Below are 72,089 nucleotides of genomic sequence, written 5' to 3'. Positions count from 1 at the left end.
TGCCCCCATGTTGTTGTCCGCCGGTCCCTCTTTCCCATTGACCAATCAAATCGCTCTAAAGCTGTAACCAGTACTTTTAATTAGAGATGGTTGTCAGTCGACCCCTCTTTCCCATCGGCCAATCAAATCGCTTCTAAAGCTGCAAGCTCCATGATATCTACCTGCTTATAGACTACATGCTCCGCTCTCACCAATCGGATCGATTTAACTAGGTTGAACAGTATCCAAAAGGTCACCCAAGGTTGTCCGAAAAGCTGGGAGTAACTCCTAAATAATATGGACATGAGCTATATGCCAAACGTTTTGTATGGATATCTAGTATAACATAATAAAAAATCACATCAATCGGATTAACGAGATAAAAGATACATCTTAAAAGGTGAGCTAGGTCATGGGTGAAAACTGACAGAATTCCTCCTGAATTCTTCATGAGTTTTACTGTACGGCTGTTTTCACCTCTTAAACAAGCTCAAAAACTAAATATTTCCGCGCGGGAAGATAGGAAATTCTTTTATGGTAAGAATGGAGGGGCGGATCATCAAAATACTAGTTCGTATGAGAATTCTACAGCAGTTTTAGTGAGGATCTCACATCTGAATTTTTCTGATTACGAAATTTCATGAATTAACATAAACTTCCGCAAATCATCTCAACCATCCAACTTGGATTAGCCGATTTAATCGGCTTAGATCTAATTTGGTTCCACCAATGAGATGCCATGATGACTACCGGTCATACCTTCCTATGAGGACTGACTACCTGCCGCCTAGCTTGCGCGTTATTGGTCGAAATAATTAGGTCTTGCAAGTAAGACCCACTAAAAAATTAAAGTGTGAGACTTATTACATTCTTTGTGTAACTTGCTCCATATTTTCTACAAAAAATACTCGATACATCAAACATGTCACAAACTGGGGGATGTTCATCATGGTATTGGTCTGGCGGTTTACAGCATGCGGCGTGCAACACGCCCATTACGAGAAAGTGTCAGGAAAGGCGTACAATTAGTGGCAGTAGAGAAGTAGTGGGAGTAAAACCAACCAGTCTTCCCCTCATAGTAGGGACGTGGTTTTTACCATTCTACACGGTCTCCACTTCTCCATTACTTAATTATTTCCACTTCCTACGAGATCAGTGTGTGTTCGACTATGACTTGTATAAATAGATTTTCAATCTATTTCAACCGACGAGAGTTCATTAACACAAGTATCCAGAAAAAACCAAGAACTTATAGCTTACATTCTGCAAGCGGGTTCTACATTCTGATACAAGTCATAAAACAACCATATTTTCATAGTTCATCACTCTGATCTCAACACCTTCTCTTCTTCCCTCCCTAAGATCAGCCCTTCTCCTTCCTTTGTGACCGAATTGAATTTGGAACGACCATCTTGGTTTAGGCCAGAGTTTTACAGATTGATATCTCGAATCTAAAGTACTCATGTGCAGTACATTTGTTTAGGGTTTGAATTCGTTTCTCGTCGACACACCCAATTTACCATTTTCAGCAGAATCAGGTTTTACCCTACTATAAATTAGCGACCATAGTGGGAGATTAATCTCTCGGTTGCAAAAAATCGTTTCCCAACTTCATTTTTGATTTCCTCAATTTCTCAAAATGGTTGATCTTAGGATGGTTCAGAAATTCTCAATCCCGATTTTACTTCTCCCAACACCAATAATACCTCACATATTATTCCAGAATCCGTTCTTTCATTCAAAACCCTTGTTGAGGCTATAGATTCTCAATACTTAACAACTATTCACGATTTGATGAAAATCCTGAATGATATTGTTAGGAATCAAGCTATTATTGTCAAGACGCAGGACGAAGTATTCACGCTTTTGAAAATCCTCACGGATCAACAATCAAAGGAACCAACACGTATTCATTCTGAGATAAACGCTATCAATAATTCATTTTGGATAAATACTGATGGTAGTAGTCCTTCTTCCAAGATTCATATTTCTGGCAAAGAAAATGAAGTCTTTGCTCACGCTGAACAGAAAGGTAACCATCAACCTAACTTGTCTGCTCATGAAGGTCAAGAGATGTTTCCTCAAACTCATAAAAAAGACTCATGGGATTTATCACGTCCTCATCAGAGTCCTTGCGATGAAAAGGTGATTCCATTATATGCATCCTTCTTAGAAATGTTTATTCCCATATTGTATCAGAAACAGCTAAGAGACCCGTTGCTTCTTTTCTCAGTCGATCGGAACCGTCCCAGAATGAAGAAGCTCGTAAAGATGTTCAGGAAAGCAGTACGTTCTTCCAATAAAAGATCCAACCTCCAAGCAATCACTAGTGAGGATGGAAATAAAAAGCATCTGAGGAACGACTATCAATAATCTAAGCGTCTGACTCCCATTTCACACAAGTCAAATGACACCTCATCATTCCCAGAGTTTCCATTTCCAGTGGAGGAGGTGATTGATCTCTTGGGCGTCTGGATACAAGATGAAGTCATCGAGCTGCCTCGTATCATACATCCTCCAACCGAACAAGAAATGGAAGATCCCAAGTATTGTCGTCTCCATAGGTTTGTCGGCCATCCTACAAGTGACTGCAGCAGATTGAAGGGCATCTTCCAGAAGAAGATCGACTTTGGGGAATTTCAACTGGGCATTGAAGGAGTATACAAAGACTATCTTCCTATTAGAAACTGTTGCATGCTTTTCTGGGGACTCCATCTACAAAAATGTACAATCAAACATAGAGCATGTATGTGAAATTCTCTATTTCTCCAAGGCACAACGTCAAGATATCTTTGCCACTCTAAATTTTGTTATATCGAGCAAGCGACTACCTCCAATCGATGAAACTGCCCCCAAGCCTAAATCTCTTTTGGAAGATATGATTGGCATATATGACTGGGGACTCTTAACCACTGCTTATCTTGGATATGTCGATTTTGGAAAGGCGCTAATTGACGTAGGAAATGATCTCAATGTTGTCACTATCCAGACTCTGAAGGCTGCAGGGATTCCAAAGCGAGGAGCTACTCACTGTCCAACCATAGTCAAGGACTACGAAGGGAAGTTCAGAAGTGTCTACGGCTGCACCACTCTTGAAAATACAAAATAGAGGCTCAACGCACAAGTAAGTCTTATCGAACAACCTCTTTTACGGTCGAAAATCCTAATCTCATCAAGAACTGGGGACTTGATACGATCATCAACCCAACTGCGACTAGGCGATGTGATGAGGAAGCTGGTCCCTGTCAATATTTTAACAAATGTTTAGAATAAGTCTCGATCGAGGATAAGAAGTCTGGAGGTCAAGTAGCAGGAGCCTTACCTAGTTGCAGAAGTCATACAAGGTGATTATTGCAAGCTCCTTGGTACTGACAAGCTGGAAGGAGTAGCAATACACGCTAGGTGGCTCATGTCAGTGCCTAAAAACTTTATATTATCATTTCCCTAGTATTTCCCTTGTTTTGATGTAATGTTTACAATTCCTCCAAAATGTTTGCACCAATTTGCATTCATAATTAGTATTTCAATCTGTTAGCCAAGTAAAGCATCATTTCGTTCACAAAACAACAACCTCTATTCTTTCAAAAGAAATCATCAACCTTTTCAAAACCAAATCAAACCACAAAGAAACGTCTCGTCTTTCCAAAACACCTAAAGGGAAAAGTTCTGGGAAGAAAATAGAGGCATTCAAGGGAAATCGTTCAGCAACAGTTCATCTTTCTTAGAGAAAGCACCTTTCATATCTCGAAGAGCATCCTACTTCAACTTCAACTCTTGAGACAACTTCTCAACTTCCGATTCTTTATGATTAATGAGACTCATGGAAGGAGGTTCATTCATTTAAGTTTACGAATTTTGGATTTTGGAAATCCCCTCACAGAAGCAAGAAACATTAAACCCGAAGTCTACACACATGTCTCGATGATACTCCCGATTTACGATCACTATTCAGAAGCAGCATGCCTGGTCATACCACACATCTCATCCACTGAAGATAGAGCTTCCTCCACGCGCTTTGATAATGCAATACCGTTACTGAATTTCTTGGTCGTGGCAATGTATCCATACTTCTTCCATATTCGGGCGTACAACTCGACATACTTAGATGACACGCTGAACCCTCCAATTAACACATGATCTACAAGATGGGCATCAAATTGAAGGTCAAAGATAACACCTGCAACAGAATGAACAACTATTGCCTTTTCAGTTCCAAGGGGACGACCGTTGGGGGTATTCACGTCCACGGTCATAATACTGATACCTTCATCTTCCCTGGAAGGTGCAGTCACATCCTCAATATTATTGGTCACCTTCATCCCTGGGTTATATCTCAGTCCTTCCTACAACATCATCCCAAATAATGGAGAGCTAGGTCGGTTACGATTATAATCAGAAGTACTTCATTCGTTGTCATTGGGTTCTGAATCTGTTCGATTTTCATCGTCGTCAAGCGACTCTGTATCACCAGATTTATCATTTTCTTCTGGAGGTGTCTTGAATGCATTGTCATCCCAGCTACCTGCAACTAGCATAATTTCTAACAAAGGCATTCATCTTCCCAGAAACTAAAATTACGGAAGAAGTTGAGCAAGATTAGTTCAAAGTTACCTGGATAATTCAGCCATTCAAACGGAACAAAACATGTACATACCCATACATCCGAAGAATTGAAGATCACTGAAGCTGCTCGGGTGCCACCTGTAATCCTTTCTGACCGAACCTATCTCTCACGGGGACTGCCTTCACCTTGTCTCGTCCCAGTTTTGGTACCAGAGGATACCACTCAGATGCCCACCAAACAACTTAAAGTCAAGATCTCCTGCAATCAGAAGGGTCAACAACGCAGCTGCATTCTCCAAGAATAATCCTGACATGATTATTGCCAACATATATCTCATCATCCATCCCATGAGCGCATTGGAGTTTGGAAAATTTTGAATCCACTGGAGAGGATGAATACTCATTCCTCCGGAGAAAAAACCTTATTACATGTTCCGAGGAGATCGACGGTACAGTTTCTACACCCTCTGGGCCAGGAAGAAGAGTCGTCACGTGATTAGGATGAGTCCTAACATGGACATTTCGAAGAATTCATCATTTATATTTGGCATGTCTTTGGAATCATTAATGACTCCATGCTTAAAAATGTAAATATCTCCAGGTGACATCTAATTCAAACAAAAATTTTACGCTCCTAGTTACTGTTGGGTGGCTACATATGCAAAACAGAAAAGAACACCTACCTTGAGTTCTCCTTGCTGCTCATCATAACTATTGGAGATTTCTTTGTTGTCGTTGATGCTCGCTTTACCGCTGCTAACAAAGAAAGTCATTCACACCGAGCTAAATGTTCAAGTTTGATCAACTACTCGTGGATATTACACTCACGACAAGATAGAGTTAGGGTTTATACCTTGAAAAACACACATACACACACACACAAAGAAGAAGAAGAGTACCTACCTCGAGCTCTTTCTGCTATGTTCGTCTCTCTGCTGGCCCTTGTTGTTGATACTTGTCCTGCTGCCACTGTCAGAACTCAAATAATTGCTGTTACCAACAATATTAATGGAAGGGATGCATCTAGCTGCTAATGGAGTTGATAGGTTAATACGACTTGCAGCAAAAACATCAACAACAAAAAAAGAATAAGACAAGATGAACTTACCTTGCGGCTGGTTTGTGTAGACCATGACGGGGTTGGTCCTGTTGTTCGCGCAAAACAGGAATGAGCAAAAACTCCTTTTATACCCGACAAATTTCTAAGTCCGGAAATGGGTTCTTCCTCTCGCTCACATGTACGGGATTAGGGAAACCCGTTTGAGATTCAAGGCTTTGATCGGACATGCTCACTTTCTTTTTTCCTACCATTGATGTTCGATGAGAAAGAGCGGTAATTTGTTAGTAGCCCCTGATTGGTAGCTGCTTCATCAGTACAATTGCCAAGGAAGTTCAAACAATTGATATCTCTCTGGTAACATCTATCTAATTCACCTTGTTAACTTTATTTTTCGTCTGTCACCATCTAGTGCTTACCGCAAAACAATGTCACTGTTACGTGCTAAGCAGAGGACTTAATGTTGATAGTGGTTTTTAGTTTAGGGCGAAAACTGTAAAATCCTGTCTACCAGACCTGGCATCAGAAGTATTAGACCTTGATATGTCTATATTCCGCAAGGAATTTGAAGAATATATCAAAATCTGTTGAGTGTCTATGCCACTCTTCTTATTGTATTGAAAACTCAAGCTCCTAGATAAGTTTTTCACTAGTATAGAGACTAATGAGTATTTAAGCTCCTAGTTTCATTATTCACTAATGCCGGAGCCTACTGCATTATTCACTAGTGTCAGAGCCTGTTGCATAATAAGCTCCTAGTTGCATTATTCACTAATATTGGAGCCTGCTGAGTATCTATTATATGATATGTTCTTAGCTGAAATCTCAATTTTGGCATGATATGACGATTAATGTTCATTCTTAGATGAGTGACATTAATTTCCCGAAGTGCCTAAATTGAGATATGCATGGAGGAACCTGATCAAAGTGCAAGTTGTGAGCCGCGCTGCTCGTAAGAGTAAAAAGTTAATAATTTTATGTTAGTATACAAAATATCTAAATTGATTGATTTTGCATCAGTTTGCAAAATTTCAATTTTTAGCCTAATTTTGTTTCAATCTGCAAAAATTAGGTTTTTCCCTAAAACAGAGCCTACACGATATCTCGATCCCTATTGGTCGAGACCAAACCTAGGAAATCTAGGAAACTAGGCTATCATATAGCTATGAGGAGTATAATCCTACCAAAAGTTGAAAAATAAGGAAGAAAGGGAAACTGCGGCCAAGTTGGAAAGTAGCAAAGTAGCAAAGAAGGCGTGACCGTGCAACTTGGCCGGTCGGTTTGGCCTAGCTGGCACCTCCCTTTACCGACCGTCCATGCCCCCATGTTGTTGTCCACCGGTCCCTCTTTCCTATTGACCAGTCAAATTGATCTAAACCTATAACCAGTACTTCTAATTAAAGATGATTATCCATCGGCCAATCAAATCGCTTCTAAAGCTGCAAGATCCATGATATCTACCTGCTTATAGACTACATGCTCCGCTCTCACCAATCGGATCGATTTAACTAGGTTGAACAGTATCCAAAAGGTCACCCAAGGTTGTCCGAAAAGCTGGGAGTAACTCCTAAATAATATGGACATGAGCTATATGCCAAACGTTTTGTATGGATATCTAGTATAACATAATAAAAAATCACATCAATCGGATTAACGAGATAAAAGATACATCTTAAAAGGTGAGCTAGGTCATGGGTGAAAACTGACAGAATTCCTCCTGAATTCTTCATGAGTTTTACTGTACGGCTGTTTTCACCTCTTAAACAAGCTCAAAAACTAAATATTTCCGCGCGGGAAGATAGGAAATTCTTTTATGATAAGAATGGAGGGGCGGATCATCAAAATACTAGTTCGTATGAGAATTCTACAACGGTTTTAGTGAAGGTCTCACATCTGAATTTTCTGATTACGAAATTTCATGAATTAACATAAACTTCCGCAAATCATCTCAACCATCCAACTTGGATAGATGATTTAATCGGCTTAAATCTAATTTGGTTCAACCAATGAGATTCCATGATGACTATCGGTCATCCCCTCCTATGAGGACTGACTACCTGCCGCCTAGCTTGTGCATTATTGGTCGAAATAATTAGGTCTTGCAAGTAAGACCCACTCAAAAATTAACGTGTGAGACTTGTTACATTCTTTGTGTAACTTTCTCCATATTTTCTACAAAAAATACTCGATACATCAAACATGTCACAAACTGGGGGATGTTCATCATGGTATTGGTCTGGCTGTTTACAGCGTGCGGCGTGCAACACGCTCATTACGGGAAAGTGTCAGTAAAGGGGGACAGTTAGTGGAAGTAGAGAAGTAGTGGGAGTAAAACCAACCAGCCTTCCCCTCATAGTAGGGACGTGGTTTTTACCATTCTACACGATCTCCACTTCTCTATCACTCAACTACTTCCACTTCCTACGAGATTAGTGTGTGTTCGACTATGACTTGTATAAATAGATTTTCAATCTAGTTCAACCGACGAGAGTTCATTAACACAAGTATCCAGAAAACACCAAGAACTTACAACTTACATTCTGAAAGCGGTAACTACATTCTGATACAAGTCATAAAACAACCATACTTTCATAGTTCATCACTCTGATATCAACACCTTCTCTTCTTCCCTCCCTAAGATCAACCCTTCTCCTTACTTTGTGACTGAATTGAATTTGGAACGACCATTTCTTGGATTAGGCCAGAGTCTTACAGATTGATCTCTCGAATCTAAAGTACTCATGTGCAGTACATTTGTTTAGGGTTTGAATTCGTTTCTCGTCGACACACTCAATTTAGCATTTTTAGTTGAATCAGTTTTTACCCTACTACATGATAAGTGCATAATTCATATGATTTTAGTATCCATTCCATACTTGTTTAAGCTATTATTCTTGCATATTTTTGTATTATTACTCTTGTTTTCTCTTATTTGTCTCTATTACGTGAATCATCCAAAAAGGAGCTATAAAGTGTTGAAAACAGCTAAGAAGAGAAGTATTCCAAGTATTCAAGTGCCAAAGTCCAATAGAAGTGGAAGAAGTGCGACGAAACGGAGCAAAAAGCTCAAAATCCATATACGAGCCAAATATCAATCTTAACTCATTCAAATTAAGGATTTATCATCACCATCTTGATGAGAATTTAAAGATAAAAAGAATTCAAAAAGAATGAGGTCATTCCGAGTTTGGACGAAGAAGTTGTGGCCAAAACGAGCTTTTATCGAATACCGAAGACAGTAAAGTATGCAAACGGGTACGCATACTTTTATTCCGAAAATTTCAGTTGTAATTTGAGGTACGCATAATGGTACGCATATTTAACAAGTATAAAAACGGGTATGCATACCATGGAAGGCCAAAACTCAAGGATAGGGTCCCTATTTTGTATTTTCGGGTCGGGTTCTTAAACCGAACTAGATACCTGATGGCCAAGCAATATAAACCTATAAAAATAGGTATTAGGCCTTTCACATATAATCGAATATCATCTCATATCACAAGTTCTACATCAAAAACGTAGGGTTTACCCCTTTAGGGGGGAAACCACCATTATTCTTCTTCTTTGTAATATGAGTAGCTAAATTCTTTGTTGATTAAGGATGAATTCAATGTTCTAAGCGTGAAGCTTTATTAATAATACAAATCTATTTGAAGTTTTAATCATTATCGTTTGCTTTCATTATATCTAGGGTTTATGATTGATTCTTAGATTAGTTTGGGTGCGCAACTAGATTAGTCTATTGATCATTCTATTGCTAGTAGATAGTTGACCGATCCGTAATTTTCGTGCATCTCCTACACAAGTAGAAAACACGAGACCTTGCGAAGGGATTCTGTAAAGTAATCATGTGTGGAAACAAACACCAGTAAGTGAACCGAGCGTACTAAGTTTAACTGCTGGAATCAAACCTAAATTCACAAACCCTAAAGCGTTCGATCGAATTACACCTTGTAAGCGTACCTCAAGGCGGCTCAGTTGGATAGAATCCGGTGACTAAGCGCACCTGTTATACGGTGATACAAGGAGTTTTGAGGATATCTAAGCATACCTTATACTCTACGGTTGTGATGAATGGTTATAACGGAAGATAGATAAGTATTCTAATCTTGTTAACTCTTGGTAACGACAAAGGATACCTTAATCATCCCTTTCTTCTTATTGTCTTTTTATTTATCTTAATACCAAACCCCCTTTGTTATTTACTTTATTTTTTTGATCAAATAACCTATCCATTACACAGCTCTTTGTGGGAACGATCTCTTACTACCGCTATATTACCAGTTAATTAGTGGGAAATATATTTATTAATTTGTTGCATTAACGACACGCATCACTATACCTTAGAAAGCAACGGGTTCGCGTAGGGGGACATGATACAAATCTTGAAATGTGTGAGGTTTAAATGCTTGTGCTAGATGATATGGTTGAAATGCTGATGTGGTTGAGGCAATTGGGTAAACAAAGTCGTTTGCCTAACTACTTCAATTTTCAGACTACCACCAGGAGTCATAGTGTTGGTTGAAAATTGGTTAGACAAACGTCCAGGAGTTGTATCCATGTCCATGTCTTCACCACCGTCACGTACTACTGGAGTATCTAACACTTCATTTGGAGTAGAAATTTCTGGTACATTCTGCATATAACGAATTCTGAAACTACTTTTTTCACTTCCACAACTTTGCCGACTTGATCCACAAGGACTCATACCTCTACCACTAGGACTCGTACCGCCACCACCACGACTTATACCTCTACTACCATGACTTGAGCGCACACTAGGACTCGCACCTCTACCATCATGACTTGGACTTGTACCACTATGATTTGGACCTATAACACCATGACTGGAATATCCTGGACTCATCTAAAACATCATGCTTTCCCTCATTTTTTGCATCTGAGTCAAGTGGAATTTTTGAAATCCTTATGGTAGATCATGATAATCGTTCAAATGATTCTGATATTGCTCCGGTGTAGCATCTACCCCCAGTATGGATGAGTTCCTTCCAGTGCACTAGGAACAATCGGCTGAGTAACAATATCTCTAGATACAGATACAGTCTGTACGTTCCAAGAAAATGGTGGCATAGTAGACGATGAACCCGCTTGAGTAGGATTTGCAAATGCGTCGCATGTCTCTGGTGGAAGTTGGGAAGGAAGAAATTTATCACCAAGTGGCATCCTACCTAAAGCTAGGAAATCCATCTGACCCAAATTTTGCGGTTGGATAGCAACATTGCGCTTGAAAATAATGTTAAACCAATAAAGTGGTCTGTTTTAGAGCTCGACTCCTGGATTAAATTGTCAGCTACTTCCCAATCATGATTCATGACCATCCCTTATCGATTTCTCTCAATCATTTCGAGAAATCTCTTCACTTGGATAGGGGTTGATAGCTATCACTATTCTTCTCTGCAAACTGAAGAAGTAGTCTTTCACCGTAATAGCAAACACCCTATTCAGAAATAAAACTATATAACACAATCCTCTTAAGGTTTATCTCTAGCATTCTCTGGGCTTCTCCTTCATCGAACTTAGGGATTGTTTGATACGACATAGAAACAAGGTTAAGGCTTGTTTCCACATTTGTTGAATCCTCTGAACAGTGGTAGTATGTTGACCATCTTCAATCTGTATTTTTTCCCAATTTTTGGCATCGTACTTCAGTATGACCGGAAAAACATTGGTGTGATTGAGAAGAGAAGGTTCACAAAGGTGGAAATATGTATACCACCAATCCTGAAAATAATAACATTGTTGGTTAGTGCATTTACTATGTCAAAATAATACATAAATATTGTAAAAGTATTGATTCTTACCTCCAACTCCCCAAAAAGCATTAAAGATATTTTGGCACACGTCGAGAAATTAACGAGAGCTATGTAAAATTCTGATAAAATTGGAGACCCCCGGTCATATCTTGGTGCTTTCTCTAAATCTTCTAATACTTCGATAAAACCAATTAACGCCACTGAGCTAGCATTTGGAAATAGATATTGGCATATTGTCCAAAACACAAACATACATTCGAGCTCCTCATAATGCTAGGGGGACAAATATGGTTTATTTTCTAACTTGTTCTCATTCATTTTCCTAGCATCACGTTATAAAAAACTTTTCAACCCAACCACTTTTAATCCATATGCTTTTATTTTTATACATGGATTATTTCCTTTTACATCATTTGAGTATAAAGGAAGACTTTCTTTCCATCTATCTTCTGATAACCAATTTAGACTGTTAAATGGAAGTAACTTTCCTTCACATGGAATTCCTATTAACATGTATAAATCTAACGGTGTAACTCCTATTTAGCAACATATTCATAATTAGAGTTTGTTGAATTTTATAAAACAAAAAACATAATCTAAAAATTTAATTACAAGAAAAAACTAACTTACCGCATTCAAAATCTTTGAAAAGGAACGTATTTGTAGTCTTCCATAATTGTTCGAATATAACTTAAATTGTTTGAGTCCCATGGTTTCTAGGTTGTATATGATATAAATGCCACCAAGGATATATTCGGAATCTCTCTTGAACAACATGGGGAGATAACAAGAACACCGTACGGAACTCAGATCACCCACCTCTTAGAATGACAGAATTAACTCGTTCCAGATGGCCAGATATGTTCATAGGGAGTACACCATCACAGGCTAGTTGTCTAACATATTGAAACTCATGCTTTTTTATCCATAACATAACTTAATCCACTTGGATGGGGTGCTAGTAGATCCTTTAAATTTTATGTTTCTTTTTCTTTTCTCACTCATATTTGTTTCGGAAGTAACTAAAAAAATTATTTAAGATAAAGAAGGGAAGGCGAGGTGTGAAGGGGAATGAGAGGGGTGAAGCGGTATTTATAGAAGCTGCAAAGTTGAATGCATAGCGATATAATGAATGTCGAGCGATAGAGCTTTTGTCGTTACCGATATTATCAATATCGCTCACTAGAGATTCTATCGCTCAGTTGTTTTTCAATAGTGGTGTAACTCATCTGCCATGCCACCTAATATGTCATACAACATTTTTTAACCTTGTGCATAAGAATAGGCCTAAAAGGGTATTCACCCAGGCCATAAGTCAATTAGTAACCGCCTTTGTCCATTGAACCAATTTAAGAAAAAGAAAGAAAAAAAAACAGTAGCCTCCGTCAAGTCTTTATCTCGCAACGTTAACATCCCACCTGAACTTCCCCGTCTTCCCATAAAATCATAGATGGTTGGAAAGTCCAACCAACCATAAGTTAATAACCACATATTAGAGCCACTCCCCAATCCATACCTGGTATCATTTTTGCTTGTTGCAATGATACGACTAGATTTGGAGTTCCAAGCAAGAATATTTCACGACCACGTTTCTCACGCCAACAACAATTGCAGTATATGACACAACTAGTGACGTGATAATCAAGGGGGTCTGGTCAATTTATTGAATGAATAGTGTCAGATAAATGCATTAATTTTACATTTGGGGATTAACCTTAGTATATGTGGTTGAAAATTCCGATAAAAGAAAAAAAACACATGTGGTTGAAAATCATTTTGAGTTTAGAAATAACTTTAAAATTAGAAATTATTGAACAGTATAGAAGAGTTAGAATTATAAATCATTTTGAGTTTATGAAGATTAGGATTTGAGTTATGAGTTAAACTAGTGATGTTGTGTCTAGTGTAGAAGAGTTAGAATTAGAAATTATTGAATACATTATTGTTGAAGTTGAGATAGTGACTGAAGCAAGATCTATTAAGTATGTAAATGGATGTTTGTTGTTTGGTCTGATATAGAGAAGAACTGAAGCTTAAGTTGTTGCAATTACAATAACAGAAAATATAATGGAATATATAAACCGGTGATAATAGATTATGTACGTACATCATAGGGTTTAAAACCTATATAAAAAATAACTACAATCGCACGACGTCTACAATATAGAAGCGGCAAATATGGGTCGAACCCACAGGCGGGGGGACAATACTGTAACCAATATAGTCAATTTTGACCGATATTATCGGTTTCGGCACTTGAACAAGACAAAATCCAATATATCAGCGATACGAAATACGACCGATATTACTAGTTTAGAACTGAAATTGTATCGATATTTCCTATGTGTGAATAATATTTGTCATAAAAGTTATAGGTATAAAATTTGGAACCGATATTTTAACGATAATCTCCTCGATATAAAGTTATACCAGTTTATCGATTCCCACAGAGATGAACCAATACCCGATATTAACTACATTAACTGTAACTAATATTCGTAATCGATTAACCAATATGGATTTCTGATTTTTAAGAGAATGCAATTAAATTAAACTATTATAGTAAAAACAATGAGAGATAATCAGTAACCATGGTTTATAGTATCCACCACTTTTTCTATTTAATTGCTAAAATGAAACATAACTCTGAAATATTTATTTATTCTCTGTTTTATCGACATCACCTATTATATGCATTAGAGTCACAAATATCACTGATATACTCGAAGCATAGCACATCAAAAGACTAAATCCAAGCATGTGCCATCAAATTGCATCAACAAATTTTTTTATAGAGTTTTCAATATAGATTCATAAATAGTACTTGGTTATTCTAAGCATACTCCATCAAAGGAATTAACCCAAGCGTGAAATATCAGACAATGAGACAAATACATTTGTAATCAAATAATTACGCATGATGGTTATTGTATCATATAAAACCAGTGAAGCAACTATTCATATTTCGATTAATCAATATAATATCAAGAATTAATCTATTCAAATCATAATGGTCTTTTTCGCAATTAATAAATTCAATGTAGCCTAATACTCCAAGTGGTTTCAACCAAGAAACCCTAGTTACAAAAATCTTGCAAGACATGGTGAAAAGACGAGGGTACCCAAATACACCACTATCTTTTTGTTTCAACCTATAAGTCTGATACCAAGTGTGATCGTCTATGGACAAAGTCGAGACAATACAACAACTTGACATTAACTTGACAATAGTTATGGTGCAAGATCGATTGACTATAAGATCAAAGTCAAGTGATTAGGATTAACGTACAAGTGTATTTACTTTTAATTATAATAAACAATTATAATTGCAGAAAATAAAATTAAATAACGCACAAAATATTTTGTTAACGAGGAAACCACAAATGCAGAAAACCCCCAGGACCTAGTCCAGTTTTGAATACTCTCAGAATTAATCCGATATACAAAGTACAATGCCAATTTCGCATAGTTGAGACCAAGTAATCTATCCCTAGTTAATTAGTTCCTTAAGTATCTATGCGTCTACGACCTACCGTTCAGCACATGAATCCAAAGAAAAAATATTAATCTTAAGTTGCTTTACCGATGTAAAGTCTGAAGCACTCAACTTCTTTTGATCGTCTTCCAAACAGTAAAGGAAAAAAGTTGTTTGGTATTTACTCCAATAATCTTTTAGAAAAAGAATCATTGAGTTATGACAAAAGCTCTTCCGCTTAAACAAGTAAATTCCTTTGTCGGGTAAGATCAATCCAAATCAATAACTTAGATTCGGATCCACAACTATCAGATTCGGTTGAAGAATACCACCAATTGATAGTTGTCGATCTAAGAGACTTTATGATCATATCTATCAAAAGATAAACTGGATCTAAGTCGGTTCCCAATCGATCAAGATGTGTGCACAATCACGAGATATGAAAACCAAACCAATAAAAAAAATCTTCTTGTTTTTCAAATCTTCAATTGCCTTCGTATGTACCTGCATGCCACAAACTTGAATCCACTTATGATCGATCACACACAAAATGGAGTCTGTTAACAATGGATGATCACAAGTTGTCTTTAAATCTAAAAACATTTCTAAATATCCCGTCAATACTTTGATCTAGTTTGAGTGACCCTTATTTCAGAAGAGAAGGCTCCCAAGAATAATCATACTAGGTGCAATCAAAGTTGTTAGAGCACTGCTTGGTCGAACTCGCAAGCGTTGCTATCTCAAGATTGTTTGTCAAGTTTAGGTGATCAAAACTATAAGTTTTGGTTTCTAATCTACTTATAGCTATGTATCGAATTAGGATAAAATGTGTAGTTGAGATTTAGACTTCACGGCGTTCATCGATTGAAGACGAAGATCTACTAAGAAGAGCTTGGAGGAACTTCATCAACAAAATGTATGTGGAGACTAAAACTTATCTATCACTAAAAAGTCAATTATATTTTATCTCCTATTGAGACTAAACTGTATAGCTATATAGACTTTTACATTATACACATTTGATATTTCGAGCTGAATTTAACTCGCTTATATCTTTCTCAAAATATGTGGAATTGTTTTTGCTTTAGCTACGTTCATCATTATTCTTGACGAGTTTAGTTGGAAACAATTTATTTGTTGGAAACTAAATAATGAGTCAAAACATGATCATGTGAAAATTGCTGGAAACATCTTACATAATTTGTGTGAGACAATCATTTGATGTCGACTCGGAATGTTTCGTATTGATCATTCGATCACTTAAAAATTGCTTATAAGCTAATGGTTTGTGTGAGACAACCATTGTCGTCTTCTAAGAATGTTTCGATGATTGAAATGGGAGTTTAGAACTAAAACCCATGTCTGGAAAACATCACAGTACGCGTACTTAATGTACAAATTGTGTTGGTATGATTCAACTTCGGAAACCAAGTTTTCATACCAGTATGCGAATGGTTTTAACTGTAAAGTCTGGGAACCAAGTTTGCATACCAGTATGCGAACGGTTCTACCTGGGTTAGGTCCAGGATGACAGTATGCGTACCCGTTTGCGAACTGTCAGACAAGACCAAGGTTAGGAACTTAAGTTTGCGTGCCTGTTTGCAAACTAAGTGGTGAAAGTTCTAAAATCGGTTAAGTATGATTTCATACTCATGAACAAATACATTTATAAATTAAGGAATGCAATCTTTGCAAACCGTGGCTTAATGTTCATGAATTGATTCTCTTGAATCAAATCCGATTTTGTTTCAATTGTGTCTTGTATACTTCTATGAGAATATAAACAATTGAAAAAATATATGAGTAACACAATTAGATTCATTTGATTATCATTTGATCTAGAAGTGTTAGATGAATCTGGTTAATACAAAAGTGTTCATATGGCTAACTTCGGTTAACTATTGTTGAGCAAACTCAATATACACGTTTAGGTACGGTTACCCATACCTAAATGAAGGTATATTTCATTTGTGTGTAACAATCTAAGACCATATAACGATGGAGAGATATTTGCTTTGGTTTTAAGCAAACTTAACTTGAATCTTAAATCAGGATTTCATCAAACGGTGAATATTGATTGCTTTTTTCAAAGCTATCAAACCCTGATTTGAAGAATATATATAAGGGAGAACTCTAGCAACAGGAAAACCTAATCCCCACACCTCTTGTGTGATACTAGTTGCGACTAGAGTCGATTCTACTTTAACCTAGGTTTTTCCTAAGCCATTATAGGTTAACGACTTGAAGACTTCATTGGGATTATGAAACAAGACCCAGCTATTTTCTCTATGGTTGTGTGTTCTGATCTTACTTGTTCTATCATACTATATCTTCTCTAAGATTGGCTCGAGATTTGTCTCTGATATGTAAGATATAAAAAGTAATCACAAAGCTCTTCGTATCATTCTTTGTGATTCCACAATAACTTGTTCTACTATCATATAGTTAAGTCATTGTGAGGTGATTGATATTTCTAGGCTGTTCTTCGGGAATATAAGACCGGGTTATCAATTGGTTCTTGTTCACCTAGATTTATCAAAAGACGGAACAAAAACTTCGTAGGTATTTATGTAGGAGATAGATTTGTCTATCAGAATAGACTTTTATGTGGGAGACAGGTTTGTTTATAAAGTCTTCGACTTTGGGTCATAGCAACTCTTAGTTGTGGGTGAGATCAGCTAAGGGAATCAAGTGCGTAGAGTCCTGTTGGGATTCAGAGGGTAAAGAATGCTATTGTACCTTATTCGGTATGAGACTTGGTTACGACTCAACTACATTCCAGTCCGAAGTTAACTTGTAGTAGGCTAGTGTCTGTAGCGGCTTAATACAGTATGGTGTTCAAAACCGGACTTGGTCCCGGGGTTTTTATGCATTTGATGTTTCCTCGTTAACAAAACTTCTGGTGTCTGTGTTATTTCTTCTACGCATTATATTTTATGTATAATTGGAATATCACAGGTTGTGAGTAGTTCAATCAATTGGTAAATCCAACCTTTGGTTGTTGATTGACACTTGAACATTGTTTTTTGATATCGTTCAAGTTATTTCTCATATCAATCGGGCTCACGGATTTCTATTTGTTCGATTGCAAATTGTATTGAGAAATTGAGATATAACCCTTGGATATATTTCCTTGATTGAGTCTAACTGTCTAGGTTATTCTCACGGAATTATATTGGAGTTAGTCCATACAGATTGCCGAACGAAATATTGGGTGTGCTTGTTAGACCCACGCTTTTTCTTGATTTCTTGTTAGACACCAGGAATCCCTTTTGTCCAGTAAATTGATTTCTTGATTTTGAAATAGCTACGGATCTTCAACAAGATTGATGCTAAGTTGAACACGTTCAGAATCACTGGAATACTTGGAATGACGAAGAATTCAAGGAATGTTGAAGAACCAAGGAAATCAAGCATGTTGGATGAGAAGCTACAAAGTTTATTTATTTTGTAATCCATATGTATTGATAGTTTTGTCACTAAAATTGACAAAGGGGGAGATTTTTAGAGCACTGCTCGGTCGAACTCGCATGTGTTGCTATCTCAAGCTTGTTTGTCAAGTTTAGGTGATCAAAATTGTAAGTCTTGATTTCTAGTCTACTTATAGCTATGTCTCAGATTAGGATAGAATGTGTAGTTGAGCTTTAGACTTCACGGCGTTCATCGATTGAAGACGAAGATCTACTGAGGAGAGCTTGGAGGAACTTCATCAACAAAAGGTATGTGGAGACTAAAACTTATATATTACTAAGAAGTATATTATATTCTATCTCATATTGAGACTAAGTCGTATAGCTATATAGACTTACATTATACACATTTGATATTTTGAGTTGAGTTTAACTCGCTTATATCTTTCTCGAAATATGTGATGGAAAGCTTTTTTCTTTAGCTACGTTCATCATTATTCTTGAAGAGTTTAGTTGGAAATAATTTATTTGTTGGAAACTAAGTAATGAGTCAAAATATGATCATGTGAAAATTTCCTTGAAACATCTTACATGATTTGTGTGAGACGGTCATTTGATGTCGACTCAGAATATTTCGTATTGATCATTCGATCACTTGAAAATTTCTTATAAGCTAATGGTTTGTGTGAGACAATCATTGTCGTCTTCTAAGAATGTTTCAATGATTGAAATGGGAGTTTAGAACTAAAACCCATGTCTGGAAAACATCACAGTACGCGTACTTAATGTACAAACTGTGTTGATGCAGGTCCAGAAACCAAGTTTGCATACCAGTATACGAACGGTTTTAAATGTTAAAGTCTGGGAACCAAGTTTGCATACCAGTATGTGAACGGTTCTACCTGGGTTAGGTCCGGGACGACAGTATGCGTACTCGTTTGTGAACTGCCGGACAAGACCAAAGTCCAGAACTTAACTTTGCGTATCTGTTTGCAAACTAAGTGGTGAAAGTTCTATAATCGGCTAAGTATGATTTCATACTCATGAACAAATAAATTTATAAATTAAGAAATGCAATCTTTGCAAACCGTAGCTTAATGTTCATGAGTTGATTCTCTTGAATCAAATCTAATTTTGTTTCAATTGTGTCTTGTATAATTCTATGAGAATATAAACAATTGAACAAATCTATGAGTAACATAATTAGACTCATTTGATTATCATTTGATCTAGAAGTGTTAGATGAATGTGGTTAATACAAAAGTGTTCATATGGCTAATTTGGGTTAACTATTGTTTAGCCAACTCAATATACACGTTTAGGTACGGTTACTCATACCTAAATGAATGTATATTTCATTTGTGTGTAACAAGCTAAGACCATCTAACGGTAAAGAGATATTGCTTAGATTGCAAACCCTGATTTGAAATCTCTATAAAGGAGAACTCTAGCAACGGGGAAACTGAATCCCCACACCTCCTGTGTGATACTAGTTGGGTAAGCTAGAGTCGATTCTCCTTTAACCTTAGGTTTCTCTCGAGACCCTATAGGTTAACGACTTGAAGACTTCATTGGGATTGTGAAGCCAGACCCAACTATTTTCTATGTAGTTGCGTGATCTGATCTTGTTGTTTCTATCGTATTTGAGTACAATCGTAAGATTGGCTTGATATTAATTTCTTCAATAGGCAAGATAGAAAAGTAGTCACAAACATATTCGTCTCATCGTTCGTGATTCCATAATATCTTGTTTCGCTAGTAGATTAAGATTATTGTAAGGTGATTGATATTTTTAGGCTCTTCTTCGGGAATATAAGTCTGGTATATCAATTGGTTCCTGTTCACCTTGATTCATCAAAAGACGGAATAAAACTCGTAGGTATTTCTACTGGAGACAGATTTATCTATTCTGAAAAAGCGGGGGTCTAACAACCACACCCAATATTTCGCTTAGTAATCTGTATGGACTAACTCCAATATACTTTTAAGAGAATCAACTAGACAGTCAGACTCAATCTTAATAAAAAGCATACTAAAGAGTTATATCTCAAATTTCTCGATTCAATACTTACTCAAGCAAATAGAAATCTGCGAGTCTAATTGAATACTAGAGAAATTAACTTGAACGGTACCAAATACCAATGTTTAATTATCAATCAATTTCAATCAAGAACCAAAGGTTGGATTTACCAATTGATCGATTCAACCACAACCTGTGATATTTTAATTATATAACAAAATATAATGCGGAAAAGAAATAACACAGACACCAGAATTTTTGTTAACGAGGAAACCGCAAATGCAGAAAAATCCCGGGACCTAGTCCAGATTGAATACACACTGTATTAAGCCGCTACAGACACTAGCCTGCTACAAACTAACTTCGGTCTGGACTGTAGTTGAACCCCAATCAATCTCACATTGATCCAAGGTACAGTCGTTCCTTAAGTCTCTGATCCCAGCAGGATACTACGCACTTGATTCCCTTAGCTGATCTCACCCACAACTAAGAGTTGCTACGACCCAAAGTTGAAGACTTTAATAAACAAATTTGTCTCACACAGAAAAGTATACAGGAATAGATAAATCTGTCAACCACGGATATACCTACAAGTTTTGTTCCGTCTTTTGATAAATCAAGGTGAACAGGAACCAATTGATATACCAGACTTATATTCCCGAAGAACAACCTAAAAATATCAATCACCTCACAATAATTTTAATCGACTAGCGAAACAAGATATTGTGGAATCACAAACGATTAGACGAAGGTGTTTGTGACTAATTTTCAATCTTTCCTATCGGAGATATAAATCTCAAGCCAATCTTACGATTGCACTCAATCAGGATAGAAACAACAAGATCAGATCACACAACTACAGAGAAAATAGTTTGGTCCGGCTTCACAATCCCAATGAAGTCTTCAAGTCGTTAACCTACAGGGTCTCGAGAGAAACCTAAGGTTAAAGGAGAATCGACTCTAGCTTATACAACTAGTATCACATAGGAGGTGTGGGGATTAGGTTTCCCAATTGCTAGAGTTCTCCTTTATATAGTCTCCAAATCAGGGTTTGCAATCTATGTTACCTTGGTAAGAAAGCATTCAATATTCATCATTAGATGAAAAAATGATTAGATTCAAGCTAATATCTTTCAACTGTTAGATCAAACTTAGCTTGTTATACACAAATAAAATGTAACTTCATTTAGGTTTGAGTAACCGTCCTAAACGTGTACACCTAGTTGGTTCAACAATAGTTAACCAATGGTTAGTCGTATGAGCACTTTCATATCAACCTTATTCTTCTTTACCACAACTAGTTCAAATGACTCAAATGAAATAGTTAGAGAGTTGATTTCCAAGACCTAATAGAAGTATACAAGACACAATAGAAATAAAAACAGTTTTGATTCACTCGAATCGATTCATGAACATTATAGCCACGGTATGCAAAGATTGCATTCCTTAAAATATAAATGTCTTAGTTCACGAATTAAACTGTTTTTAGAAAATAACCTACTTAAGTACGCATACTGGTACGCGGACTTAAGTACCCGGATTAAGTTTGTTTTCAGCTCACATACTCCAGCAGAAATTCAAGGGATGTGAACTTCTGGCAGTACGCAGACTTTAGTTCCGGTATCCTGAGCAGCAAAGTACACATACTTTGGTTCAAGGATATTGGACTTACACACATATGAGTTGTCTCACAATGTTTATATCCAACCATGGTTATGTATTCTAAACTCTCATTTCAATCATTGAAACATTCTTAGAGGACGTTATATAGTTGTTGCTCACAAACTATTTTTCGTCAAAGCGATTTTCAAGTAATTGAAACTAATATGACTTTCGTCACTAGTAAAGATGAACTTGGCCAAAGCGAAAGCTTACCAACACATATTTCGAGAAATAGATAAGCGAGACAAACTCAACTCGAAATAGTACATGTGTATAGTCATAGTCTATATAGCAATACGACTTTTATCTCAAGATAGGAGATAAAGTAGACTTTTAAGTGATAGATAAGTTCAAGTCTCCACATACCTTTTTGTCGATGAAGTTCCACCAGTTCCTTGAGTAGTTCTTTTTCTTTGCATTATGAACACCATGGAGTCTAGAGCTCAACTACACTTTCTATCCTAGTCTGAGACTTAGCGATTAGTAGACTAGAAATCAAGACTTATAGTTTTGGTAACTAAACTTGACAAACAAGCTTCAGATAGCAACGTTTGCAAGTTCGACCGAGCAGTGCTCTAACATATTCCTGTAGACTTTTCTGTGTGAGACAGATTTGTTTATTAAAGTCTTCGACTTTGGGTCGTAGCATAGTTGTGGGTGAGATCAACTAAGGGAAACAAGTGCGTAGTATCATGTTGGGATCAGAGACGTGAGGAGCGCAACTGTACCTTGAATCAGTATGAGATTGATTGGGGTTCAACTACAGTCCAGACCGAAGTTAGTTTGTAGTAGGATAGTGTTTGTAGCGGATTAATATAGTGTGTGTTCAATCTGGACTAGGTCCCGGGGTTTTTCTGCATTTGCGGTTTCCTCGTTAACAAAACTTCTGGTGTCTGTGTTATTTTCTTTCCGCATTATATTTTGTTATATAATTGAAATGTCACAGGTTGTGCGTTGAATCGATCAATTGGTAAATCCAACCTTTGGTTGTTGATTGAAATTGATTGATCCTTGAACATTGGTCTTTGGTACCGTTCAAGTTATTTCTCTTGTATTCAATCAGGACCGCAGATTTCTATTTGTTTGAGTGAGGATTGAATCGAGAAATTGAGATATAACTCTTTGATATACTTTTTGGTAAGATTGAGTCAGACTGTCTAGTTGATTCTCTTAAAAGTATATTGGAGTTAGTCCATACAGATTGCTAAGCAAAATATTTAGTGAGGTTGTTAGACCCCCGCTTTTTCAATTGGTATCAGAGCAGGCAAACACTTTTTAAGTCTTTATAAGTCTGTGTTTGTAACAATCTGACTCTGTGGACGGAATTTCATCTCTTACATTTGCGCACACCAAAACATCCTCTAAAGCTTTTAATTATGCCAAATGTCTTGGGATTACCTCAAAGGATAACTCCTTAGATGATTCTTCCGAATCCCGAGGTAGAAAGGTTTTTTTTATCAAACTTTGATAACATTCCCTCAAATGAGACATTTGACACTCTGTCAAAAGCTGAAATAGATCTCCCTAAAATCTCAAAAAAAAATCTGTTGAGACTATTTATTTTCAAAATCATGCTCAGCTCATTGATGAATTTGAAAAGTCTCTTGGTCGAGAACGGGAACTCTATAGCATCATTGAGTCCTTCTCCAAAAATATAGAAAAACTAATTCAAGAAACTACTCTACATCGTGAAAAGATTAGTGTTCTTGAGAATATTGTTAAAGAAAACTCAATTAGAGAAATACGTTTGATCGAGATGCATTCATCTGATCTAAACAGACTTTGTGCTGTAAAAGAGAAACTGTGTGCTTTCCTTATTCTAGCTCAAGAACAGTGCAAATCCTTGAAATAGGAAAACTCTGTTTTAATGATAAATTCTTCTGTACCGATGATCAATTCTCAGACAGAATTACAGTACATGAAGAGTTGTTCACCAAAGAAAGTTCCTGCTAAAAAGTGCTTACATAACTTGCAATCTTCTTATAGGGCAATGAATTTAAAACAGGTTCCTTTCAATGTTTCTCTTCCACGAAGCTGTTCTTTCTGTGGGAAAAATAATCACTATGTTCATCATTGTTTTTCTAGAAAGAAACAGATTTCTGATCTTCAAAATCTATTTCTTTTTACTATCGACAGATTAAACTCTCTAATGACCACTACAATGGATTTCATCCCTGCGGAAAAACAGGCTTCTCATAAAATGGATTTCAATGGTCACTCATCTCGAAATCCCCACAGGAATCGTGTTCCTCCGAATGGTGCAAATTCTTACACCACAAAAATACACATTCCCAGTATTTATGAGAATAAGTCTGGTAAATCTAAGTCTAGATGGTGGAGACGTGTCTCTCCTAATTCTCTGGAACTAATCTCTAGAGGTCCTAGACTTAATCCTCAGAAAAATATTTCTGATGGATCACCTGACAAGGTTATGTTGAATTCTTATGGAATAAAAATAACCGAAAGAAGGTAAGGAATACTAGGTTCAAATCTTCAGATGGAATCCACAACTTATCTCTCAATACTCGTAGTGGGATTACATCTCACTTGACTGCCTAATCGTAGGCATTTTTATTCTTGTATCTAACTTGAGAGATGCAAGAATGACTTTTGGGAGATAATCAAGTCTACTATAGTTTTCCATTTGTATTATGTTTGACTATGCTGTTTTCTTTTGCTGTGAAAGTAGAGTCACTTGACTCCTTGTTGCTATGTATCTCACTCTTATGCTCTGATTAAATTTTTTAATTATTGAGTCATGATGATGTGGGATATATGAAAGCAGAAGTATTTTATTCTTTTTGAATCTCTTCTGTTCTGTTATTTTCAACCAGTCCACGAACGTACGTGTCTCTCTTGGGAGTTTAGGTTTTCCACAATAAGGGTGTTACTCTCTTGCTTGAAAACATATATATATATATCTTATATTGTTTTGCCTTCCCTAATATAAAAAAAAAAGGTATGGAAAACTCCTCAAGAACTCAAGAAGTTGTGAATCTTGAGATGGAAGAAGACTCTAAAGGATGTGATTCTGTTCAAGAACTTGTCTTGAAAAGGATGATTGAAAGGAAAGAATACAACTTCTGGGTTGGAGAATATGTGAAGGATTTAATTCTTTTTCAGAATGACTCTAGGGTCGAGTTTGCAAATCTTCAACTGCAAATAAATCAACTTATTGATGGTCAGGCCAAATCAAAACATCTTGATCAGGAATCAAAAGAAGCTCATCATGGACTGTGTCAAATCTAGGCATCTTGCACGTATTGTTGATCGAAAAGTTAATGTTCTCACTCATGAACATGGGATCTCTACGGTCAAAAGAATCAAGGATATCAGTGACACCTTTTATGATGGACCCTTTCAAATGTATGATGTTATCAAAGAAACTTGATTCTTGTATGTCTAGGAAACTTCTTATGAGAATTTATTCTTATGTTTTAAGAAGGATAACTAGAGTTTGGAATATCCATTATTGTGATTACACATAGCTACGTCTAATGTTTTCATCTTCAATGTTTTTAGATTTATTTATTTAAATTCTAAAATTTATTTGGAAGATGATTTTGCAGTGTTAATCTTTATGATTTCATACATTGGAATTTTTTATAGGATATGTGTGTTTGCGTCCATGAACTATGATTGTCCCATACGTGGTCAAAAGTTAAGTCTTTCGTATGTCGATATGCAAGTATTAATAAAAGATTGCATGAACTTTTGACAAACAAAAGTTAAGCCTATTATGTCACTTTGCAAATATTGATGGAAGATAGGATGAGCTTTTGTCTACAAAGACTAAGTCTATTATATGTCATTGTGCAAATAGTGATAAAGAATAAAATGAATCTTTGTTTATTCCTCAGTATTGATATTCCATGATCCATATTTTTATGTAAATATTGTGCGGCTCCGTAAGTTCTCTTATGTGAGCATTTCCGATTAAATTAATCATGAGTTCTCTGCAGTTAATTTAATTGATATTTTTGGATAGAAATTCATATTCTTATGTGATTTGTTAATGTCCAAAGAAATCCTTCTTTTCTTGTGAAAGTAATGTCGCTCTTGTTGTTCTTTCGGGAATGACATTTTATGGGGGGGAGTTCTTAATTGAACTTGTGCTTAATTGCCAAATCTTTGTGGGGAGTGCGGCTGTGGAATATTATAGGGGTTATCTTGTATCTTTATAAACTCCTTGATGAATACATTTAGTTTCGGCTATATGATTGCATCTAAAAAGATTTATATGCACTTTATTTTGGTCATGAAGTGTCTCTGTGGAAATTTCATTAGGATCCCACTAGTTTTCGTACCTTTGCCAATTTTATTGACAAAAAGGGGGAGAATTAATGTGTAATTCACACTACAAATACATATGGTTTTCGGATCATTATGTAAGGGGGAGTGGTTTTCATGCGAGATGAAGTATTGACTAAGGGGGAGTGATACATATCACCATAGTATTGTTGTTGAAGTTGTGATACAATTGAACTTTGATGTTGTGTAATAATACTATGACACTGTGTAACAATGATTGAGAGCTTTTGTTTTCTCATTGTTATGGCTACGGATCTTCAACAACGATGATGCTGAATTGAATATCTTCGGAATCATTGGAGTACTTGGAAGTGACGAAGATTTCGAGTAATGTTGAAGAACCAAGGAGATCAAGCATGTGGATGAGAAGCTGCAAAGTTTATTTTGTTATGTACTGAGGTGTACAATAACAAGGATTGGATCGAGTCTTACGCTGATAAACAAAATTGATATAAGAACCTTACCAATAAATAAAAAAAAATTGTCTCATTTCTGAGAGAACAGCTCACTGCCTCATTCCTGAGAGGACAACTTCCTTTTTCTTATCTATTTTCATTCATAAACTTTCATTTACAGACTCAATAAGCTTATAAAGCCATCTCTTCCTACACTAGCCTTAACGTCTCACAAGAGTCCAGGTAATTACATCACATCCCACCGTTATAACTGAAATTAACCTACTAATTACATAATTAATCTAATTAATTCAATCTACTAATAATAATATTAACCATTACTAAATAACGGCAGAAGACATGATAAGGGACACCCTTTTTTGTTGAGTGTCGGCATGAACCCCGTAGAAGATATAAGAGAGTTCCATCTCTGAAGAAAATAGTCGGGATAGATGATCTGAGAAGCTCACCATCTGTAACCGTGCTGTCAAAGTTACCATTCCACTTACACATGTAATTAGCTTCAAGTTTCTTGCAAATTTCAGTTTCACATGGCATATTGGTCCTTTCATACCAGTTAACAACAATGCACCCAACTGATGTAAGACTTTTATCAATCCAGCTAACTCTTTCCAAACTCCATAGACATGTTAAACATAGTTTGAATTTCCACCTCAAATAATCTACCAACCTCAATGCAATGAAGAAGTGAGCTGTAATAGTTACGACCTGACTTCCCTCTATCCTTGCCGGAAATGATGACGAGCTACAAATCTTCTCAAGTTGATCTATGAGTACCCACATCTGGCGTAGGAAGGAAGAAGAATATCCATTAAAACTTCCAACCAGTCTAGGAATTACCACCAGTAGAACCCTACCCAATCAAAATTAAGAGTCTCTTTCGCAATTAACTTACCAGCTGAATATCCATTAAAACTTCCAACCAGTCTAGGAATTACCACCAGTACATAGCTGAGCTGGGGATAACAGCTTGTTGTAACTTCCCACCCCAAGGAGACCACCAAATGCGATGTCATTTGGAAATTACTCTTCTCAATTCCATGTGCCAACCCCCATAAAAATTCATAACACTGATGACCACACTAAGTGTAATCATACTTACATACACATATCTGTTGGCTGCAGAAAGAAATAAAATGCCAGCCACAGTGCAAGGTGTACAAACAACTCTGGCTATAAGGATTAACTGCCATCAGAACTCTATTTCGGATCATAAGTCTACCATAAACTGAAATTGTTAGAGATAGAGAGGACAAACAAGAAAAATCACAACTTACTGAGCTTTTTAACATACTCCATAAGCTTGATGAGAACAGTTTGCCCCTATAATTATAGATAATATTTCTCATACTACTCAAATATGATGCAAACGACTTGAATTTCCATTTTAACATTACTGCCAATATTAATACATTTGGAATGTGAAGCACAATGGTTATGGGCTGAGTTGTCTCTGCTAAGAAATCCAACTTGAGAGAACCACACATTGGTAGATAGAAGCGCACAGATTCATGTAGAGCAAAATAAAAAGATAGAAAATCAAATATGGGGAAGAATAGAATTACCATTTTAACTCCCACTGGAATAATAAGAATTCCATGGAGAACCGGTGCAGGCATCTGATAGTGCAAACATAATCCCCTTCTTAAAAGTCTGAAATCACTTATAGTTAACGGAAAAAGCATAGAATGGAAATGGAACAACACAAAATTACCGGTTGAAGTCAAGACCCCAATCAGTTGGTAAGACAACTGCTTTGCTGGCATAAAATTGTAAGAAGTTGATTAAATCCAACACCCCATGGCTGCAACAGGCGACTGACCAGATTACTAAGATTCACTTGACAGAACCCACGAGAGATGGTAGCTGAGGCATTGAACATATATGGTTGCATAAATTTAGAGATTAGTTTGAAAAATACACAGCAGTGACAACACATGTATTGTTCTCCCTTTGCTTCCTTCGGCACATACCAACAACTCTTAACTTGTTGCCATACGTTACCAACTGAACTGAAGAACGTAATCACTCGAGCATACAAACTGTTTGATGGAAATTCAACCCCATTATGAAGTTGATAACATCAAGATAGAAAAGTAGTCACAAACACCTTCGTCTCATCGTTTGTGATTCCACAATATCTTGTTTCGCTAGTCGGTTAATATTATTGTGAGGTGATTGATATTTCTAGGTTGTTCTTCGGGAATATAAGTCCGGTATATCAATTGGTTCCTGTTCACCTTGATTTATCAAAAGACGTAACAAAACTTGTAGGTATTTCATTGGAAGACAGATTTATCTATTCCTGTAGACTTTTCTATGTGAGACAGATTTGTTTATTAAAGTCTTCAACTTTGGGTCGTAGCACTCTTGGATGTGGGTGAGATCAACTAAGGGAATCAAGTGCATAGTATCCTGCTGGGATCAGAGACGTAAAGAGCGTAACTGTACCTTGGATCAGTGTGAGATTGATTGGGGTTCAACTACAGTCCAGACCGAAGTTAGTTTGTTGCAGGCTAGTGTTTGTAGCGGCTTAATACAGTGTGTGTTCAATCTGGACTAGGTCCCGGGGTTTTTCTTCATTTGCGATTTCCTCGTTAACAAAACTTCTAGTGTTTGTGTTATTTTTTTTTCCGCATTATATTTTGTTAAATAATTGAAATGTCACAGGTTGTGCGTTGAATCGATCAATTGGTAAATCCAACCTTTGGTTGTTGATTGAAATTGATTGATCCTTGAACATTGGTCTTTGGTACCGTTCAAGTTATTTCTCTTGTATTCAATCAGGCTCGCAGATTTCTATTTTCTTGAGTGAGGATGGAATCGAGAAATTGAGATATAACTCTTTGATATACTTTTTATTAAGATTGAGTCAGACTGTCTAGTTGATTCTCTTAAAAGTATATTGGAGTTAGTCCATACAGATTGCTAAGCGAAATATTTAGTGAGGTTGTTAGACCCCCGCTTTTTCTTGAATTATATTGGAGTTAGTCCATACAGATTGCCGAACGAAATATTGGTTGTGGTTGTTAGACCCCCGCTTTTTCAAAAGTTTAAACAATCGTTAGTCAATCAAATAAATAATCGAAAACTAAAGTAACAATGCAATTATCTAGTTTCCCACCAACGGTACTCTTAGAGCTTCTCGATTCCACAGAAGTGTTTAAACGAGCAGTCGTAAGAGATTTCGCCTAATTAAGGTACTTTACTCTGGATAGACGGCTCCACCAGAAACAACACAAGTTAAGATTGCCTGGCTCTTAGGAAAGTTTGCTAGAAATAAAAACTCAACTATTTATAAACCAAGGTTGTTTAAACAACAAGGAAATTCCAAAATCGAAAATATTCTCAAGATATGCAATAAGTGCCTAATTTCGGTTTCCTATTTCCAACTAATATCCAACCTGTAATTCCGAAATTTGTCATTAGAAAAAATATGTAATATTAATTTAGCACTTAACTAAAATGATAAGATTCTCAATATTTTGAAAACTCTTAATTAAAATGATAAGATTCTCAATATTTAATTTTGATTTGCTGGAAAATTAAAAGCATATAATCGAAAACTCTTGATTAAAAAGATTCTCAATATTTTGGATTTGGATGACTTTGAGTATTAAGGAATATCTTTGGACAATAAATGATAAGAATTATACTCATGTCCAAATTATGTCAACATCTGGAACTTTCCTAATTAACAAACCCTAATTCCAAACTCACTCAAAACTGTAAAGTAATATGTGAATATGAAGGATCGATTTTTCTCCTGGGACAGGTTCTACCATGACTCCTAACATAGGGTAAGATCGGTTTTACCAAGTCTCCTAATATAGGTAGGGATCGTGTCTAGCATGAATCCAAACAATATCTAGGATCGGTTCTACTAAGACTCCCAATATTGGTAAGGATCAGTTCTACCATGACTCCCAACAATAGCTATGATCAGTTTTACCATGTATCCTAAGGATTGGTTATACTAAGGTTCTCAATATAAGTGAAGATTAGTTATACCACATATCTCAAACTAGGTAAAGATCGGTTCTACTAAGTCTCTCAACATAAGTCGAGATCGGTTATACCAGAGTTATTACCTAGGTTCAAATTGGTCATCCAATAGATCTTCAATGAAAACCGAACCAAAACGCCAATTGATTTCCTTTCGATTACAAAACAAGTTTCATATATGTACTTCCTTTAAACATATGTAATCAAATATAGTTTCCTAGGATGAAATCACAATGTATCATATACACAATCAAGTAACGAGTTATATACATTATGTCGATGTCACATTTACGAAGTTCAAAAGATAAACGTTGTACTTCGTAATCAAATATTCATCTTTGACACTTTGAACATACTAAAATGGCCAAGTATAATACTAGAGTATTGAATATAACCTCTCGCATGTTATGGTTTCAATCTTAAACGACTTAAAAGCAACAATAGGAATGAAAACAAGTCAAGTCAGTATCATGATACCTCAAGTGGAAGGATGATGTCTCCATTGTAGTCGATATGTCTTCTGGATCCTCGGGTCTTGAAAGTAATACTTGTATATCTCAACATTCCTAGACTTTCTAGTCTAACCTAAACGAAGTTGGTCTCTAGTACATTTAATCAAGCGACTCTAATTGATTTTTGATACTAAAATATGACAACCAAACTTGACATACCAACGCTCGGTGGGTTCAATCGAGCAATGCTCTAACACATGGATATGGATTTCTTAAAACCCATAAAAATAATAATAAATAGAGAAAAGAATGACCTCGTCTTTTTCCCATTTTATGCTTAAATTAGATCCTCAAGTTGATAGCGAAAGCAACCAGTGAATCAAGAAATATTGTAGCATGAATGTAGTTGACATGAAAACTCCTTATCAAGATCATTTGAAATTTGGAAAAGGATCATCAGGAGGAAATGGTGGTCTGTAGAGTTTTGTTGTTGTGAAGTGTAATTTAAGATTTTTGTAGGGGTAATTTGTAAAATATGTAATTTATTTTAATAAAAAATAAAATAAATAAATTATAGATCGGTCAAAAGTTGACTTTGATGGTCAACCATCAGTTTAGAAGTTTTCCTTTTTCTTAATAAGAAAGAGACTTCATTAATAATTTAAAGGATATTGTCACAGTGTGACAATTAGGTGTTGTCTTTTTTGGGCTGCCTTTAGTTATTCTGTGGGTGTAATTAGCCAATTCTGCTGTTAGCTATTGGGTGATTTTTGTCCACTCGATTTAGTCCACGCGTCTCTCATCAGCTGGGCAGAGTTAGGGTTATTGATTGGCTACTTATTGTATAAGAGAGGCTTATGTTTTCATCATCTGAAATTTATGAAAACTAAAACCTATTTGGCTGCGTTCTGTAAGAACCAGATTTGGCTCATTTCTTCACGTATTTGAGATTCTATCTTCATTTTTATCATTAATTCATCTTTCTGATTGTCAATTTGTTGTATAATCACAAAAATTGGCATCAGAGCCGTTTCTATCCACTCCAAATTTCATCAATTTTTTTTTTACAATGACAATCAAGGATGTAAATGATAAGGTTGAAGCCAATACCGCTGCAATTGCAAAACTACAAGCAAATTTCACTACCTTCTCTGTTGATCTCAACTCCAAGTTTGATTTACTTCTTCAGAAATTCGATTCAATTCCTGAACCAGCTAGTACTTCTCATACAGAACCTCAGGGAGATAATCGATTTTATCATCCACATCACCAGCCTTATCAACATTATCGACTTCCTAAACTGGATTTTCCGAGATTTTATGGTGAGAATCCTAGAGCTTGGATACAGAAGAGTGAAAGATATTTCGAGTTGAATGATATTGAGGAGCACAAGAAAGTAAATATTGCTGCAATCTACCTTGAAGGTAAAGCTGAAACTTGGTTTCTGAATTTTTAAGTTAATCGACATAGAATTACTTGGCCAGATCTCGCTAACCATTTGTGTGCTCGATTTGAAAACCAAGTTGAAGAAACTTTAGTTGGTAGCTTCAATAAACTAGTACAAAGTTCCTTTGTGGATGACTATTATGAGGAGTTTGAGATGCTCAAAACATTGATGTTGAAAATGAATCCTACCTTGAGTGAGGAATATTTTGTTATGAGTTTCCTTAGTGGTTTGAAAGATGAAATTGGCAAAACTATTTCTATGTTCCATTCTAAAACCTTAGCAGATGCTTTTTCCCTTGCTAGATTATAAGAACAGAAAATAGCCTTAGCAGCTGCTGCCACTAAGCCATTTACTAGGTCTTTCAACACTTCATTCAATTCAAATAGACAATACACTTCTGGAAATTTTCCACCAAAACCAATTGTTACTTCTCCTAAATTTTCTCCCCTCACTCCTAAATCTTATCACAACCCTACCACCAAAATCATTTCACCAACCACTACCATTAAAAGGCTAACACCTAAGGAAATGAATAGAAGAAGATTTCAAGGTTTATGTTATAATTGTGATGAAGTATATAAGACATGACACTTTTGTAAAGGCTAGCAAAAGATTTTCATGCTCCAGATGGACACTGCTGATTCTCCAGAAAATGAGGAAGAGGAGGAAGTTTTTGAAGAAATTATTGAATCCCCAGTTCAGTCTGATGTTGAAATTTCATTACATGCTCTCACAGGCACAACTACTGGTGACACAATTAGAATTCCTGGTATTCTACAAGACAAAACAGTTTCCATTCTAATTGATTCAGGCATCACTACCAGCTTTATTGACAGTGCTTTAGCAAGTTCACTGCAATGCCACAATTGCAAATGGAGAAAAAACTTTCAGTACTGGTATTTTCCCACAGGTTACTTGGACAATGCAGAACCACACATTTGTGGAAAATCTCAGAGTCTTACCATTGGGGGGCTGTGACATTGTCCTTGGGGCAGACTGGCTCAGAACTTTAGGTGATGTACTCTTTAACTTCTCTGTTTTGTGTATTTCTTTCAAGTACAAGAACAAGAAAATTACACTACAAGGTACAACACCAACATCTTCATTGTCCATGATGAGCAGTGTTGAATCCAAGAAATTTTTTGACTCAACTTCATATGGCTTGCTGGGTCATTTGTACTCCATATCTACCACTACACCCAACCCCACCCCTGCTGAAATACTTCCATTACTTCAGGAGTTTGATGATATTTTTGCAGAGCCAACTCAGCTACCCCCTCAAAGGAATTTAGATCATAAAATACCTTTACAACCAAACTCAGTCCCTGTGAATCAAAGAGATTATAAATGCCCCTATATCCAGAAAGATATAGTAGAACAGCTTGTCAAGGAAATGCTTCACTCTGACATCATCCAACCTAGCCATAGCCCCTTTGCATATCCAATACTTCTTGTCAAGAAGAAAGACAATACATGGGGATTCTGTGTTGATTATAGGAAACTAAACAACATTACAGTCAAAGACAAATTTCCCATACCCATTATTGAGGAGTTATTGGATGAATTGAATGGAGCTACTATTTTTACAAGAATTGATTTGAGAGATGGCTATCATCAAATCAGAGTGCATCTCTCAGACATTTTCAAAACATCAGGGCCATTATGAGTTTAAAGTAATGCCCTTTGGCCTCACTAATGCTCCAACTACATTTCAAGCTTTAATGAATGAGGTATTTCGGCCTGCATTGAGGAAATTTATTCCGGTGTTTTTTGATGATATTTTGATCTATAGCAAGACTATGTCTGAACATATGGAGCATCTCAAGTATACCTTCTCATTACTTAGACAACATAAGTTCTATGCCAAGATGACTAAATTTTGTTTTGGCCAATCCTCTCTAGAGTATTTGGGTCATATCATCACAGCAGCAGGTGTTTGTGCTGATCCAAGCAAAATTGCTTGTATGCAATCTTGGCCAACACCATCCACCTTAAAGGAATTAAGAGGATTTCTTGGACTTACAGGCTACTACAGGAAATTTGTCAAGAACTATGGAGCAATAAGTAAACCTCTCACTGATCTTCTCAAGAAAAATTCTTTTCTTTGGACTTCAGCTGCTACTACTGCTTTTGAGAACCTCAAGACTGCAATGAGTAACACTCCTGTCTTTCCATATTTTCAATAGGAGATCCATCACCAACCTCCCAACAGTAATATATCATAATCAATTCTAGACCCCTGCAAATTCCTTTCCAAATCCAAGACACAGATTCATTGATAACAACATGAATAGGATTAGAGTTAGTGTTAGAGCATTGCTCGGTCGAACTCGCATGCGTTGCTATCTCAAGCATGCTTGTCAATGTTAGTGATCAAAACTATAAGTCTTGATTTCTAGTCTATTATAGCTAAGTCTCGGACTAGGATAGAAAGTGTAGTTGAGCTCAAGGACTTCATGGCGATTCATCATACAAGTAGAGGAACTACTCAAGGAACCGGTGGAACTTCTCGACAAAAAGGTATGTGAAGACTTGAACTTATCTGTCACTCAAAAGTCTATCTACTACTCTATCTCCTACTTGTTGAGACAAAAAGTCGTATGCTATATATATATATATACTTAGATTATACACATTTGGTATTTCGAGCCGAGTATACCTCGCCTATCTATATCTCAAAATATGTGTTGGTAAGATTTTCGCTTCTACCAAGTTTATCTTTACCTAGTGACGAAAGTCATCATATGTTTCAATTATCTTGAAAATTGCTTTGACGAGAAATGGTGTAACAACTATATAACTTCCTCTAAGAATGTTTCAATGATTGAAATAAGAGTTTAGATTACATAACCAATGGTGTACATAAGCATTGTTGTGGAAACACATTTATGTATAAGTCCTATTCCTTGAACCAAAGTTTGCGAACTTTGTTGATCAAGAGAAACCGGAAGAATCGCTTGTTGCCAAGTATGCGAACTCAGTCCGCGAACTGTCGAAGTTATCAAACCCGAGAATTTCTGTTGGACTTGACAGACTACTTGCGTGAGATAAGTCCGCGAACCCAGTCCGCGAACCGGCGGAAGGTCTCTTGCCGAGATTTTCTGCTGGAGTTTGTAAACTCTGCCGGTTGCTTAAGTCCGCGAACCTAGTGTGCGAACTTAAGAAGGTTATATATCTGAAGATGATTCCCGAACTTAAACTTTAAAAAGACTAAGGAATGCAGTTTGCAAACCGTGGCTATAAAAGTTCATGAACCGATTCAAGTGAATCAAATCATCTTTGCTTCAATTGTGTCTTGTGTAGTTACATAAGATTTCTTTGCAATTGAACAACTCTCTAACTAGTTCATTTGAGTCATTTGAACTAGTTATGGTGAAGAAGAACATGGTTGATATGAAATGCTCATATGGCTAACCTTTTGGTTAACTATTGTTGAACCAACAATGTACGTACGGTTAACAAACCTAGAAGCGTACAGTTCATTTGTGTATAACAAGCTAAGTTTTCGATCTAACGGTTGAGAAATATTAGATTGAATCTAAATCAGGTTTTCATCTAACGGTGAACATTGATTGCTTTGTTACCAAGGCAAAACCCTGATTTGAAAGACTATATAAAGGAGACATCTAGTATTCTGCAAAACTAATCCCCACACCTTACGTGTGATACTAGTTTGTGTACTAGAGTCGGTTCTCCTTTAACCTTTGGTTTTCTTCTTCTAAAACTAGGTTAACGACTTAAAGACTTCATTGGAATTGTGAAGCTAGACCGATACTACTTTTATCGTAGTTGTGTGATCTGATCTTGCATCTTCTATCGTACTAGTACAATAAGATTGATTGTCTTGCGATTTGATATCTCTGATAGGCAAGATATAAAAAGTAATCACAAACATCTTCGTCTCATTGTTTGTGATTCCATAACATCTTGTTTCGCTACCATACGATTAAGATTGTTGTGAGGTGATTGATTAATCTAGGCTGCTCTTCGGGAATATAAGACCGGATTATCAATTGGTTCCTGTTCACCTTGATTATTATCAAAAGACGGAACAAAAAATTTAGGGTTTTTCTGTGGGAGACAGATTGATCCTTTGATAGATTTGTCTGTGTGAGACAAATTTTTTTATTGTCAAATCCCGCAATTTTGGGTCGTAGCAACTCTTAGTTGTGGGTGAGATCAGCTAAGGGAATCAAGTGCGCAGTATCCTGATGGGATCAGAGGCGTAGGGAGTACAAATGTTCAGAGGCGTAGGGAGTACAAATGTACCTTGGATCAGTGGGAGACTGATTGGGGTTCAACTACAGTCCAGTCCGAAGTTAGCTTGGAGTAGGCTAGTGTCTGTAGCGGCTTAATACAGTGTGTGTTCAATCTGGACTAGGTCCCGGGGTTTTTTTGCATTTACGGTTTCGTAGTTAACAAAATTTCTGGTGTCTGTGTTATTTCAATTTCCGCATTATATTGTTTTATCTTTATAATTGAAATAATACAGGTTGTGCGTTAGATCAATCAATTGGAGAATCTGACCTAACGGTTGTTGATTGATATTGATTGACACTTGGATATTGGTCTTTGATACCATCCAAGTTATTCCTTCTATTTGATTAGTACTCGCAGTTTCTGTTTGAGGAAATCAAATCAAGAGAGAGATATAAACTCGTTGATATACTTTTAATTGATTGAGTCTTGTTGATTCTCTTAAAAGTATATTCGAGTTTGTCCATACAGATTGCTAAGCGAAATATTGGATGGTGTTGTTAGACCCCCACTTTTTCAGTTAGGAAAATATTTGTGACAAATAATTTGTTCCCATAGAGCATATGGTTAATTCAACATTCTCCAGGCTAATTTAGTTGGAAGAGCAGTGTTAAGATGTTTTTTTTTCCTTATGTTAAGACCACCTAATTCAATAGGTTTTGAAATATTGTCCTAGTTTATAAAATAATTCCCCCTTAGCATACCCTTTTTATTCCACCAAAACTTTCTCTGTATGGCATCAAGTTTGTCTATCACCTTTTTTGGTATTGGGAAGACATACAAATGGTGAGAAGCCAGTGTTCCAAGTGTGGATTAATGAGAACTGTTCTCCCTGTTTGGCTAAGATATTTCCCCTGCCAAGTATCTAATCTATTTTCACAAGACTCTCCTAAATGCTTACAAGTCTTCATTTTGTTCACTTGAAACAACAAAGGGACTCCTAAGTATTTATTAACAAACCGTAGATTTTTAATTCTAAGAATGGATAAAATATGAGACTTATTTCTAGGATCAGTTTTAGGGCTAAAAGCCAATCCATACTTCTCAATATTTATGGCTTATCCCGAATACTTACTAAAATTTTCTAACATAGTCTCTAAGTGCTTAGCCCTTTTGACAGTTTTCCTAGTAAAAACAAGACAATCATCAGCAAAAAATAGATGACTAACAGAGTTACAGAGGTAACCTTGATACCTTGAATGTTATTTCTAAGTTCTGCATCAATAAGCATCTTAAAGAGTACATCCATGCATATAATAAAAAAGTAAGGGGACAAGGGGTCTCCCTGTCTAAGACCCATTGTATGATAATAAACCTCACCAGGTGCACCATTTAAAAGAATTGAAGTGGAAACACATTGCTCAATTAAATTACACCAATGATCATGGAAACCAAGCTTTTTTAGAATGTCAATTAAAAACTTCCATTCAATCCTATCAAAAGCCTTAGACATGTCTAACTTAATAGACATTATACCGAACTTAGTTTTATTTTTCCTCATAGTATCAACAAGTTAATGAGCTATTACAATGTTGTTTATTATTTTCCTAGAGGAAAGGAAAGCAGCTTGACATGGAGATATGAATTTGTCCATAACAATCTTAAGTCTACTTGCTAAGAGTTTATATATTATTTTGTAACACACATTACTTAAGCTTATAGGCCTATAATCAGCAGGTGTTTTAGGAACATTGTTCTTAGGCATTAGGGACAAAAGTTATGATTCATCTGTTTACGCATATGACCAGAATAAAATAAATTCTTGACCATATCTATAGTGTCAGCACCTACTGTTTCCCACATCTGTTGATAAAAACCATGTGGGTACCTATCAGGGCCAGGCATAGTCCATGGATGACTATAGACTTGATTTCCTCATCAGTGGGAGGATGGATAAAGAATTCATTTTCCTCAGCAGTGATACATGGTTCAAGAACATCAAGAAAACTAATATCTCTGGGTGGATTAGTAGTTCTGCTCATTTTGCTAAAAGGCTCCCTAAGTTCATTAGCTATCATACTTTTTTCAGTTAACCAAACTCCAATACTAATTTACAAACAATTAATTTGAGTTCTTCTTTTCCTAAATTTAACTTTATCATGAAAATACTTAGTCTTTTTATCATCAAAAGTTAAGACATTCTCCCTAGCTCTTTGCATGTAGTAATCCTGTCTCACACCATGCAAATATTTTAATGACTCTTCAAAGCTTTTCTTAACATAACTACTAGTATTATCATGCATATTGCAGGAGACATCTTCAAGTTGTTTCCGAATATCATTTATGTGAGTTTGAAAATTACCAAAAGAGATCATGTTCCGATGCCTAAGAGCCACCTCAACATTGTGCAAACATTTAGTATGTTTATAGGCTTTAGATCCCCTTTCACTAGTTTTCCAGTTATTAGCAATTACATTTTTATAGGTATTATCACTGAGCCAACACCTATTAAACCTAAGAGGTCTTCTATATGAGTTATCTTCTCTAGAAGTGACTAGCATAATTTGGACAGGGTCACTAGCAACATCAACCAGATGATAAACAATAACATTTGTAAAATAATCAAACCATTCAAAGTTTGCTAAATCCCTATCAAGTCTTTCAAGAATAAGAGACACTCTATTTATGTGGTTACTCCAAGTGAAAAGATTTCCTATAAAGTTCAGGTCAGTAAATCCTAGGTGGTCTAAGTGATTTTTAACATTATCAAGCTGACTTTGAGGATTGTTTCCACCAACTTTTTCCTCTTGCCTAATTATGAAATTCAAATCTCTTAAAATCACCCAAGGACAACTATACATGATGGGTAGATTGTCTAGGTAATCCCGCTGCCTATCCCATCCTATATCATTTAGAGCACCATACGTACAATTGAGAAGAGTATGACCACTTCTAGAATCCATAGTCGCTATGAAAGAAATGAAATTAAAATTCATTTCAACAAGATCATTGTGAATTTCATCTTTCTACAACATAAAAAGGCCCCAGATGCACCAATAGGGTACATAAAAATAATTTATGTAATTATAGCCATAAGTAAATCTCTCCATTTTCACTTTCATGGTTTTAGTTTTAGACAGAAAAATGATGTCAGGGTCATTGTCTCTACTTAGTTCACCTAAATGTTGTCTATTATCTTTATTACCAAAACCTTGGACACTCCAAGAAAGGATTTTCATGGTTTGAGTAATTGGGTTAATCTTATTCCTAACTTTTTGATCTAATTCATCCAAACGCAAAAAATTATTGCAATCAACCCAGTAATTCGAGTAGCAGAAATTGGAATTAGAACGTAGAAAGGAAAAATTTGCAAATAAATTTAATGTTAAAAGGAAATTGAATTTTTTTGCAAACCTGATTTGCTACACTCCTTCGTGTTTCAGTAGGGGATGGGTAATTGGTTCCTTTACTTCTTCCTTCACGCTCTGCATCTATCATGTTCAAATCTTTCCCATTGAAGGTTGGAGATGAATTGTCCATATGATAAACTCTACCATATTGAGAATTTTTGTTTCCATCACTTTGCGCAAGAGAATTATCTAATATGACATAGTTGTCCTCGAGTGAATCGTCCGTGGTTATTTTATTCTTCCTCGGGTCGAACCCATCATCTCTTTCATAATCCGGCCCGCTAGATGATCCATTATGTCCATACGCACCTCCTTCATTTTCTTGATTTCTATGATATTCTTCTACCATATGATCATGCTTTGCATAGTAGTCTTCAAACTCCTTTTCCGTCAGTCCGTAAATGAATATGTTCCATGCAATATCCTCGCATTTCTCTTCATCATGTCCAATCACATAACAATGATGGAAAATTGACTTTGGTTGCTTCTCAAAGTGATATTTAACCCAAACTTTCTGCTTGGCCGCATTGAGAATCCACACTCCTTTTTTTAGGGGTTTGCTCAAGTTTACCAGAACCTTCACTGTAACCACCCTTCCCCTGATTGTAACACACTTCTTCCCATCAACCTCAACCTTCTGACCAATATCTTAAATTAACTTATCGATTATACCATCATCAATATGTTCTAGAGAAAGATTACGGAGAAAATATGATGAGTGAACTTGTAATCTTCCAACAATATTGAATTATCATACTCATGCAGGAAAACCAACATGAAGTTAATAACCCATGGGATCCTCTTATGCACATCTTGCATGTTTTCCTTGGTTTTGAACTTAAAAACAAAGAGGTTACGGCCCATGGTATTGATTTCCACAGTCTTATATCTCCTCCAAATTATATTGAGCTCCCTTTGCATATCTTCATAATCGACGTCATTCTTGTGGATTATCTTACCAATAAGGCAGTTACTCCACTTGTTAGATGCTTCATCAATCTCTACAGCTAAGATCAAACTGCTTCTCACACTCCTGATCTGATTGAGATTATGATTTGTATCCTTCATCCTCCTGATTAGAGATGCCAACTGCGAATTATTTTGTTGGGAAATCTTCTTTCGATATTTTTTGTGTTTGTTTTTCTGGAGATTTTGACAGGAAAACTTATCCTTCACGAGCTTGATAAATCTTTCATTAGGGTTAGGATTAATTATGTTTTCTATCATATCTCCAAAATTATCCCGTTGACCCAACTTATCACCTGTAAACTCAAAAAGATTTTTCGGAGAGAATGCTTTGACTTGGTAACTTTTGATCTCAAATTTCTAAATTTCAGAGATTGCGCTTTTTTCTTTGGCGAATTACCGACTCTACCCTTCATCACTCTGACTTTGCAACTTCGGTCCTGTGTTGAAAATTTGATCACAGATTTTGATACGAATTGATTTGATGGTTGGTAGCAAATCCCACTAATATGTGTATCCTATATACTAACAAGCATAATACAAAAAAAAACCACAGTTTTTTGAAATCATATACTTGTTGTAGATTTGAACATATCCATGACAGATGCAAGAGTAACCGCTGAAACAAAGGAAGATTGAAAATCCCCTACACTACTGTTCCAAAAACCACCACTAGATCACCATTGAAACACTACTTAAGTTCTGCAAAACATGAAAAAAAGATTAGTTCCTCGTGTTTACAAAGAAATTAAAATTTATTTTTATAAAAACAAACTATTAGAATCATAGGTTATTTTATGAAGATAATCAATTTAATTTGAAGTCAATCATAAAACTATAAATATAATCAAAAAGCGAATCTTAATACTTTTGATCAATTAGTCTAGGTATTAACCCTTAATACTTTAAATATTGGATACCAAAGCTAGGCGTCCGATATTGGCAACATATCTTAAAATAGCCCTTTAGCTTAACATTTGAGATCTTAATAGTTTTAGTCGGGTATTCGACGTCATTAAGAAAGAGGAACATTTTCCACAGTAGAAAGAAGACCAGTTCTTCTACGGATTTCTTAGCATTTTGTTGACTGCTGATGCTCTTTTGATGTTATTATACTGTACCTAAGTTATGCCACTGATCTTTTATTCTCAGTTGCTAACTTGTCGAAAGCTTATCATTTAGCTCCATCATGCCATAATCCTACCGGTGAAATGTGTGGCTCATATTCAATCCAAAGAAGTATGAATGTTGTGGCATGACGAAAAGTAGTCATGCCATTTTTGTTAGTAAAAAAAAGAGGATTGAGAAGGATCCAATGAATCTGATAAAAGAATCAAAAAGCCTAAACAATGTTGGAGGTTCTTGGATGCATGGTACATGCCTAGATATGAACTTACTAGAGAAACTTGGACTATTAGTCCCACACAGAGTAGGAAGCACCACTCTACTCAAAATGCTGTGTATAAAAGTAGCACTTCACCTTTCGAATTGATTCACGCAGCCGTGCGGTAAGCACAAAGTGAACTATTCTTTCGCCTTTTACTAAAGGATACCGTGTGCTTGTCGTTTATAAACGACATACGCCTAGGGTTTCTCTAAGAGGAACCCAACAATTTTTCAAAACCAAAGTTTTCGTTTCCATGGCTTTGTGGGAAAGAAGATTTCTTCTAAGACGTCGCCCCCAAAATTTATGTCGATCATGGTTTTAAACCGGACCTTTTACCTTAGAATTGAATCAAGCCTAAAGTTGTTTTAAAGTCATTGTTCTAATTTTCAAATTTTTTTTATGCTTCAGCTTGGAAGGAGCTTCATTAGGCTGTAGATAATTGCTTCCTTGTGGGTTCTACTATTCTCAGCTGATTATACAAACCGGCATTGTTGATTTAGAAGAATTTTGGGTAGGCTGAAAGCTGAAACTCGTGTACAATGAGTTTGGGCTACAATTAAAAACTGTTTCTTCGGTTTTCTTTCAAAGTATGAGCCACTGGTTCCTAGAACATTGAATTTGATTACTGCTGTTAGTTCAAAAACATTACTAACACAAGAGTTGATCACTAAAATAAGTCATTTATTGTGAATACTACTGGTACTACTTCATTTGCAAATCCCATTGCAGGAGAACCTAGCTAGGATTTAACAATTTTTATTACCCTACATTTATTCAATTAAAATGAGAAAAGAGAAAAAGAATAGATATGAAAACAGAAAACCCATCCAGTCTAACATTTCCCGTCATCCAAATCTGTGTTTTTGAGAGAGAAATTATGTGGGCATGTTATTCGCTATTTTAATCAACACTTGTTAGCCGCATGAACATCGCGCAGGTTATCAAATTGGCTATGTTTCTAATTTTTTACACTTTAAAATCCAATTTCAAGGGGACAGTATTTTTCAATCTCTCGTGCTAGATGTTGTTGGCCGAGTATGAACCAACATAATCAGTGCCGGTAACAATAATGCAAAACATAGTGACAGAACTAGTCCAATATCCCACGGTACCATGGTTGGCACCCACTGCCTTGCGAGCTGATCACACAGCTTTGCAGAGCAAAAAAGCAACAAAAGGAAAAAACAACGCACCAGCGCCCACTGCTTTGCAGAGAAAAAAAAGAAATGAAAGAAAAAAAAATGTGCACCAGCCGGGAATCGAACCCGGGTCTGTACCGTGGCAGGGTACTATTCTACCACTAGACCACTGGTGCTGAATGTTGAAACTTCGAAGTATTCTTTTTCCTCGTTTTTAAAAGACAAAACCAACTTATGTTTCACCCAGGAGATAACGATTAGTCCCACAATGCTTGTATTCGTTCAAGAGACAAGGAATGAGCGAGTAAGTAAAGGGGTCTATGGATGATCAAGAAGGTCCATGGCCTAGGTTAGCGACCTCCATTGCACACCAAGGAGGGGTGCTCGCCTAAGATCTCCCCAATGAGGGAGAGTCTACGTCATAATTTGTTCGTGAGGGGGAACGCGTCCGCGCGGCCCCTGCCAATAATCTAAGCCAAATCTTGCCTTTCTGGTCGATGCACTGGAAGCTGCTGATTTTTTTGAGCCGGCCGTGTATAATCTCCAACCATTTTTATGCACTGGAATATCAACAATTGGATTTCCGTATGCAATACATTAGAAGCAGCTCTACTAGTTGAGCCGGGGATTATTGCTCCAACAGCTATGTCCCCCAACTGCGGTTCCATTATTTACAGAGTTGCATTCAACATTCAGTGCAGAAAACTAGTCATCTTTTACCATTTATTTACACAATACATGAGAATGCTTGAAGGGGCAGACAAACAAGGAGGAATCAGATATGATCATGAATTAGAATCATTAGGAAGGCAACAGAATGAGTATATTCCTCGTTTCGTCAGCAAGTCCAAAAAATAAACTTGGCCTAGCAACCTTAAATCTTGGTTGGTGTAAAGCAGAGCAATGGAAAACAAGATAAGCATACCCTCTAATGATGAGAAATGCATCTCATTTGAGAGGGGCAGTGATGTGTTCAATTAATGATTCAATACAATTTACAGTTTGATATGGTAAGTAAGATTTTAATTTTTCAGGCGAGTCTAGGGCCTCTGCAATGAGACTGTATCGGTTACTCTCCGTTCCGAAAAACAAATGACCAATGTTTTTGTATGAGGTATGTGAGACAGAGGTTACTGGTTTAGGCGATTCCACATGCAGTTAAGAGTTAAATAATTAAAACAAACGAAACCACATCCAATTAGGCTGGAATGCGATAGACGAGAATCTGAAATCAAACACACAGCAATCACTACATAGGTACGTAAAAGGGTGTTGTTTTCCCAGAATCTAAAAGAGCAGAATCGAGTCATTTCATTTTATTAGCCTTGTATGAGATATTAACCACAGATAATAATTGGCTCTATTTTCATTCAAGCTGAAATTTTAATTTAAACCACCACATGCCGATCAAATCAGATTGTTCACTTTCCATTGTACTACAAAGCCGTAGTTGATACTCTCTTTTCCAAAAACGGAGGTAGTATATTACAGCAAGTATCTCCTACATTCACCATCCAACTCATCTCTTCACTCAGGCACATAGCGATATACGCAGCTACCAACTGAAAGCATGTCAATTGGCGGTTGAAAACTTTTTCCAACTCCCTCCTCTCTAATCTTTCTGCAAGGGTAAGTAAACACACGTAGGACTAATCTTTCTGCAAGGATGAGAAAACGAAAATTCAGCTATTATCTATTGATTTGCACTTGAAGCTAAAACATCAGACTACTAGTATAACTTAGGCATGAGCAAACTGGACTCTTACCATTCCCATGGACTCGACTCAATTCCACAACCAAACTCAACTTGTCTGTGGCAGTGGGATTAAGATTTAGGACCACATAGACTAGTACAAATCCAAAGAATCGAAACCAGACAGTATAAAAGACGAAGCCAAACGCAAGAACAAGCATACCTTTCTCGGCCTTTTGGCTAAGATCAAGTGTAGTATCTGTTCTTATCAGTTTAATATCTGATATGTGAGCCATCGGCTCACACGATATTAAATTTATTTTTTTCATGGGGGAGTTCCCATCACAGCAGCTTGCTGCTGGGGTTCTCACGCGTCGCCTCTGTGTTGCACTACTGCATAGGCCTGGTGCACCCCCACCAAATTCTAAGATAAATCCTTTTGGTGCTTCGAGGAGTGAACTTCACAGCAACTTGTCTCTCTCTTTTTTTTTTGTAGAAATGAACGTTTAGTCCTTGTGTGTGTGCTGTGCTGCTTTTTTGTTTTTCTGTGGCTTGTGAAGCTTAATATACTCGAGTTCTGAGGTGCAGCTTCAAAGCTTCTTAAATGTACTCACTCTGCTTCTAAGCTGATGGTGAAGAAAAGTTTGCCTTCATAACGCAAAGAGAATGTTTCTGATTTGCCTTCGGTTCATAAACGAAAAGATCAGCCTCACTAGCATCGAGTTAAGCATACAGGATCCGTAGTGCTTCTAAGGTGATGGTGGAGGAAAGTTTGCCTTCTTAGTGCAAAGAGAATGTTACTCATTTGCCTTTGGTTTATAAACCAAAAGACAGCCTCACTAGCATCTGAGTTAAGCATACATGATCTATAGTTAGTCTAATACTTCTTAGCTCGCTCTTCAGGGAGATGCCGACCTGTTAAACAGTTGTGCCTCTGTGCCCAAGTTGTTTGTTTTTCATGGCCTCTGAAGCTTAATGTCTAATTTCAATTTGTGCTTACCTCATTGTTGTGTACATCATTTTCTTAGTTCTTCACCTTCATCTGAGATTTAAGTTTATATTCCAAGTTTTTTTTTTTTTTGTGTGGGCTTGCTAATGCTCAAGAGTTTCTAAAAATGTACTCCAGGAAAGTTTGCCTTCGTGTTTCCCAAGTTTTTTGTTTTTCATCGTCTCTGAAGCTTAATGTCAAGTTCAATTTGTGCTTCTAAAATATACTCATTCTGCTTCTAAGGGGATGGTGAAGTAAAGTTATTCCACATTTGAACACTTCAATGCGCGAGGTATAAAACATAAGAAAGGACTCAAGACTATCATATTCACTTTGATTCCATCACTATTTCCAAATGGTAAAAGAAAACAAGTATTTTTTCATGCACCAGAAATGTTCAATGTAAATCTGTAAATGGAATCCCAGACATAGAAGTTGGATCTTATATTGCAGACGCTCGGTAGCTTCTAATGCATTACATTATATGTTATTCTCTTATAAGCATAAAGGTATAGACTGGACATAAGCATAAAGGTATAGACTGGACAAGGTATATAATCTTATGTAGCACCGGTCTAAGATTATTGGCTAAGAAAAGGACTCGAGATTATTCACCTTTACGAAAAATAATACAACTAAGGGAACTGCAGCAGCCAATCGAGATTCAGACCAGGATGAGGGCCTAATTTTTAGCAATTATCTCTAGGAATACAGATCTAAGATAAAAAAAAAAAAACAACCTAAATCCGAACTCTTGGTACATGGCATGTCAAACTATGCCATCACTGATTGCATGATTTGTCACATTGTTCCTTTTGGTCTTGCAGCCACAAGCAACAATTAGCTGATTTTCTAGACAAAAACAGCATCCATAGATGAAAAAGAGAAAGGTGCCTGCAAATGGCAACAAAGAATGCTGCATTTAGTGGTGGATATGAAGGTTTCTTACCACTTTCATGCAGACTTCCTCGATTTCATAAGGCTGATCACTGATCTTCTCTATGCATCAGAAACTGACTCACTTTCCAAACTAGTTGATGCATTCCGTCTGAAATATCTTTGCGCTTGGGGTAATGACGCAGCTAATGAGGTAAATAACCAAGGCGCGTCAATTGCTGATTGAAAACTATTTCCAAACCCCCTGCCCGGCCTTAGGTCTCCTAGGGCCGTCGAGAATTTCCCTCTAATCAAGGGTAAATTCAGTCCTGATAACTATGGCGTGCACCTAATGATAGACGCAAAACATGTTGCTCTGTATAAGATGCACTAATCCCATGGACTCACCTCTGCCCAAATATGTTCCTAGGAAATTCATATTTTCTAAGGCAGACATGTACCACATGGACTAGTGTAAAGCAGAGGAGTGGAAATGAGACGATATGAAAGCAAAAGTAAAATGTCAACAAATTTTGATGCAAAACTTAACAACAGGCATATCTTCAAATTAGTAACATCGATTAATCTTTTTATAGAGGAAATGGTAATTAGAACTAATAGACCACTCTCCCAAATATTTAATAGAAAATCAATCTGAGATTAAACTAACAGTAATCACTACAGAGGTACATCAAATAGAGTGTTGTTCAGTACCTTACATGATGCTCGGGAACCCTGTCTAACTGCACTGGCAAACAAAAAAGAAAAATCTGAAATTCTTATAAACAAGATCAGGATAGATAATATAATGTCATGGTGAATGGAAAGAACAACGGAAATGTGAAGTTCCAAAACTTACATACACTACATAAGGGTTCAAGACTTCGTTAGATTCACTGCCTAGTTTATTCAGCATAAAAGATTAAGTCTCACAGATAGATCACATATGCTACAAACACCACCATGACAGACCAAATTAAGACATTAAGTTAGATTGTTCTATCAATCAGCTCTTTCTTCTGCTTCTAATTAGGCAGAGGCTGGAGGAGATGGTAGAGCAGCAGTAACCACCAGAGAAGCAGGTTCCGAAGATTCATTTTGTTGTTCGAGTGCTTCAATCTGTTTTCTTCTGAAACTTGCCCTTAAGCATGGTTCTCACATACGACCTTGGGGCATAGAATAAATATCCATCACTTGTCCTAATCAATCACAAAAACAAACAGACAGTGGTATCATATTAAGGAAATAACAAATTTCTCCCCAAAATCATGAACCCTAATTTATGAATAAAAATAAGAAATTAAAGTAAAAATTAAAAACCTGATTTTTTCCGTATAATCCTTAACCTTTCTACTCTTTTTTACTCGTTTTGTAGTTGACTTCCCCTGATCTACATGTTTTGATTTGTCAAGGTTCAGAGGTAACTCAGCACGAACAGCATCCATCTTGAAGATATTGTCATCAAGTTAAGAAAAACATTAGACCCACTGCCTTGGGATTTGGATTGCAGAGCCTTGGGATTTGGATTGCTAATAATGCAAGTGCGGTCATTGTTTAGACAAACATTAGACCCACTGCTAAGGTTCTTACAAGTTATATCCAAATTCAAAGCTTCGAGATTTTAGGTTCTATGTAACAGTTTAAGACCCAGTAAAATAAAAGTTACAGGTTTGATATGTAATAGGGATTCTTCATTCGATGTCTGTTTTTCCTTGTGGTAGTTTCTACTGAATCTTCCTTTGATTGCTTGGATGTAGAGAGTGTTGAAGTGCTCAAGGATTTCATTTGTTTCAGCGTGTATTTCTATGTTCATGTGCTGCTTTTCCTCTGCCCATTGAAAGGCTAAGTATGCTCCTCATGTGGCTCCTTCTGCTCCCCACTGTCCTGTGTGTCCTCTGCTATCAACATAGTTGCCTGCAAAATCAATAATAGTTAGGGCAGAGAAAAACTGATAAGTGTTGGGATCCCGAATAGTACATATTTTGATTAAGAAACCAAAGCTCTGCTTGTGTTGTTGGATCCCAACATGAGTTCCAGAAGTAGCTATATGGGATTCATTCTCAATGATATGCCCCTGAGTATTCAAGGCATGGCAATGTAACTTGTGAATTCTGTTATAATCACAGAGATGTTGTTGAATGCTGAGAGTAGTATTCTTAGCATTTGGAGTAATGTTTTGGAAAACTAGATCACATCTAGCCTTCCAAATGAACCAACAAGTGGTTGCATAGATGCAGACATTATGACTGATGTTTGCATTGTGAAACCAGTCCATGAAAACAGTATGGTGATCAAATAAGCCATGATTTCCACCTAACATTTGCTGCCAGACTTCAGTGGCTGCAGGGAAGTTGAGGAACAGGTGTGTCATAGTTTCCTCCCCACAGTTGCATAATTTGCATATGGGATCAATATAGTGGAGAATGCTTGCAGTTTTGGCCTTTGTTGGCAGAATTTGATGAGCACATTTCCAGAGAAAAATTTTGACAGCTAGTGCCACTTCCAAATTCCATATAGCTCTCCAGTCTCTTGTTGTTTGATCATTTCTATAGAGATTCTCTATTTTGGCTTTGTATAGAGCTTTAACATAGAATTTTCCTGTGCTGTTGAGATTCCAGTGAATATTGTCTTCTTCTCTAGGGTGAATATCAAGATTAATGATGACTTGAGCAGTGTCAGAGCTAAAGATTTGTTGTATGAGCTGAATATTCCATTCCCTTTGATCTGTCATTAGGTGAGCTAGCAGTTGGATATCATTGGGGCAGTTTGCAGGTTTGATGAGTTTGTCAGTTGAAGTAGGTATCCAGAAGTCCTCCCAAATTTTTATTGTGTTGTCATTTCCTATTCTCCATTCACAGTGTTGCTGAATGTTATGAATACCTTCTAAAACCCCTTTCCATATCCAGGAGTCTCCATCTTTAGCTTTGGTGTTCATGCTGAGAACATTTCTTCCCAATAAATATTTGGCATCCATCAGTTGGTACCAGAGAGAATCCTTGTCCTGCTCCAATCTTCATCCTATTTTTGTTATCATGGCACTGTTGAAAAGCTCCATATTCATAAAACCTAATCCACCAAGCTCCTTAGGTTTGCAAATGGCTGTCCAGGCTTTTGGGTAGTAGCCTGTGGGGTTTTCCAGGTTCTTTCCCCAGAAGAAATCTCTTTGTAGTTTGTTCATATCTTGACAGGTTTGTTTTGGGATTCTGAAACAATTCATTTGATATATGCTCGTTGTAGAGGTGACATATTTTATTATAACTTCTCTTCCAGATGGGTTCAGTGGGGAATTCTTCCAGCTAGACATGTTTCTCTTATCCACTCCTGGTTTGAAAGATTGGATCTTGCTTTTATGGGTAAATAAAGTAGAGCCTAGATACTTGTCATTTGTAGGTAGAATTTGAACTCCAAGCAGCTTGCAGATAATAGGCATAAGAGCTGGATCAGTGTTCTTGCTGAAGAAGACTCCTGATTTGCTGAAGTTGATGAGTTGGCCAGAAGTATCTCCAAAAATGTTGAGGATATCCTTGAGATTCTGTGCTTCAATAGTGTTTGCCTTACAGAAAACCATACAATCATCAACAAAGAGGAGATGATTTATGGATGGGGCATTTCTTCAAATTTTTACTCCAGATATGAGACACAACTCTTCATCATGAGATAAGGTTCTGTATAGTGCCTCAATGCAGAAAAGAAACAGGTAAGGAGACAGGGGGTCTCCTTGCCTGAGTCCTCTACTAGGGTTAAAGAATTTGTCAGGGGAGCCATTTAGAAGGACAACAGTAGAAGTAGTGGATATGCATTGCATAATCTTGTTGCTCCATTCAGAGTTGAAGCCAATTTTGACCATAATTGTATGAAGAAACTTCCAGTCCACTCTGTCAAAGGCTTTAGCCATATCAATCTTGATCCCCATACTTCCTTTGTTGCCTTTAAGACCTCTTCTGGTTCTCATGTGGTGAATAATTTCATGGGCAATGGTTATATTATCAGCTATTTGTCTTCCTGGTATGAAGGCATATTGGTAGGGAGATATGATTTTGTTGAGATATGGTTTCATTATTTGGGCTAGCAGTTTGGATATGATTTTGTAAGTGGTGTTGCAGAGGCTAATGGGTGTGAAATGGTTGGGACTAGTAGGGTTATCAATTTTGGGTATCAAGGATATGAAGGTTGAGTTCATTTCTTTGAGAAGGTATCCTGACTTGAAGAAATGTTGGACCATTTTAACTAGGTCCTCTCCTATAATGTCCCAATTCATTTGGAAGAAGTTAGGTGGGAAGCCATCTGGTCCTGGAGCTTTATCTTTGGCCATGCTGAAGAGAATAACTTTGACCTCACTATCTTCAGGAATTCTATTGAGATTTTTTTTATCTTCAGTGGTTATGACTGTAGGAATGAGGTTAAGGATTTCAGTATTCATAGAAGAGGATTCTGAAGTAGCCATTTTTGAGAAGTGGTTGGTGAAGCATTGCTTTATGTCTTGGTAGTTTTCAATCCAGTTTCCAGAACTATCTTGGATGGTATCTATCTTGTTCCTCCTTAATATGCTTTTTTTAGTTATGTGGAAATAACTTGTATTCTTATCTCCCAATTTGATATATTGGTCTGTGCTTTTGATTTTCCAAAAAATTTCTTCAATGTCTTGCATTCTCTGAGAACTTTCATTGCAGTTTGTAAGGCTTTACTTCTGTCCTGATTGAAGTAGTTTTCTTGTAGCCAATGCAGATGTTGCTTACATTCTTCAATGTTTGTCTTTATGTTGCCATAAACTTCTTTGTTCCAGATTTTGAGTTTCAGCTTGACCTCTTTGAGTTTTCTAGCAATTAGAAAAGCGCTAGAACCAGATAAGTTCCTCTGCCAACATTCAAAAATGATATCCTTACAATCCTTATGGTCTAGCCAAGGACCAAAGAACTTGAAACGGATTTTACCAGTACTCCAGTGAGGATTAGTGTTAAGCAAAATGGGATGGTGATCAGAGACAATAGCTAAAAGATTAGTGATAGTAGAGTTTGGATATAGGAGGAGCCATGACTCAATGGCTAATCCTCTATCCAATCTCTGCTCAGTGAGGACAGGCCCACTTATCTTATTTGTCCAAGTGAAAGGGCATCCAGTGCTGCCTAAATCATTTAGATCCAGATCAATAATCTTGTTACTAAAAATATTAGCTTCAGCATTGTCCAGTGGTTGGATACTGTATTTTTCAAAATCATGTAAGATAAAGTTGAAATCACCAATAACCAACCAAGGGAGGGAGTTCTTGGAAGCAGTATACTCCAAAACTTTCCAAGAATTTAGTTTACACTGAGTATTATTAGAATTACCATATAACCAGTGAAGAGCCAGGGAGGGCCACTAGTAGGCTGTATTTTAGCATTGATATGGTTAATGAACAGTCTAGAATTCAACATCAAGATTGTTCTTCCATATCATTACTAATCCACCAGCTGTACCACTAGCCCCTCCAGGATTAACATGCCAAATTTTTTGGATATTAAGCTGTTTCATAGAATTTAAAAGTTTACCATGTTTCTGTTTGGTTTCAGATATGAACAGATATCAGGATTAAATTTGGTCAGCATATCATTAAGATATTCTTAGTATATTTTTGCCCTAGACCTTGGCAGTTCCAGGCTATAGAAGTAAAGAATTGCCAAAAATAGGATACAGGGGGTATTTAGAGGTTGGTCTCCTAGCTATAGGATCATAGTAGCTTATGATGTAACAGTATGAGGAAATAAAATGTTGGTTGCAGTTTAATCCAAGATAGAAGATAGAGAAGGAAATTACCTCAGGGGTTGGTGTTGATGAGCCAGAAGCACCATTAGTCATAAGGGAAAGCTTGAGCCAGAGGTTCAGCATAGTTTTCTGGTAGTCTTGAATCTTTTGTTGTTGTCAGTTTCATTGGTTTCCATAGCTCTGCACCCTGAGTTGATTGCTTCCTTTTTGGCATGACTTTCTGCTTGTCCAAATCCTTAATACTGTCATTATCAGAGGGTGAATCTTCTTCAGTGAAGACGTGAATTGTCTTTCTAGCTTTCCAAGCCTTCTTTTTGAACTGGACAGTTTCAGCATCCATTCTTTCCTTGATTTGAGCTAGAGTTATGATGGTTTGGGAAGGGATGATTGGAAAGATACCAGTGGTGTCCAGAGTTTGGTTGGCATTAGTGTTTGAAGTATTTTTAGCTCTAGCTGCTTCCTTGATCTTTGTTTTAGCTTGGTGATTCCTGTAGTTGGTGGAGATTTTCTTTGAGAGCTCAAGTTTTCTGTGCCTTATTTGGCTGGCAATGACATCCAGATGTGGGGAGTTGGGATCAGCTCTAGCAGAGGCTCCAAAAGTGAGGTGTTTGAAGATGAGGGAGCAAATTTAGCAAAAAATTTTTTCCAATTTTTTCTGTTTTGCATTCCTCATCTTGATTTCAAAGACTTGAGCAGCATCAGCATCAGAGTATCCTCTATGAATGGCATTTCTTCCTTCTTGAACGGATTTTTGGTAGACAGTTTGGGGTGGTGGGAGAGATTGAGGTGTTTGCAGGCTTTTGTGATTTGAGTAGTGGGATTTTGAATGTGTGGGTGGGATGGGGCAGGGTGGGTATGGATGATCTAATATTCTACAAACTTTGCAGAATTTGATTCCATTGAGAGCATAAGCAAACTCCAGCCAATGAGAGATGGGAATTCAAAAGCTTCAATACCAAACTTCAAAGGTTTGGTAACATCAATGGTAAGTTTAACTTCTAAATTTTTTTCAAATTTGTCTCTTCCATAAGGTTTCTTGGCAGTTTGAAAAACTCCAACAGGTTGTAGAATATTTTGATATCTGGTATGATGTGTGATGGGATTCTTTTGATGAGCAGCCAAACCATTACCTTAGTAAATTGTTCTTCATGAATTAAGTCTGGGCCTCCAAGGGGACACCAACAAGAACCATAAGCTTGTCAAAAACTCCTCTGGTGCCTCCATTCCTCAGTGTTGAGAAATCATCTTCATGAGTGAGTCTGAGGATGAAAAAATTTCTTCTTCTATTCCAAATATCTAGTTCAACTCTACCATTAAATTCCCAGATGTTGTTGATGAATGTACTGATTCTGGATGTTTCATAACAGATATTGCTGTAGAGTTTTCCAATAAAACACCATTTCCAATCTAAAGGTTGCTTGGCTCTAATGTTGTCAGGGTTTAAGAAAACCTTAGGATAAAGATCTACTTCAGGCATATTGAGGGTTTTGTTCATCTGATCAACAAGAATTTCAATGTTTGGGTTGGAGGGATTTGATGAGGAAGCCATTTGTGGGTAGTAAACGAATAAGAACCAGTAGGTATATTTACCAAAGTGTATTCTAACAAGGAAGGACCAGCTGTGGTAGTGTGGGGCATCCACCCAAGCTTTAATTTGAAAATGATTCTTGCAAATGTCAGTAATGTTGATCTTTGGAACATAGATGTGGGTTGTACTCAAGTTAGTCCAAACTAGTTTTGATAAGTACTGATCTGTTGGTGTGGACATCACTTTGTAGTTCAGTTGGTGATAGTTGTTGCTGGCTCTCGTGACTAATGGGTTCTGGCTCATGTACCTGCATACAAGGACAATAAAATTGTTATTTAAAGTGTTTAGAGTCTTACCTTGTCCTTACCATTGGGGGTAGTAGATGGTAATTATGTAGTCTTCATAATGACTGAGAACGACATGTCTAGCTGAATTTTGAAATGTTGACGCAAGTTGGATTTGTTTTTTGTCTTTGATGAAGAGGTTGTCTTTGAATTGGTCCTTGGTATTGCAGTTGAAGTGGTCCTTGTACTTGCGGCTGGAAGGATTTGAGTGGTTAAAAGTGTCTGAGTCATTTCGAAAATCTTATATCTGAGTGGTTAAAAGTGTCTGAGTCATTTCGAAAGTTTGAGGTAGTTTTTGTATCTGGGCTTGTCGGGTGGGAATGTTGCAGATCCATTTACTCAAAATCTGACCCTTTGACGTGGAAAGAGAATTCTTTCCAGGTGTCTGTTTTCGCTTTGCATGAGCCAATGGTGGTTCTTTGCTTGTAGTAGGCCCAATAATGATGCCAGTAGGCTTGATCATGCGCCTCAAGTTGCAAGACCGGAAGTTAATGCTGCAAGTCTGGTAACTCCCGAGGATTTTTGACGGTTGTAATTGAGAGGCTGTTGCTCTTCTTAAGTTGTTTAAAACCGCTGAGATGATAATTTCAATAAGTTTCTTGATCAGTTTTCGCTGAGAGAAAAAAAGTGTTCCTGTGTAATCTTTCTATTGAACAACATTTCTAGAGTAATCTCCGCGTTGAAATCTCCAGGAAAAGGGAAGATGGATGCAAATATGCGACCCCAGAGAGATGAGCATGAGAAGCAGAGAGTTGTCGAAGTCGAGCCTCAAATAGAGCATACTGTTGAAATCCCTCAGATAAAGCAGGTAAAATTCTTTGTAAATCAAGCAGTTCTCGGTTGAGGTTTTAACTTCCATGCATTTACTCAATTTGAGTACTATTTGCGGCCTGATAATTGAATTTTGTAGGTTGAAACTGCAAGGATAAGTGAAGGTTTTTTTGTTTATAACATGCATAAATTGCATTATACTTCTGATGCAATGTATGGGAGAGCAGGTTCTGGTGGTAGGGTGTCTGGTTTTAGAGGTGGGAGAGCAGGCAATGGGGAAAGGGTTGTGTATGAAACTGCCAGGCGAGGGAGACCACCGCAACAGGTCGAGCAAGGCCGAATTCAGAATGGAGAACTTGTGGGTGTAAAAGATGGGTGAGTTGTTTTTGCTCTGCACCCCACAAAGGGCCGCGTGGTGATAAAGGAAGGCATTGTATTGGTAGATGATGAGCGGATTGTCTGTGGGGGGACTCAGCAGGGCTTCTTTTCAGCTCATATACCTGATCCTTCCAAGGATCAGATTCAGATCAAAGCTACAATGCCACCTGAACTAGGTCAGATCACATTTCCCAATTTGTTCATTCTTGCTCCCACTCTCAGGCAGATGGCTCAGGATGTGGCCGAGGTGTCTCAGACTGGTGCTGGAGAAGTCACACATCCACTTGAAGTTCCTCGAGATGAGCATGTAACTCCTGGAGTTGATTCTAGGATTGTGGGTCAAATCTACAGATCTGCAAAGGCTAGTGCTATGCGAGGTGAGGAGCTCCAGCTTCCTGTGTTTCCGGCTGATGACACTTTGCCTCCTAAAGCAGATGCAAGGGTTGTAGAGAGGGTGTATGAGGCAGTGATGGCCAGAGCTGCCAGAGATGTTGCACTTGAGTCAGGGGGGCCAAAAGCAGACTAAACAGGTAGGATTTGGCAAGCTGCACATGCTGAATTTAGTAGTACCAGACATTCTGAAATCTTTTCTTTTAGTTTGATGCCAAAAAAAATGATGATATCCTGTTTATGGAAATGTTTTATGCATACTTTGGTAATTTGTAGTACTATGTTTAAGTTTTTATTTCTATTTAAAGAAAAAGTAGTGCAATGTAGCTGATTCCTAGTTAAAAGCATGTTAAGAAAGAAGCAATTTTCCCAATATAGAAGATCATGAGTGCTAACAAGGTTCAAGAAATAGTTAGGTTTAAGGGACTTGGTAGGACTAGCAGGCAATAGAGAGCATATGCTTTTGGTAAATTGTAGAAAGATCAAATTAGGAGTAGTGAGTAGAGAAACAAACAAACAGAGAGTCAAGTACTCACCTCCAGGAATTTTATCCAAAATAGCCAAGATAGTACACTGATACATACCAGGGGAAGGAGGTGTAGAAATCCAGCTGATTCCCCAATGAGCTTTGCAACTAGAGAACCTCAGATTAACTGGTTGAGATTTCTGTCTCAAAAAAAAAAACTCCTTCCTTTTCTAGGATAAAAATCTGGCTTTCAGAGCTTGAACATGGTAATTTAAATCTAGGCAATGGGAGTTTAGTGGCAAGTTGTTTTTGATAAGAATTTTCCAGTAAGACTGAAAGATGTTGAGTTAGGCTAGATTGGGTATGTGTTTTTGTAAAAGAACCCAGAAAAGCTTTCGTGCCATAATAATCATGAGATATGCCAGAATGGCCTTTGATGGGTTGGGCATTCATTCCTGTGTGATTCTTCGGATTGTAAGTTATGAATTCAGTGATTTGTGTGTTGCAAGTGATTTTTGAGCTTTTTGTGATTTGAGTGGTATTTGTGATTTGTGTTGTATAATTGATGCAATTGCAGTTGCAAATGTGAGACTTTTGAGTAGTGTTCATGGATTGTGCTCGAGATTAGATGAGAAGTATCATTTGCAGAGAAAGATTGGAGGTTTCCGGCAAAAAATTTTGGGATCGGCGGCTAGAGAGAGCCGTTAAAGAGACGTTGGAATAATGGGACAGAAAAGAAACGGTAGGAAGTAGCCGTTACCGAGAGGGGAGAAAGCTCAGGTGAAGGGGAGAGAGAGGAGAGAGGGGAGAGCCATTTTTTCAAAATTCTGAAATCAACAAATTCACTTTCTTGTTGATATAAAGTGTGGAGTCGCGGTGGTGGAAGAGGAGAGGAATTCAATAGGGATACAAGAGAGAGAGTCCAATTTTGTTGACACGATATACGTTTATGATATTTACACCATGTTTGTTGACTCACTCATCTGAGTCGTCTGGATCTGACTGAAATCACCAGACTTGAGTCAGATATGACTCAACTGAGTCAAAAATATGTGAGTCAGTGGTTTGGTTCCGTGAGTCAGGAGTATTTTATTACCTGAGTCAAAAGGGTCCGAGTCAGGGGTTAGGCCTGAGTCAGAGGTTGAGTCAAATCTGACTCGGAATAGAAAACAAACGGTCTGACTGCTAACCGTAGTCAGGGGATGACTCAGACCTAAACGCCGAGTCATCTACAAACAAACAAGGTCTTAGTTAAAAAAAACGTGAAAGAGAAGATTTAATTATTTTTTTTACAGATTATGACTCGTACCGAACTTTGGTTGGCCTAGCAACAAGCTGAGATCCAACACTCTTTTGAATAGCAATACCTAGCCTATAAAAAAATAAAACTTCCCAAACCACTACTAGCATCATTACTAACAAGACAGTTTTTCAGACGCTTAAGAAAACATAAAGTATCTTCACCAAGTTCTCCTAAAGTAGAGAAAGCTAGAACACTCAAACCATAACCATACAAAACACATTTGTCCGGGTATTTAGTGCGCTTAAGTGAAACAACATTCGAAAAATATGCTTCTTTGGTTTGCAAAAAGATTAAGTAAGTGAGGCGTTAGCCTGGTGGTTCATTCCCTAACTTTTCCGGATTTACCAAATAAAAATAATGCACAAAGATTAACAAAACTAATCTTTGCAGCCACTTTCTCATACATTTTCCTAATTTATCGTTGGTCTCGTTGATTTGATATTAGAGAAAAAATGGAGGGAGAAAGGGTCCCCTCTTTGTATTTAGAGAGAAAAAGGAAAGAGAAAAATAGTCCCTCCGTGGGTAAACTAGTAAACTAATACTGTAGGTCGTGGGTTATAACCCCAAAAATGTCACTATCTATCCACAAAAAATCCAATAAAACAATTTGTTTATAAAAACTCCATTTGGAAGAAAGTGTCTATGCTACCCTTTTAGTTGAAATCACCCCAACAAAAAATAAAACAAACCCCACACTCAATTTCAATTTCTCATCGCCACCAACACTATCAACATAAACCCACCATTAACCACCATTCAGCACTGCCACCACCACCAACTACCACCGCAAGCATCACCAACCACCGCCACCAACCGCCACCACCACCACCCCTGATGGTCGCTGCCGCTGCCAACCACCACCGCTAACGCTACCGCCACCGCCCCAACCCCCACCGCCACCGACCAGTGCACAAAAATTGGTCCCATCGACAAAAACTGGAAAAATTAATGAAACCAAAACTGGTTTCAACAAAAACTGGAAAAAAAAAGATATACCAAAATTAGTTTCAAACAAAATATTATTTTGATTTAGATGAAACAGTAACAAACCTAATGATTTCCCTTTCGATTTACGAAATAAGTTCATGAATGTACTTCCTTTAAACGAATGTAAAACATTGTTTTCTAGGATGAAATCTTCACCATAACCCATTCACATAATCATAATAATATATACAAGATTATGTCGATGTCATATTTACGAAGTTCAAAAGATAAGCGTTATACTTCGTAATCTAATTCCCTAATATTATGATCATAAAAATATGACCATGTCACATTACTAGAGTATTATACAATATGTACAGTATATACAGCTTCGCAGTTATGTTTTCAATATAACACGGCTTGAATGATACGTTAGGAATGAAACAGTTCAAGTCAATATTACTAACCTCAAGTGGAAGGATGATGTCGTCGTTGTAGTTCGCTACTTCTTCACATTCTTCAGGTCTTCGGAGTAATACTTGTATGTCTCAACATTCCTAGATTTTCTAGTCTAACCTAAACGAAGTTGACTCTAGTATATATAATCAAGCGACTTTAGATGAGTTTTGACACATTAAAATATGACAACCAAACTTAACATACCAACGCTTGGTGAGTTCAACCGAGCTATGCTCCAACAAAAAGTACAAAATTGCAGTATTGAAAAATAGTTATGTGCTCTCTAAAAATTATTTTATACGATCAAGTTTTTTTTCAAAACCTAGTAGGAACGATGAGTCCAATACCATGGGAAGGTACACGTACCTTTTTCTGTGTCTGTTGCATTGTTGTCCTCCATAGCAGGTGTTGTTAATTTATGGCTTGAAGGGGTATATCCTGCTGAATTGGGAGAGTACATAGCTAGTGTTCCATTAACACCTAATGAATCCAGGTGGTGGCATTAGGACAATTGATGTAGGGACAATTTGGAGAAGATTGTGTTCCAAAATAGTTGCTTCAGCTATCAGTAAAGAAATGCCGTCATATTTGGGTGATTATCAATTCGGTGTAGGTATCCTCGTGGGGGTGAATATATTCTTCATTCAGTCAACAAGATTTTGGAACATAAAAGCAGCGACAGTACCATGCCAATGCTTCTCATTGACTTCAGTAATGCCTTTAATTTAGTTGACAAAACTACAATATTAAAAGAAGCAAGAAAAAAGTGTCCTAGTATTTCCAGATGGGTAGAATTTTGCTATAGAACACCTACTAAAATTATATTACAATGAATTCATTCTCTCATCTGCTCAGGGAGTGGAGCAGGGAGATCCATAGGGCCGCTTGTTATTTTCTTTAACCTTACACCCTCTTGTCACTCAAATTGCTTCACAGTGCAAGCTTGCTATTTGGATGATGGTACAATTGTGGGAGAAACTTTACAAGTGGCTAAAGCTTTGAAAATAGTACAATCTGAAGGCGAGGATAGAGGGTTGCATCTTAACATCAGCAAGACAGAATTGTTTTTCCCTACATCTGACCTTAGAAGTCTGGCAGATGGTGTTTTCCCGTTTAATATTAATAGACCGTATGATGGTGTCAAATTTTTGGGTGGCCCAGTAAGTTTGGATACTCAATTCTGCAACAACTTAGTCATGAGTAGCGTAAACAAAACTATAGGGTTAATGGAATCTGTCAGAAAGCTACAAGATCCTCAGGCTAAATTATTGCTTTTACGTAGCTGCACCGGAGTTTCAAGGCTATACTCTACCATGAGAACTACTAACCCATCAGTTCTTCAGCCTGCACAAACTCACTTCGATCAACACCTCATGTTGTACTTAAGACACATGATAGTTGGGGATGGTGCACGTTTTGGGTTGCTGCAACAACGTATAGTCCCTCTTTAGAGATGGAGGTCTCAACATATGAACTATGGCAGATACCATTAATTACTGCTTTCTCTTTCATGTTTTCAAACTCAGCATCTGCAAAATACCATCATGAGTCAATCTACAGTGCCGGTCTCAAGTAAGATTTTTTCAGCTTGCTTTAGACAATTACATGAATGTTTATGGTCTATCATCCTTTAACTTCAGCATTGAACTCCTCACGGAAATGTGAAAGTGAAACCAGACAATGCATATGCTTTGAGAAAGTATGGCCACAAAGAGATTGTTGACTTTTTCCTTCCCTAGGTAATTACTATACATTATTATCAACTAAGCATGGAATGATGCGATTGTACAGACTCACAAAACTCTTACGTGCTATGTAAGATTTTAAACTCTTATACATCGGGTTTCCTCTAATTTGATTATGTCCCATCTTATGCTAGCTACAATGGGTTAATCAGAAGAAATTTCGAAAAAGTTTTCTTAAATTGAAATTATAGTTAGATTATGGGATTTAAATGTATTTTTTTAGAAGTATTTATGTTTTGAGGTTTTAAGTAGTTTGCATAGTGGTTAAATGCATTCAAGGTAAGCACATCATTTATGCAAAGACTAGATTGATTCCCATATATTGCAAGTATTGGCTTATATCTTTGTCCAGGAATCTATTGTGGAATTGGATGTATGAGTACCATTACCAGAATATGAAATGATTAGTTACGGGGTATGTTTCGTTTCATATTGATTTGTTTCATGAGCATGCAGCTTTGTCATAAAAAATTGGGGCTGCTCACATATTCACCCAGGGATATACATATACTACAGAATAAGAAAAACAAAGGGTTATATTTAATGTCTGCTGGAGCTAATATGAATTTTACTAATTTAATCTAATTAACACTTTTTAATGTTTTTGTTGTATAATAACATGGTAGGGATGTACTAATTACGGGTAATCTGGCAACTGATATACCTTTGTACATTTCACGAAAATTGCAGCATATTTAGTTCCTTGGCAACCACTCACCATGTAAATTGCAGCAAGGAACAAGAAACCACTCATAAAGATGAACTTAAAAGTATTTTTTGTTATTTAGAAATATGAAGTCCTAGATCTGCCAAGTCTATTGCTGGACTGGAAAATTTTCTCATATAATGCAGGAAGCATTTTGGAGGGTGTATGAATGGAAGTTCATGAATTTCCTTGAGTTTTGGACAAGTGTTGTCTGTGCATACAGTTCTGAACCTGACTTCCGACCCTTGGCTTATCCCTTTGCTCAATCACATTGCTGCTTCTTTGGGTACTTTCATTCCTGGATTTTTACTGACGATGAACAACCATCTAGATCAAAGCGTACTACGGATTCCGGTGTCCACGCGGTTTCTGGAATTGATGCGCAGTTGCTTATTAAGAAATTCACACACTATGAAATTCGAATAACACATTAATAGTTTGTTCTTTTCCCTGTTTTTATAACTTCAGAGGTAGTTCAATTAGTTAGGACAACCAATACGTTAGGATGCCATGTTTCTTAATACTTGCTCTGTGAAGTGGAACTATCATTCATCTATTGCAGTCCAATTATTCTGCCAGTTCTACAATGTTATGCATTGTTTCCTTATTTAATAGGCTCTACATATCTGTTAAATTCTTCAAATATGAATTGAAATAGGCTCTACATCATAAGAATCTGCATTATTTTTTGTGTGATTGGAGTTTATCGGATAGTGATGAATGGACTGAATCTAATCAGTGGACTGGACCAACGGGCCACCATCCATAAATTTACTAAGTTATACCACTATTAACTATTTTTCTATTCTTTTTCTTCCATTTTTGAAAACCTTACACCTTATGTCCTGTTCTTCTTTGGGGAACTGGATTTCACCCACTGACAGACTTGCACCTTCACAAAATATTATAAAATAGTGAAGACGAGCCATACCAAATAAAAAACCCCAAACGACGGGGCGAGGCGAGTCGAAGCCGAGTCACACCAAATCAAAATAGTATAGCGACGGGGCGGGGAGAAACTGAAGCTGAGCCACACTAAACAAAAATGTATCGCGACGGGAAGGGGCGAAGCCGTGCAACAAAATATCAAAAACGCGTCGGGATGGAGCGAGGCGAAGCCGAGCCACACCTAATCAAAAATGTGTTGCAACGGGAAGGGGCGAAGCCCAACGACACCTAATAAAAAATACGCGACGGGGCGGGGGAAGCCGCGCAACAACAAATCAAAAATGCGTCGGGACGGGGCGAGGCGGGGCGAAGCCGAACCCGAGCCACACCTAATCAAAAAGGTATCGCGATGGGAGGGGCGAAGCCGTGCAACGCCAAATCAAAAAATGCATCACGACGGGGCGAGGCGAGGCGAAGCCGAAGCCGAGCCACACCTAATAAAAAATGTATCGTAACGGGGTGGGACGAAACCCCACCACACCTAATAAAAAATACACGACGAGACTAGGCGAAGCCACATCACACCAAATCAAAAATACGGTTAAAAGAAAAAATTCTCGAGCATAGCACGGGCACAAAATCTAGTTCCTTTTTATTGTTATCATTATCATTTTGTCGTCGCTCTGTGAGATTTGATTAAGAGCATTTCCAGGGGTCAACTTCACTTGGGAGCTGCTTAAAATAATCTCGCTGGTGCACTTGGGAGCTGCTTAAAATAATTGGGGCTGCTAAATCTAAAGCCAATAAGTTAGCCTGCTAAGGGATCCAAATTCTTTATCGATCAAAATACAAAAAGGCATGTTGTGGTTTTCTCTCCAACTAATTTAAAGCCAATTAATTTAGCCTCTTAAGGGGTGTCTTAAAGACTATAAGAAGACCAAGTTATCCTTTCCAAAATCACTGCGGACGAAAATCATAAACTGCCATTTTTATTTTTATTTTTATTTTTATTTTTATTTTTATTTTTATTGATAAAAAATTTGGTGTTGATGAGTTTCAAACTTAGGTAGTTAGTATTATCATTGAACGACTTTACCAAATGTAGCACAGTGACATTGGCTAAACCTACCAATTTTGTAAAAGATTCTTAACAAAATACTCCCTCCGTCTCCGATATAAAAAGCAGATTTAGATTTTGGATGTCCCATTGGATAGGCGGAACTCCACCCTTGAGATGAATTTTTCCATATATCATCACAATTAAGTTATTTTGTGATATCGAAAATTGAACAAAGGGTAAAACATGAAAGTAAATAGATATGTATAAAATCAAGAAAATTTCTTATTCCAAGAAAAATGCACTTCTTCGCCTTTATATTTGGGATGCAGGGAGTAGAATGGAAGCGAGCAACTATCATTGCCAACACAATTTAAGAAATTGAGCAGAAATCACTGGTATTATAACTATCAACAAATTCCCTATATAATACGGAAAATGGGTCATTTGTCCAAAAAAAATTAAAACATGGTTCAAATGGACGAGAAAAAATTAGTATGGGTGAAATTGACAAAAAAAATATCAAGGATGAAACTGGATTCATCGCGGCTTAAACTTAAAAAATAGCAAGGATGAAACTGGATGCATCCTGATATAAATTAAAAATAAGAAAAAATATTTGAAAATGGGTAGGATGAAACTGATTACATCCTGGCTATTTTATATTTTTGTCCATTTGAACAATATCTTTTTAATTTTTGTCCATTTAAACAGTATCAAAATGTACAAGTCTTTTTCACCCAGGAATTCTTGATTTTGGTTTTTTTAACCAATTTTGTGTATATAATAAGTTGCGTTAGCGTTATCCATCAAAAATAAATTAGCAATACCCTTGTTTACAATCAGTGATGTCGAACATAATTTGTGATTCTCTCGACAATAAAATTAATAAATCTCCAATACGGAAACCACCATTTCTCTTTTTTCAAAAGCAAAACAAGGAACAAACCCCAAAATCCAACCCCAAATCCTAAAGCAACGATAGCATACAACAATAACTTTTCCTTGGCATCATCCCGATCATCTTCATCAACTTTATTTGAAGAGTTACCAACACTCATATCACCCTTGCAAAGTTTCTCCGTAGGGAAACCACACAATAAATCGTTCCCTGTGAAAACGGAACCATCCAAACCTAGTGTATCAAAATGATTTCCTCTTGGAATCCTTCCACTCAACTTATTGTAAGAAAAGTTTAAAACCCCAAGAGTGTCGATTGTTGTCAAAGATTGTGGGATAGATCCGGACAATCTGTTGGAACTTAAATCCAAAGACTCTAGAGCAGACAGGTTTCCAATATTTTCTGGGATATCCTCTGAAAATTGATTATGGGACAAGTTAAGCGATGATAGTGCTTCTAACAAGCCAATCTCTTCTGGAATGTTCCCGTCAAGAGCATTGCATGATAGATCAACCACAGAGCTATAGTCGTAAAACTTCTTAACTTGTACCATGTTCCCTTTTGTAAGCACCGTCAGTTGATCATTATTAGAACCACCAAAACCATAGAATGCATGACAAGAACCACTTATTATTAATCCACTCAAGTTCCCTAATTTTGTAGGAATATGGCCTGAGAGATTATTCAGGGACAAATCTAGTATACATAATTTCTGCAAATTAATAATCTCCTCCGGGATTCTCCCGCATAACTTGTTTGACCTTAAAGAAACGACTGAAAGGTCTTGGAGTGAACCCAAAGCAGTTGGTATACCACCTCCAAAGTTGTTATTACCTAAGTTGAGATATTCCAACTTATGAAGCCCGGTGACGAAATCAATAGTACCATCCAGATGATTATCATTTAACAGGAGAACACGCAGGTGTTTAGCCAATTCAAGCTCCTTTGGAACTATTCCAGTGAGATTGTTGTTGCCAAGTTTGAGAGAAGTAAGAGTACTTCCACGCCATATTTTAGTAGGTATACCCCCGGTTAGTTTGTTGTCGGAGAGATCAAGTGTACCAAGAGAAAATTCTGAGACTAATTTTGTTTCAGTGGGAAATATAGAAAATGGAATCGACCCTGAAAGTTCATTACCGCGTAGGAGGATGATCTTGACATAAGATAGTCTTTCTCCGGTTTCTACTGAGATTTCACCACTTAATTTGTTATTTGATACATCAAAAAGTATAATATCCTGAAAAATTGTAACATCCTTAGGAGGAAGAGGTAGAGTACCGGAAAGCATGTTGTTTGACAAAGCTATTTCATCAAGATGTACGAGTTTAAAGAGACAAGAAGGCAGAGTTCCGGTAAGGTTAGTACGAGACATATACAACTTTACAAGACCCTTGAGATTACAAATGAAAGTAGGAGATCCTTTGAGATTGGTTGAGGTCAACCTTAATTTCTTCAGCATAAGATTAGGAGGGTATATTTTCAAGTCTTGATCTATAACTACGTTAAGCTGCATATTTAAACTCAAATCCAGGCGTATTAGACTTGGAGAATTGTTAATCAATGAGGTTAGGGAAATATTGCCTTCAGCAGATGTGTTTGAAATACTAAGCAAATTAAGACTTTGTAGTTTGTTTATGCAACTTGGTATCTTTCCTGATATATTATTATTATCCAAAACAAGTTTTTGAAGTGGAAAAATCTCGCAGATTGAGTTTGGTATTGAACCTTGGATGTCATTGCTATACAAGTTTAGATAGTGGAGGTGCTTTAGATTGGAGATTGAAGAAGGAATACCACCTGTAATGGAATTGCTACCGAGGTCAAGATACTGCAATTGAGAAAGAGTACTGAATAATGAAGAAGGTAGAGGTCCATGAATTGAACAATATGAGACATCAAGATTAACCAACACCGGTGCGGCATTTGATATTACACGCAGAATTGGCCCGGTTACTTTTGTGTACGATATCCAAAGTTTTTCTAGTTTTGACCATTGATGTTTGAACATCCTAGTGATATCAAGATGGAGATCAAAGTTACCGCTCACGTCAAGATCTACAAATTGAGGAAGATAATAAGGAAATGAACCATTTAGTTGACAGTCAGATAACTCGAGAATAGAGAGTGAGGTCATGTTAGAGAGTACTTTTTCTAGGAATGAAAAACTCACCACATTCTGATTCATTTTGAGAGATGATAGACGGGAAAGGTTGTGAAACTGATTGAGGAATGTTGGGCTAACTATATCGCAGTACGAGAGATCAAGAACTCTAAGATTAGAAAGATACAATATATGTTCGTCAAGACTTTCTTGTCCTGATGTAGTAGCCTCGTACAGACTGATACCACTCAGCTTTAATACTCGGAGATTCACTAACCCTCCCACCCACTCTATAGTTGATGTTTGTAAGCAAGAGGTCCTACCAATGAAGTATCCATGGCAAGACAAGTCGAGGTACCGTAAAGATGATAAGTTGGTGAATTTGTTAGGAGATGATGGTAAGATGTTGGAGAAAGAGAGATCAAGATGAACGAGTTTTGATAGAACAGAAAATTGAAACGGGATATCAGATTCCTGAAAATCATTGTACCCGAGATCAAGATACTCAAGATGGGTAATGTTAGAAAGGGAAGGAGATATTGTACCTTGCAGCATGGTATTTGGTGGCTTACTGAGTATAAGGGACTCTTCCTGTTCAATTTTGTTATTTTCTTCCTGTTCAAATTTGTAATTTTCAAGTTGTATGTTTCGAAGGTCGATTGAGATTACATGAAATGAATCATTGGAACATCTGATTCCTTGCCAATTGCAACAGTTTTTTTCATCTTGTACACCCCGTTCTCCCCAAGAAACCAAGCGATTTGAAGGATCATACAAAGAGGATTTGATATTGAGGAGAGCCATTGTTTCCTCTTCATGGCATCCATTGTCAGCAGTCACTTGAGTAGATGAAATAAAGACCAAGAAACAAAGATGAATAAACAGGAGATGAAACCATAATGTTACTCCAGTATTCATATCGAACGAAACCATGGCCAACTGAAAATGAAGTAAAATTTGTATGATGAGTGAATACGCAGATTAATGATGCGGCATACTATTTATAGTTTCACATTAGCATTGCATTATAACTCTAAGAACTCCAACTTGCTCCTGAATATCCATACTAATTTTCTCCCCCTTTTCTTACGTTTCTTCAAGATTCTTTGTTCTTTGAAGTTCGGACTTCAAAAGATTTCTTCCATGAACATGACGTTTCTTTATGGTCAACTATCAGCATCAACATCATGCTGAGTCTGTGGATTTCAACTAGGTTTTGTTTTTCTTGGACACTTTTATAATCTTTGGTCAAAAAAGCTTTCGAATCTAGTACTCCAAATTCAATGAGCGTGTTTGAAGAAAATTACAGATCTAGTTCAAACGCAATGAAAGTCCAGTTTTAAATCGGTTCTTCCAACAACTGCACTCAAGTCTCATCACGAACAAATTTTTACTGTGTTCAGTGGATTGAAAATCAATTTTCTTTAACTAAACTTTCCCACTATATTCATCAATCACATTAGCAACTTGACTTGAGGTTTGCTCGTGTTTCCACACGAACAAATTTCTTAATAGTAACAAGTACACCAGAATAAAGACAAGCTGAAATTCCATGAAGATTAACATCAAATGGTAATCTGAATTCACGACTAAAATTTTTAAACTTTTGCATTTAAATATATTGGACTACTCCAGACTCTTCATTAACTTTGTGATTAGCACGTACAATTAGAACATCAGTGTCATCAAAATGATCCCACTTATATCAGTGGGATCAAGACGTCCCCGGCGATAAATTAAAATCATTACATTATGGAGGGAAAAGATTGGCTCTAGTTGGGCAATTGTTCTTTCACGAACCAAATCTGGGTTAAGTTACTTTTCAAAACTGAGTTTTTTTTAAGCATTTCAAAACTGGGTGGTGTTGGGGTAGACCACCTTTTACGAAGAATGCTTGATGCATGTTCAGCGGAAATCTGAAACCTTCGTTCAATCGGGTAAATTCATTTGGTTGTAGAGCCCGGAGACACTGGCGATCAAGAACAAAGACATCATCTTCACCGGGGTTTAAAAAAAAAAAGTGACAAAATGGAAATATGAAAACTATTGAAAAGTAAAAGAAGTCAAATATCTGAAATGTCTCCAACGAGTCAAGGACCATTAGCCAAGAACCCTATTGCTGGGGCTTAAAAAGTCTTGGTCTTTTGGGGGCTTTTTAGGGTCACCAAATAGTAATTGGGACACCCCATCAAATATATAAAGACTAATATGATCCCTCACTGATTTTAGATAATAAATTTGATTAATAGCACTAATCATGATTAGCTAATTAATCAACACTAATTCATTTCTTTAAGTTAAGTGTTGAAGATGAAAATCAAAACCAAAAAATCAGAGGGAAGAGAAGAAGAAGAAGAATTGGGAAAAAAATGAAAATCAGTGATTCAAGCAAAATTTTTGATGTAGGTGAACCCTCATCTTCGAAATACGATAACATATTAATACCCATCAACAACGATCAGTTCTTTGCTGATTTTTCAGAAAATCATGAATTTTTTTCACAAACTCAAAATAACCCTTATGAACCTTACTATGATTTCGAAGGACCAACCCAAGAAGAAGAAGAAATCGAAGAAACAATTGCTCAAAATTACCAGGTATACCTCTATTCTAACTCATATTTCAGTTTTTAAGCTCAGAGTTGCAAGAAGTTTCGATTTTTTCCTTCTGAAAACCCTAGGTTTATAGACGCCGGGTCTAATCACGGCTGGGAAACCATGAACTCCCAGTCGTTATTCATTATAACGGCTCACTATCGATGAACTCCCAGCCGTTATTAGCATGTTACGGATGGGACGATAAATACTCCTAGCTGTAATTAAAAAATTACGGCCAGGTTTTTTCTACGTGCATGAGAAGCATTTAATACTGTCGGCGGCGGTTAGGTTTCCTGTCCGAAAATATTAAATGCTATTTAATGTTGTCGGTGCCGGTTGGGTTACCCATCCGTAACTTGTTTTACGGCTCGTTTTTTAGGTCGTAAGCTGACTCATCCAGTTACAGGGAAATTTACGTCTTGGAATTCCTGGACGTAATCGGTTTACGGTTAGGAATAGTACTTTTCGACCCAGCCGTTGTTGTTATGATGGCTGGAATATCACTTGTCGACCCAGCCGTGTACTATTTGACGGCTGGAATATCACTTGTAGACCCAGCCGTATACTCCTTGTCGGCTGGAATATCACTCGTAGACCCAGCCGTTTCTATGTGTTCAAATTTCTATTGTGAATAATTATGTGACATATGTCATTCTATTATAGATTGTACCGTACATTCCGGTGGAAGACCAAGAGGTGGTTATGGAAGATCAAGAGGTTATTGAAGAGCAAGACGAAGTTATGCAAGATCAACCCCAACCTGTGCAAGTTTTCAAGGACACAAGTGCTCACTATGCAAACAACTATGAGTGGAAAGATAAGGAAGATGCAAAGAAGTGGGCTCGATCACAAGGACTGAAAAAGATGTGCATCATAGTCCAGAATAAACAAGTTACATTCAACAGCTTTCAAATGGTTTGCGAGTGTTGTGGAAAGTATGAGAGCCACTGGAAAAAGGGTAGCGAGTATAAACCAAAAACCGTGAGGAAGAAGGGAGTATATAATACGAAGAAGACCGGGTGCCCTTTTAAGCTTAAATTTAAATTTAATGACGACAAGAAAATGTGGTATATGGAAAAGTCGTATTGAGTTATCATAATCATCCTATTCCGGAGAGTTTGATCAACCATCCTTATTCGGCAAGGCTCAACCCTTTAGAAAAGGATTTAGTACGCGTGTTGAGTAAAAGACGCACAAGACCTATTGATATTCTTAGTGGCGTGAAGGTATTAAACCCCCAGAACTCATCCTCATTGTAAACTATCTATAACGAAAGAGAAAAATTTAGAAAAGAGTCATGTGAAGAGAGAGTGCTTATGCAACAATTATTGTTTTTGTTTGAGGAGGCAAAGTACTCTACCGCCTATGAAACGAATGAAGAAAATGAAGTGGAATATCTTTTCGTCGCGAATCCGGAATGCGTACAATTGGCAAGATTCTTTCATCAAATTCTCTTTATGGATTGCACGTATAAAACTAACAAGTACAACATGCCGATATTGAACTTTGTTGGGCAAACATCTACCAAGTCAATATTTACCATTGCGTTTTGTTTCTTGAAAGACGAGACGAAGGAAAGTTATTTTTGGCATTGCAAAAGGTGAAGTTATTGTATCAAGAAGGTTATACTCCACATGTGTTGATTACAGATAAGGAGAAAGCATTGATGTGGATCATACCACGTGTTTTCCCATACCCACGTCATCATCTTTGCACGTTTCATCTATGGAACAATATGCAAACTAATTGCAATAGGGTTATATGGCCAGCAAAGAAGACCGAGATGGAGAGGATTAAAAATCTGTTGTTGGAGATACAACAAGAAGAGAAAGAAAAGTTTGAGATCAATGACAAGATAGTCAAGGTGCTTTGGGCGGATTTTCAAGGTGATTGGGAACAACTAATATGGTCGCTCACTGAACTATTATATTTCCTAAGGGAGCGTTTTGTAATGGAAAAATGGTCAACCTACCCGGATGTTATAACATATTTGAAGAACGAGTTATTGGATCCCCACAAAGAAAAGTTTGTTAGTGCATGGGTAAACCGTTATAGACATTATGACAATCAAGCCACAAACACGGTGGAGTCGGCTCACTATCGGTTCAAGAGTAAGTTAAATGGTTGTGATGGTGGATTCGTTGTTTCTTTTGAAGCTATGGTTGAGTATTTCAAGCGTGATATCGATAGAATTAAAGGGGATTTTGAAAAAATTCGATCTAGACTCGTTACCGACTACCGGGATAGCTCTTGGCTCCGGGGAATAAGTTTATATGTTTCTCAATGGGCAATCCTAAAAATGATAACGAAAGTGGAGGCTTGGGAGGAACACAATTTTCCACCGGGAATGAGATGTAAGTGTCCCATTAAGTCGGTTTTGGGGCTCCCATGTAGGCATGTGGTAGCAAATTATCCCACAAGGATGATTCCGATCGAAGATATAGATCCATTTTGGAAACAACTAACATTTAAATATCCATCACCAAATCAAGGTCTTGGGGAAGTGTTTTGCGATACAGAGGTACACAAGGAACTTTTTGAGAAGTATGCTTCTTTACT

The 72,089-nt window shown here is 37.0% G+C and overlaps 3 protein-coding genes, 1 long non-coding RNA gene, 3 other non-coding genes and 2 pseudogenes across 8 annotated transcripts; 5 read left to right on the top strand and 4 right to left on the bottom strand.

Moving 5' to 3' along the window:
- The first annotated feature begins 34,247 nt into the window (after nt 1–34,247).
- On the top strand, nt 34,248–34,757 carry LOC113359193 (uncharacterized mitochondrial protein AtMg00860-like). Its single transcript, XM_026602869.1, has one exon. The coding sequence runs from the start codon at nt 34,248–34,250 to the stop codon at nt 34,755–34,757; it is 510 nt and encodes a 169-aa protein (XP_026458654.1).
- A 7,885-nt stretch (nt 34,758–42,642) lies between these two features.
- Nucleotides 42,643–42,750, top strand: LOC113341247 (annotated as a pseudogene).
- A 1,025-nt stretch (nt 42,751–43,775) lies between these two features.
- On the bottom strand, nt 43,776–43,846 carry TRNAG-GCC. The gene has a single exon. It is a non-coding gene; the product is annotated as a tRNA-Gly (tRNA).
- Nucleotides 43,847–43,974: 128 nt separating this feature from the next.
- Nucleotides 43,975–44,132, top strand: LOC113345289. The gene has a single exon (XR_003358061.1). It is a non-coding gene; the product is annotated as a U1 spliceosomal RNA (small nuclear RNA).
- Nucleotides 44,133–45,582: 1,450 nt separating this feature from the next.
- Nucleotides 45,583–45,780, top strand: LOC113340952. Its single transcript, XR_003355696.1, has one exon. It is a non-coding gene; the product is annotated as a U2 spliceosomal RNA (small nuclear RNA).
- A 1,626-nt stretch (nt 45,781–47,406) lies between these two features.
- LOC113341130 lies at nt 47,407–47,545 on the top strand (annotated as a pseudogene).
- A 290-nt stretch (nt 47,546–47,835) lies between these two features.
- Nucleotides 47,836–48,714, bottom strand: LOC113336034. Of its 2 annotated transcripts, XR_003353599.1 has the most exons (3): nt 48,548–48,714; nt 48,087–48,426; nt 47,836–47,975 (listed from the first exon to the last, which is right to left on the bottom strand). It is a non-coding gene; the product is annotated as an uncharacterized LOC113336034 (long non-coding RNA). The 2 variants fall into 2 exon arrangements; XR_003353598.1 differs by lacking the exon at nt 47,836–47,975 and having other exon boundaries at nt 47,985–48,426.
- A 16,059-nt stretch (nt 48,715–64,773) lies between these two features.
- LOC113359185 (LRR receptor-like serine/threonine-protein kinase GSO2) lies at nt 64,774–66,345 on the bottom strand. The gene has a single exon (XM_026602860.1). The coding sequence runs from the start codon at nt 66,343–66,345 to the stop codon at nt 64,774–64,776; it is 1,572 nt and encodes a 523-aa protein (XP_026458645.1).
- A 281-nt stretch (nt 66,346–66,626) lies between these two features.
- LOC113359180 (receptor-like protein EIX2) lies at nt 66,627–67,737 on the bottom strand. Its single transcript, XM_026602857.1, has 2 exons — nt 67,003–67,737; nt 66,627–66,887 (listed from the first exon to the last, which is right to left on the bottom strand). The coding sequence occupies exons 1-2, from the start codon at nt 67,735–67,737 to the stop codon at nt 66,876–66,878; spliced, it is 747 nt and encodes a 248-aa protein (XP_026458642.1). The 3' UTR covers nt 66,627–66,875.
- Nucleotides 67,738–72,089: the final 4,352 nt, after the last annotated feature.

Source organism: Papaver somniferum, chromosome 1, assembly GCF_003573695.1.
Source record: "Papaver somniferum cultivar HN1 chromosome 1, ASM357369v1, whole genome shotgun sequence".
Classification (NCBI taxonomy): Eukaryota; Viridiplantae; Streptophyta; class Magnoliopsida; order Ranunculales; family Papaveraceae; genus Papaver; species Papaver somniferum.
This window is presented reverse-complemented; position numbering and strand designations above follow the sequence as displayed.

Coding starts and splice junctions, on each gene's coding strand:
- LOC113359193 (XM_026602869.1), top strand. CDS start 34,248: ATGCCCTTTGGCCTCACTAATGCTCCAACTACATTTCAAGCTTTAATG.
- LOC113359185 (XM_026602860.1), bottom strand. CDS start 66,345: ATGCAGCTTAACGTAGTTATAGATCAAGACTTGAAAATATACCCTCCT.
- LOC113359180 (XM_026602857.1), bottom strand. CDS start 67,737: ATGGCTCTCCTCAATATCAAATCCTCTTTGTATGATCCTTCAAATCGC.